At 34.6% G+C, this 72,089-nt stretch overlaps 3 protein-coding genes, 2 long non-coding RNA genes and 1 pseudogene across 5 annotated transcripts; all 6 read right to left on the reverse strand.

The window, feature by feature from the left end:
• Positions 1-12,740: 12,740 nt before the first annotated feature.
• On the reverse strand, positions 12,741-18,610 carry LOC141649899 (uncharacterized). Its single transcript, XM_074458567.1, has 7 exons — positions 18,411-18,610; positions 14,236-14,421; positions 13,906-14,156; positions 13,564-13,767; positions 13,261-13,359; positions 13,047-13,127; positions 12,741-12,965 (listed from the first exon to the last, which is right to left on the reverse strand). Exons 2-7 carry the CDS (start codon positions 14,414-14,416, stop codon positions 12,741-12,743), a joined length of 1,041 nt encoding a protein of 346 aa, XP_074314668.1. The 5' UTR covers positions 14,417-14,421; positions 18,411-18,610.
• Positions 14,630-18,107, reverse strand: LOC141649900 (uncharacterized). The gene is made up of 3 exons (XM_074458568.1): positions 15,559-18,107; positions 15,364-15,469; positions 14,630-15,280 (listed from the first exon to the last, which is right to left on the reverse strand). The coding sequence occupies exons 1-3, from the start codon at positions 18,105-18,107 to the stop codon at positions 14,630-14,632; spliced, it is 3,306 nt and encodes a 1,101-aa protein (XP_074314669.1).
• Positions 18,611-19,857: 1,247 nt separating the features above from the next.
• LOC141649901 (aspartic proteinase CDR1-like) lies at positions 19,858-21,006 on the reverse strand. The gene has a single exon (XM_074458569.1). It carries the CDS (start codon positions 21,004-21,006, stop codon positions 19,858-19,860), a length of 1,149 nt encoding a protein of 382 aa, XP_074314670.1.
• A 7,057-nt stretch (positions 21,007-28,063) lies between these two features.
• Positions 28,064-29,036, reverse strand: LOC141649903 (aspartic proteinase CDR1-like; annotated as a pseudogene).
• A 27,493-nt stretch (positions 29,037-56,529) lies between these two features.
• LOC141646429 (uncharacterized) lies at positions 56,530-57,013 on the reverse strand. Its single transcript, XR_012545550.1, has 3 exons — positions 56,962-57,013; positions 56,753-56,796; positions 56,530-56,615 (listed from the first exon to the last, which is right to left on the reverse strand). It is a non-coding gene; the product is annotated as an uncharacterized LOC141646429 (long non-coding RNA).
• Positions 57,014-61,305: 4,292 nt separating this feature from the next.
• On the reverse strand, positions 61,306-64,130 carry LOC141646430 (uncharacterized). Its single transcript, XR_012545551.1, has 4 exons — positions 63,844-64,130; positions 62,995-63,182; positions 62,839-62,889; positions 61,306-61,783 (listed from the first exon to the last, which is right to left on the reverse strand). It is a non-coding gene; the product is annotated as an uncharacterized LOC141646430 (long non-coding RNA).
• Positions 64,131-72,089: the final 7,959 nt, after the last annotated feature.

Genomic DNA, 72,089 nt, shown 5'->3' on the forward strand with positions numbered 1-72,089 from the left:
CTTCTCCAATTGCCGTTCAGAGAGAACAACGGCCGGCGACGGCTGATCTATAAAAAACCCAGACAAAGCGTCCATGTCAACATTCATGGACATATCAGAAAGCCTGTCATCAGGAACGCCTAAAGAACCTGCTAAATCCGAGTCAGGGGTTAGATCCGTACCAGTCTTGGCCTTCTTGGATTGAGGGTCGGCTAACCCCTTTCCTTTCCCTGCCTCGGTAACAGCAGCAGCAGGCGTTGCCTCTTTTCTCTTATTTGAAGGAGGAGGACACTCCAGAACGGTGACGTCCTCTTCAACATCGACGACCACCTGCACCTTTTGGACTACGGGGATTGAAGATTGAGTTGGAGTTGACGCCGTGGCCGCCGTAGACGTTGTCTTTGGTCTCCGGCGCGGCACGTTACCGCAAATCTCCGCCTGAGCCGCCGCCACATCCATTGCCTTTATTGCCTGCTCCATAAGTTCGTGAGGGGCCGGTCTGCGATCACGTGGCGCGGCCTTAGGATGCAGCTCAACAAATCTCCCGTCCTCGTCAAGTCCCAACCTCTTGAGGACAGAGACAGGCAGATCCCGGCCAAATCGATCTGCAAAAGAAACAAAGCAAGAGTTAAGCAAAAGAAGTAAACCGAGGCTATACAGAAGGATTAAAAGCAAAAGTGGGCCTCATACCGACCCCACTCACCCTGGCCGAGGGTCGGTATGAGGCCGACGTGGCAAAGCAGCTCGTCTTGAAGGACGATCTGCGTCGGGGGCATCCATCCCTTCGGCGTGCCATCCTTCTCAGCCTCGAACAGCCTCATTACCTGCATTTCGTCCTCCTTAAGATAGACCTTCTTGGCGTCCATCTTAATCTTACTACGGGAGACATATTTATCATGCTCCCCCCGACTCTCACACCGCAAATTGACGCGGCTCTGGAAGGACCGGGGCAGCGGATAGTCCTCCGGAACCTCGACGTATACCCACCGCCCCTTCCAGCCCTTGCAAGATGTCAGCTTGGAAACGGTAACATAACCCGCCTCGGTCTGTATGCTGTACCACCCCGTGCCACCTAGGGTAGTTTGCCGAAGATGGTGAAGCCGGCGGAACAGGTTAACCGTTGGGGCCTCCCCCTTAAAGAGACAAAGCCACACGAAGCCAATTATCGTCCTAATGGCCAACGGATGCAGTTGTGCCACGGCGACGTTCATGGCTTTAATTATGGCAGCAACATGTACATTAAGAGGAAACCGGAGCCCATACTCCAGGTGTCTGATGTACACGCCGATACAACCTTTGGGAGGGCAACAGACTGCCTGATCACCCTCAGGAACAACAATTTTATACCCCCTGCCGAAGGAGTAATGATATTCCAAAAGATCAGGACCGGAACAACTAGCGAACTTGTTCGTCCAAACATGATCGGGTTTAATCGAACAGGCTTCACCGTGCCACAAGAACTGTGGCCTCTCTTCATCAGAATGGGTCGCCTCATCATCGTCATCATCAAAACCCTCCAAAAATTTTGGATCAATTTCAGGAGACGGCGACTTGGGACCCCCAAACCCTATCGGGGTGACAACAAGTGGCTCCTGTTCATCAGGACGCGACGGTTCGCCCCCCGGCGCAGAGGTACTGGGTTGAGCATCAGCAGAAGACATGGTGACAACAATTATTTAACAAATAAAAGTTGGAAAAATTTGTTTGTTTACCTTGGAAGAAAGTGTTACGCCGAGTAACGCTTCGAAAGTTAGAGAAAGAAAGCACTTCGAAAAAAATAACTAGAAAAAGGAAATTTTTTTTGAGAAAATGAAGATTGTGCGGAAAATTGAGGGGCACACTGCTCTATTTATAGAGCAAAGCCCATGAAGCGGACCAATCAGGGCAAAGCCCATGAAACGTCCACCAATCAATGCCGAGCCACGTGTCAAGCATGCAGCCACGGAATGTCAATCGACACACAATGACAAATCTTCTTCGACACGCTCCTTGGTATCTACTTGCCGCCGGCCAGCTGATCAACCAAGCTTGGCAGCACCGGCCGGGGACAATCAAAAGCACACGACACTCTCAACCTTGGTCTCGGCCAGCGCCATTTTATTTTCCACATCGGATGTCCATTACACAACCATGTGGAGGGGGGATATGGTACGGCCTGAACAGAACCAAGCCGAGGAAGAAGAAGTCGGGGAAGAAGTTCAACTTGCGCAGAATACGCTCAACACTCATCGAAGGTCCATACCACGGCATAGACTACGCTGGGGGCAAATTGATGGGGCATATTTCGCACCCCGACCGAGTCAACATATTGAGCAAGGTCAAAGCCAAAAGAGACAAGTCAACGTATTAGATGCCCTAACCGACGCGCACTGTCGGCTGTCACTTGGGTCTCGGTCTTGGCAACTAGCCGGCCGAGAGGCATATCCGCGTACTCACATCCAGTCCCCTCGGCATGGAGTCAACCAGGCCTGCCGGCCTGCCGTGGGTCCCTCGGCCGAGGGTAAGACAGTATTTCCACCTGCTCTGCCACTTGGCCACTACGTGACAAAAGGTGAAAGTCTATAAATACTCCACTTCTCTCATTGAGAAAAGGATACGAAAAACTATCTCACAATCCAATAATCTGGTATAAACTCCCTTATCTCTTTACAATATACTTGGCCAAGTAACACACAACTTATCTCTCTAAGTTTACTGACTTGAGCGTCGGAGTGAGTACGTTCGGCCCCAAGCCGAGCCCTCAGTTTGTTCATCTTAAACAGGAAAGAGTGAAAGGAAGAGTCAAGCAACGACGTCATTCAACAAGTTCACGTGGTCACAATAACTGCTTCGGAATTACACCCGGAACAACTGGGTTTCTTGACTTCTTCAAATGATTTAACGTCAGATGATAATTATCAATCTGATTTCGAGTCTGTATTTGAATTAATTGTTCGTTCGTGGTATATGTCGTATATCCAAATAAAGTTTTCTTAGATAATATGCGTGCAGTGTATTATCATGTTATTGTATATCCTAACTAATGATAAATATCCGTTCTTATTTCCCTAACTAAGGCCGTGTTCGGCGAGCTGTTTCAGGTATCTTATTTGACCAAAATACTACCTAAGGTATTGAGATTTCAGGTACCTCAACTAATTTCATTTTCCTTAAATGCAATCCCTTCCCACTCTACGAAATTGATAAGATCACCCGGTCCTTCTTGTGGTCGGACTCCTCATCAAAAAAACTCCATCTCTCTAATTGGGACCTTGTCACTAAACCCCTGACCCTTGGTGGCCTGGGTATTAAAGCCGCCCGCCCCCTCAATGATGCCTTCTCTAAAAAGCTGAGCTGGAACATTCTCCTTAACAAAAACTCTCCTGCTTCTCACGCTATTCAGAGCAAATACCTGACCCCCCCACCCTTCTTCTTTCCGTAATGGTTCTCACATCTGGAAAAATGTGGGCATTAGCCTTCCTTTTCTCCAACAACACACCATCGGGTCCATTGGTGATGGTGCCTCCATCTGCCTCTGGACCGACCGCTGGTCCACTCTTGGCCCTCTTAGAGATCTTATTTGTGGGCCCCTCAATACGGCCTCTCATAATGCTAAACTCAGCTCTATCATCTCCAATGGCACTTGGGCCCTCGTCACTCTCGACTTTGTCCTTCCCGACGATGTTCTGACTGTTATCCTTGCCATCCCCCTCCCTTCCTCCTGCAAACCCGACATCCTCTCTACCTCCCTTGCCCCCAAAAGCAAATTCTCGATCGGTTTCGCTTACTCTTCCCTCCTTGATCACACAAATCGGCCTCTGTCCTCTACCCCTTCCCTTGACTGGCTTTGGGACCTCCCTACCATCCCCAAAATAAAAAATTTCCTTTGGCTCGCTTGGTAGGAGAAGCTGCCCCACAGTGTTACCCTCTTCAAGAGATCTGTCCTCCCTCCCCCTCTTGCCTCCTGTGCTCTAGCCCCTCCCTCAATGAAACCTCTATTCACATCCCGTAGTCTTGCCACAGATGTTTGGGTACACTTTGGTATGGACGCATCCTTTTTCACCCTTGACCTCCAACCTTGGATTCATGAGAATTGCACCTCTTCCAACCCCTCTTGGCCTTCTCTTTTCACTTTCATCCTTTGGCGACTTTGGACACAGCGTTGTGATATCACTTTCACCAATGCTATGCTGCACCCAGATCGTGTGCTCAGTTATTCTGCGACTCTATCTCCTCTCAAGCCTCTTCCTGGGTTTCTGCCAATTCTCCTAATCCGCTGCCTTCCCCCCCCTTACCGTTCCATCCTCTGCCTCTTACTACCGTGGTAGTTGGGCCCTTCCCCCGCTTGGTTGGTTCAAAGCCAACGTTGATGAGGCCTTTTCCCCCTCCTCCTCCTTAGCTAGTATTGGGTGCGTTGTTAGGAATGACATCGGCTCTTGGGTTCGGGGTTGGTCAAGACGGTTGCTTGCACCTAATCTCTTTATTAGTGAGGTCCTTGCCATTAGGGACGGTCTTTTGGCTTGTGCGGAGTCCATGGATTACTTTATTATTGCCCCTGATTGTCTTAATGCGGTCACCTCTATTTTGAGTAAGGCTCCTCCTTGCGGCCAATTTGCTAACCTTATTCTTGAGTGTAGGCATCTATTGAAGAACTCTCCCCGGGTGAAGCTCAAGTTTGAAAAAAGATCTGCCAATGGAGTGGCCGATGCACTCGCAAAAGCCGCCTTAGAGGATAATAGTCCTAGTAATGGTTGCTTTAATTGGGACTTTGCTCCTTCTTTTGTCCAACAACTTTGTACTAATGAATTCTTGCTGGCCATCGAGCCACTCCCCCGACCCGCCCCCTTGATGTAACCGAATCTTCTTTTATTTTTAATATCATGCACTTTCTTTCCAAAAAAAAAAAAACTAATTTCATTTTCTTGTTTTACCCATTCAATCAAAATATTAAATTATTGTCATATCCTTTTACGTCATCTCATCAAAAATCAGCTACATTTTCGGCTAGTTTGTCAAACATTTTTTATATAATCAGTTATCTTATTAGCTCATAGTTTTCAGCTACCTTATGAGTTACCTTCCGATGATTTCAGTTACCCTTTTAGTTTTCAGCTATCTTTTCGGCTAATTTTATCAAACAGAGCTTAAGAATCTCAAAACATGATATGAGTATTGTGGACATGGGCCACGGGGGCGCTTGGGAAACAAGCGTTTGCATTTTGTGGAGTCGCCACCAATTTATTGTGGAAAATTGGAAACCGTTCGAATACCTCGTGTCATGTCAAGACACAAAGTAATGACATAAACACTAAGCACTCGTTACCCTTAGCATTCTATGTCTAGAATGACTCTCGTGGATGCCAATGAACACGGATGTTCACAGAGATATGGAGTAAGGGGTGAGGGTACGTATTAGGAAGCTCTTTTGATCGAACACCTAATCCCGCCCGCCTCGATAGCGGCCTCTACTAATGATTAGGGAAGATCGTCTATACTCGATATATTGTCGATTATATGCATGCAATGCAACATCCAACGTTTTAAATCCTAGCATGTGAGAATTAGACTAAGTCGGTTATCATGTAATTTAATCATACAATTGGGTCGAATTAGGAATTTAGATCGATTACATGTGAAAACATACAAGCAATAATAAAGAAATACAATAAAAAATACAATAAAGAAAATTACAATAATTACAATGGGATTTATTGACTTATGTCGAAAATACATTTAAAACGGAGGGTTTGGAAAAAGAAAGAATAAATAAATGAACGAACAGAAATTAGGGATAATACGAATAATAGTTAGTTAATACGTAATTAATAAACTAGGTCAAGGCAAAACGGAAGTTCAGAGACAGAAATCAACCAGGAACAGGCGCAACAGAGCTGCGTCCTTTGGAAGAGGCGCAGCAGTTGCTGCGTCTGTTCCTTGGCTCAGTTCTGGCTGTGAAGCCGGAATTGCAAGCCGTTAACATTCATTGGTAATTTTAATGATTGATTAATAATATTTGACTCGGATGAAAGTGATTAACAGGTTATTTACATGTGATTAATGGTCATGAAAGCAATAAACATGGATGAAACCGATTAATACGAATTAATTACAAGATTAATTAACAAATTAAACAAACTAATTAGGTTAAATATGATAGATTAATGATGAATGAATGAATAAACAGGTGGAAATATATCGAAGATCGAATTCCAGAAATCCAATATGAATGAATCGAATTCCTACAACCCGGTTTGACTTTAATGACGAAAACCCGCAAATATGGATTATTTGGGATTTGAGTCGGGATTTTAAAAGATGAATTAACGATGATAAATAATATGTGTCAGATTATTATGCTTGAGTTATTATGTCAAAGAAACAACGAACAATTGAAAACAAAAGAAAAACAAACAAATTAACAAAAGACGAAGGAAGAAGAAAGGAAGCAGGAACCGCGGCGGCCTCACGAAGAGGCGCAGCATGTGCTGCGTCCCTTCGAAGAGGCGCAGCAGTTGCTGCGTCCTTTCTCGACGGTTGTCCTCTGATAATCCGTAAAAAGGGTTTTAAACAAAGAGTTTTAGAAATCAGTTTTAATTGTATTTTCGACATAAACCTTACATTATGATACAGAAATAAAGAACAATAATTAAAAGGAGGATTATACACCCTCAGACTTACATGTTTGACGAAACGAGATGAACTAAGTATACGTTTAGTGATGCTCGACTCGAATGTAGACGAAAGTTCCCTCGTAAGAGGAAAGAAACAAAGTTGATTAATGTTGATTATTGTGTAGTTGGTCAAATTGGTAGGTCATGCAAAACGAGGCTGGAACTCAGAAGGATCCGAGCTTACGTGGTCGAAAGTTCAAGCACGTAGACCCCAAAAAGTAAGAACGTGGTCTAGAATGCAAAGGGAGAAGAGAAGGGCGGACACTCGCGTGAGAAATATGTGAGACCGAAGGTCCCTATTTATACTAATCACGTGGAGGAAGTAGGGTTTTCGGAGAAACTTTGGAAATGAAACTCGAAAAGATATGAAAAGATACGAAAAATACGCAGAAAAGGACTTGGGAAGAGGCGCAGCAGGCACTGTGTCCCTTGGAAGAGGCGCAACACCTGCTGCGTCTATTCCCAAGTGGTTTCCTCCTGCGGAAGAAAGATTTCCGTGTTTACTGTTTAGTTTATGGAATAACGGAATAATTTGGTTTTCCTTAATATCTTGTATGAATATTACGGGAAATTGTTTACCAAAGATTAAAATATTTATAAAAGATTTATAAAATATGAAATAGAAATATCCGGAACATTCCAGAACATTCTGACTCGGCATTTTAATGGTTGTCAGAAAATGAAGACGGTTTTAGGTCCGGACTACAAATGTACTCTAATGACTGCCAAAACGACCGTATCGGCACGTAGATGACAATTAAGAGATAGACATAAATGTTTGAGCGATCACTTGACGATAAACTTACGAACTGTCACAAATCGTTCCGCGTACCAAACATGCGGCCCAATCATCACCGGGTAGTATGCGGGAGGTGCAGAAATGAGGTATCTACAAGTATATGACCCAATTCGATTCGTCTTTATATCGCTATTTTCATGTAGCTTAAAACTAATCATAATATTTTTTTTTTGAGGGGAATCATAATATTAATTTTGTCTAAGCCTTAGTGGTTAGTACAGTCTGTGGGCATAAAAGACACCATGCCACCATAAGTATCATACCCAACCAAGAAGTCAATTTGAGCAATGTTACCAAGTATTGCACCTATTCTAAGATCTTCTGATGGCATAATAGCAAGACATGCGGTATCATCCGCAATGGCTACAAATATATTAATTGGCGTCAACACCAAATCTCCGCCGTCGAAATGGGCCGTGACATAAGGAATATTTAGATCAGCACCACCCATACTGGTTTTGTAGCACAATTTAAAACCTTCTCCACTTGGATCGTCCACCTTTTGCCCTTGTATAGCCTCCTCCAAGGCCGAGCTTAGACTCGAGTACATATCCAAAGGTAAAAAGGTCATGGTAGTTCCCGAGTCAATTAATATGTTGCCGACCGTTCTACCATTCTGATTAAAGGGTATCGTCGTATTTCCAACCGTAACCCCATTTAAAGTTAAATAATAATACGTAAATGGGCTACTTGTAATTAACGGGGTAGAAATAACACCTTCACCCGAAACTTGCTCGCTTGTCCCGAAACTAATTTTGCTCGTGAAATTACCTTCCTTAAAAAAAGGGATTAAGCAATATGAGAATTTACCCTTAATCGATGAGCCAAGTTGTGAAACCAACGACAACGGTCCACCACCGAGACCTACTACACCTGTCGTGCGATATGTAAAAATTCCGTTTTCATGACCACAACCAAAGGTAATATTAGCCAAGGACCGACTATTATTATTATTATCAGACTTAAACGTTATGGTTTCCATGGCAATTTCCCCGGACGTGTAGGTTTTATCACTATAGCCATAATAGTAATTACAAACGTTTTCCCTACAAGACGATCGTCTCGTTCCTAAGGCCTGACAAGCATCTGAATCACAAGATTGGGTTTTGTAGGTTAAAGATTCTGATGGGTTAAAGATAGGGAAATATTGGTTGTAACAGTCAAAGCAAGGTTGACATTGAGTCCATATGAGTTCACTTCCGGTATCTATGATACCAACTTGGGACACGGGTGGCGTGCCATACGACAATTCTATAATGTACGATCCATCATGAGTAGAGTAAAGTTGGGATTGTATGTCACTTAGAGAAGATGAGGAGGATGATGTCCTAAATCGAGCAACTCGAGACATCGAACGCTTGATTGAGTTCTTTAGACGATCATATTTATTAAGGGACGGGTTGGACAACGGAGATAAGGGTGATTCACGGTGAATTAGTCTAGTGGTGAAGCCTTGTTGTAGGGATTGTGTAGTTTGAACTATAATTAGTAATGCAAAAATGGTTGAAATAAGCAAAGAAATTATCAAATTAATTATTCCCATGGTTGTAGATGAAATTGTGAGAAAAATATGAGATAATTTGCTTGAAATTGCATGAATTTTATAAGAAGTGTGGGATTAAGCATCATGCAAATAATCTACTTATGGAATATTATTATATCCCATTTTTAGAGATTTCATTCACAAATAGTAATCTACTTATGAAGTTCGGTTTTTTCATTCGTAAAAGTCAGGAATCGAACCCTTAATAACTTGTTTAAGATATGTGAGCCCAGACCACTCACATCAACCAATTTTTAACGATTTTGTTCAACAATTACAAGATTAATCTGTTTAGTAAAACTAATTGAAAAGCAAGTTGAAACCTGAAAAGTAAACTGATAAGGTAACTCAAAAATTGGAGCTGATAAGGTAACTAATTATAAAAAAATGTTTGACAAACTAGCTAAAAAGGTGACTGATTTTTGATAAAATGACGTAAAAGGATATGATAGTTATTTAACGGAAAATTTACGTGGTATCCCTAAAGTTTGTCATTTTGCACGTGGTATTAAACTTTTTAAGTTTGTTTCACATGATATCCTTGAGATTTAATTTTCAAATACAATATGCCCTTTTACCGTTTTTAAATCTTCAATTGAGAATAAATCGTAGACTATAAATCAGAATCGACCAATTTTTATTTTAAAATTGATTTACTCTTCGAGAGCTATAATTCAATGTATAACAAAAAAAAGGTCATTCGAAATTTGAACATCGGAATTATGGTCGATTTGAGGCTTTCGGGTGAAAAAACCCTAAAAAATACTAGTTGACAATTTTTTCCCTCAAATCGTAGATTATGACAAGATAATCATTTTAGAACAAAAAAATTAAGCGATTCCGAATTCGGACGTAGGTGTTATGCTCAATTGAATTTTTTAATAGCGACTGAAAGGGCATGTTGTACATGAAAATCAAACATGAAAGATAAAATGTACACAAACTTAAAATATTGGGTACCATGTGCAAAATGGCGAAGTTCAAGGGCACACAAACTTAAAATATTGGGTACCCATTTTATAGGAGGCAATCCCCTATCTATAAAAGCTACTCCCTCCATTCAACTCCACATTATAAGTTTGTTTTTTCACGTTTGACAACGCGTGTTTTACGCGGTAAATATCTTTAGCTACATATTTGCAAAAATTATAAAAGTTTGATATTCTTAATGTGCTCCTAAAGACGAATCAAATAAGATCTCACATGAATATATTTTCACTTATATATCGAGAGAAAATCGACATTGAATGTTCACTTGTGAATAGTGTACAAACTAGAATTTTGTAATGTGAAATTGAATGGAGGGAGTAAAACATTTAGGGGATTGTGATTGGCTGTTCAATTTTGGAAAAGAATTTAATTTTTGTTAATGTAGGACCCCCCATGATCATCAAGCTAATTAATTACCTTTTCTCCTCCTTCCTCCATTCTTCTATTAATTCATTGATTCTTTTTTTCTCAATTCACTAAACAACTCAAAAATCATTAATTACTTTCAAAAATCATTAAGTTTAATTAAATTTATTTTTTAAATAACGAAAAAATAATCGTCGTATAGAGAGTATTATTGATTGCATAATTTCCTCAGATAATAAGTTTTAAAAAAGTTAGAGAAAAAATATCTTATTAGCAAAATAATATCAGATCTGAATTTTTTTTTTTATAATTGTGAAAATAATATTTTGTGTATCAGAAATTTAAAGCAAACCCGTGCATTTTTTTGCACGGTATAAAATCTGCTTGTATATCCTAACTAATGATAAATATCCGTTCTTATTTCCCTAACTAAGGTCGTGTTCGGCGAACTGTTTCAGGTATCTTATATTATTTGACTAAAGCAACTTATTTGACCAAAATTTCAGATAACCTTATTTTTATGCAAGTGTTTGGTAAGTAGCTTATTTAAACAAATAAGCTACCTGCAGAAATGCGACTTAGGGTAGTAACTGGGATTTTAGATACCGTTTGAACTGATTTCATTTTCCTGTTTTACCCCTTCAATCAATAATATTAAAATACTAGTTTGAAACCCGTGCAAATTTGTACGGGTATATTTGTAAACATTTTATAAATATCATTCAAAGTTATTTGAAAATAATTTGTGTATATACGTAAAATATCTAAATATGAGTTAAATATTCATAAGCATCTATGAAGAATTTAACTTCAAATTATTGATTATAACGTGGAAACATAAATAAATATATATGATATTAAGTATTAACCATATCATTATTACTAAAAACTGAACTATCACATGTTAGATGACAAGAATTCAACATAGCTCAACAAAAAAAAAAATCGAAATATCTCATCCCCGATTTAGGAAAATATGTATATTCATAGTCACCCTGAATGCCTTATTTACCATCTGTTAAGGAAAGTTCCAAATTTAATGAATTGAAGACATGAGATAACAAATCAATTTAATCTTTACATAATTCACAATTCATACGTTTTTTAAAGAACAACCAAACATCCATATATATTTAAAATTCCCTAATTAACCATACTACTAATAGAAATAAACAACGTGCAATTCGATTCTAAGAAAAATTTTCACACGCCTATGTGCGAACCATGAGTTACTATCTTTTTAAAGAATGGTTTACTATTTATTAAATTAAATCATAAAAAGTACATAAAGTGTTACTTGCTGTTCCAATTTAGATTGCACCATATAACGATCTCATAATATAATTTGTGATTGAGAATTGGCCCTTGACACTCTAAATGTAAACCCCTTACACTACTACAGAAACGGATTCTTGCGACGCTTTTTAACCCCCTATTGCAACGCTAAATAGCGCCGGAAGGGGTTATACCGACGCTTTTATATGCGCCGCATTTGCCTGTGCCGCTACCCTCTTTTGCGGCGCTATTTTATTGCGTCGGTAAAGCTAAAGTATAGCGCCGCAAAAATTGACGCGCTATTTTTTGTGCTATAGCAGCGCTTTTCAAGCGCCTCAACTAATATGTCGCCTATCATCTATTATGCACAATTATGCTTTTGTTCAGGCGCGTTTTTGCGTTGCTTACTACAATCAACAATATTATTTATTACACCTGCATTTCCTATATACTATATTACCTTCTGAACAAACATATTTCTTGTCCCGGAATTACACACACAACTTTTCTAGAAACAAACATATCTTCTTATTAAATAACTTTAATGTCAAATACATGTGTCCGAACCCTATAAGAATAAATGTATCTCAAATAAAAAATACATCAAAAAAATATCCAACTATCCAAACACAAAGTTCTCTATTATTCGCAGCCAACAGTAGCAAATGACTATTTGTGACATCTTAGAAATACATATCTTCGGTGCCCGCTAAACAATCCTTGCGATAATGCTTGAGCTTGACGATACATAAAGCACCTCGAACATAACATAGGATTACTGAAAATTCAAGTGATAACAATGTAAGTCGTTAATCAAATTTACATCCCCATTCATCATAAGCATGAGATATTACCATTATTGACAAAAGAAGCAAGAAAGCACTTTAAAAGTTCAAAATGAGAGAAAAGACGTGACACCAAGAGAAGATGAGATGATCAAGAGATTAAAAAGAATTATTACCTTACTATTAATTGTCGTGATCAGACTCTCCTTCTGAGCTAGACTCATCAGAGCTAGATTCACTCGACTCAAGATCACTTAAGGTAAAACCCTCGGTATTTCTCAACTTCCTTTTTAGCTTGGTAATAGTGTTTCCTTGTCTTTCGATACGATTATCCATTGTTTCTATTTTGTCCTTTAGTTGTGAATAAGATACATGGATGTCTCCTCGGTTGTAGACATATTTAAGCCGTTGGAATAATGCAAAGTAGAAGAAGCCTCTACTAGATCTGATGGCTTAACACCTAACCCAAGACCTCGAACCCGACCATATTTATCTTTTCCCAATACTTGTGCAACAGGGTCATCATCTAAGTTCCCATCTAAGTGCTCTTGTTGTGCAGCAATTTCCTTAATTTGATCCTGTAGTTGTAATTGTACTAAAGTAACGCAAAGAAATATCACCATTAATAACTAAAATAAATAAAAGCTTCAGACACATACCGTAACATTGGCTTCGTTCTTATGTTGATGACATTCTAGATAAACTTCAGTCCTTGTTGGGGATCTCTGTAGTGACTTTTTCTAGAGAAATCATAAATAAGAAGTCAAATAAAATGAAAGTAGAAGAAACAAAATATAAATTTATCATAAAAATAAAGTAGAAGAAACAAAATAGAAATTTTTGTTAACTAATTAAACGATAATAGGCGTATACCAAATCTTCATAGATGCGTGCATGACTCTTAGTGCCAGATGTATGAATAGGCTTTGTCTTTGCCTTCTTATGTGAAAGCCTACTCTTTGCACTTCTTTTCTGCCATATCATAAAAAATACTATTAGTGTCGGTGCAAGACCAGTTCATTGACCTTAACCAATTTTCATTCCATTATGAACCTTATCAACATTCCACTTCTAAGTTTATGGCCTTTGGTAGTTTTGGGCACTATTCAGATAAAATAGGAAATGGTCCTCTTAAAAATAAGGCATTTATAATTTTGTAAATAAATAAAAACATACTTGTCCTTCATCTGATCTCCAAAAGTTAACAATACTTATCCATTGGTCGTTTACCACATCCTGTGGGACGTTATTCTGCAACTCTGTTATGTTTGCATCATCTGAATAATGCTTTCCTTTTAAAAGACACTTATAGTCTCTCCATTTATGGTTTATTGACTTCAATATCCATTTTTCGAGTATCTTCGCATAAAGAAACCTTTTCTGCATATGCCATATAGACAAGAAAAATGTTTATTGTGATAAGAAGAAAAAAAGCTTATATTGTGATAAGAAAAAAAAAAGTTATGTAAACCAAATATATACAATAATGGTGCTAAAACAAAGTTTTGAATCCCTTACCTGAACTTCTTTCAGAATCAAGGTCTGATTGTTTCCCTTGTTACCCTTCTTTAAGTGATCCCATCGAGTATAACTTAATGAGCAAAGACCTCCATTTCTAGCTATTGTCCCACAAAAATATCCTAGCACCCCTCCTTCATCCCCTATAGGTTGATTGGATTTGTTTATTTCGACAACTATTCGATGTCCTTCTGGCATGTTCCATATTTCTGCAAGAACAGTTTTCCCACGAGTTCTTTTGCCGTCGGGATCTAAAAAATTATAAGATCACTTTAATATGAAATTTCAATGTGCATACAAACTGTATTACTAAGTGAATTTTCATCTTACCTTGTACAACACACTCATATGTTCGTCCCTCATTTTCATGTTGAGTAGTAGTAATCGATTCTGGATTTTTATCTCCATTTTGATGACTTCCAGATCTGGAATGCTCAGTGGAGTTGTTTTCTCTTTGATCTCCTTGGCCGCTACTTTGTCTACTAATCCGGAGATTCTTAGCCTTAGCCATTTTCCCTGTCAACTTTGAGCTTTATCAATAGTCATTTAATTTGATTAAAAAAAACTTCCAGCACATCACAAAGCTAGCAAGCACACAAAGAACTTTCACAAATAAAAACCACAACTTAGTTTAAAGCTTATTATTCAAAACATAAAAGAATAGCCAATATTTCATAAAAATTCTTAAAAAAGGAAGATCAAATCTAACAGCTAGATATTATTTTCAGTCATCAACCAAAGTTCCTTCGACACCAAGCCTAACCCAACTAGGATTTTCATGGGTGTTCGAATACAAGTTTAGAAATGAGACATGATATGGCTCAATTTCTTCATCCTCACTCAAACCATCGTCACCAATGTCATTAACATGTTTCGGTTTCATCTTCAAAGCAACAGACCATTCCTCGTTAACTTGGTCTTGAATATAAAACACTTGCTCAGCTTGTGTGGCAAATATATATGGCTCATCTGTCAGGGTTTCGCCACTGTGTAGACGAGAGAAATTAACAAGTGTAAAACCATATTCGTCTTGCTTTGTTCCTCTTCCAGGAGTTGTGTCTATCCACTCACATTTAAACATTATAGTTGAGTATCCTCCTAAATATTTCAATTCAATGATTTCTATTATTCTCCCATAGTAAGTAACATCTCCTAATACCGGTCTTCTGTCACTAGCACTAGCATAGCTTGACGTTTTTGCTACTACAACCACTCCACTATTTTGAGTACATTTATCATAACGTTTGGCTCTAAAACTAAAACCATTGACATTATATCCTTGGTATTTAGTAATAACATCAAGTGGTCCATGAGCTAGCATACGACGTTCCTCATTCAAACATTCTGGACCCTTTGACGCCTCCAATTTGATAACCTGTTTTATTATAAAAAAAAACTAGTAACTCCTCTTATACTTCATACTATATATTATTTGACATAAGCCTGTAATATGCTTACATGTTCTCTGAACCAATCATGGAATGTTTCATGTTGAATTCGCTCAATTTCTTTCAAAGAAAGACGTCTTGGTCGACTACGACGCTTAAGTTTCTCGCCGCATGCTCTCTTTAATAAAAACAAGTGTTAGTACATGTTTACAACTATTGTATAAAATTAATAAAAATGAAAACTATGTTAGTATTAGATTCTTACTTTAGAAATTCAGTGACTTCTGAAGAATTGAAAAGGATATATCGATGTGCTTGTATTTTGTTCATTGCTGATATCTTGCTTGTAGTGGGTTTTCCTAAAGGTTTTCCCGCTTGAACAAAAATACTATTATCATGAGTACTACTCGTTGATTCCAAAATTTCAGCACATCCTTCAAAATTTGAAGCTATGGGAAACTTTGAATCAAATCCTTCAATGTAATGAGAGCAAAATATCATACATTCAAAGGCTAAGTGAGCCTCGGCAATTGATCCTTCTGGGCGAGCTTTATTAAAAACATAGGATTTGAGTTTGCCCAAATACCTCTCAATAAAATACATCCACCTATATCTAACTGGACCAGCAAGCTTTGCTTCCGTAGCTAGATGAACGACCAAGTGGACCATTATGGTAAAAAAGCTAGGAGGAAATATCATCTCCAGATGACACATTATTTGTGGTATAGAAGCTTCTAGTCGCGCAATTTCATCTAAATGTAAAACTTTACCACATAAGTCTCTAAAATAACCACATAACTGGAATAAGACAGCTACCACCTCGGTGTGAGCGCCCTCGCAATGCAATGGCAAAATTTGTTGCATTAAGATATGATTGTCATGGCTTTTGAGACCATGCAATTTAGCTTGCGTAAGGTTTACACACCTTGATATGTTTCCAGCATAGCCATTGGGAACTTTAAGTTCATGGAGTAGTTTACAAAATGCATGCTTTTCGACACGGGACATTGTATATGGAGCTGGTGGTAGATAATACCTTGATCCCCTTTCTTGTGGGTGAAGTTCCTTTCTTATTCCCATAACTTCCAAATCACGACGAGCTTTTAAGTTATCTTTAGATTTTCCTTCCAAATTCAACAATGTACCAATCACATTATCACACACATTTTTTTCAATGTGCATGACATCTAAGTTATGGCGAATTAAATGAGAATCCCAATAAGGTAATTTAAAGAATTCGCTCTTCTTCTTCCAAGTTTTAGAACCACTGAAATCTTGAATATCCTCAATTTGGCGCAGAACCTCAGCTCCAGAAGGCGTTGTAGGAGCAACTTCATGTTCTTCACTTCCATTAAAAGCTTCTTTATTATAGCGAAAATCATGGTTTTCCTCTAAAAGTCGACGACTACCCATATAACAAAACTTATGACTATTATATAGCCACTTTGAATCAGTTTGGGAGTTGCAACAAGGACACGCTTTCTCACCATGTACACCCCAACCAGAGAGCATGCCATAACCTGGAAAATCGTTGATTGTCCAAAGTAATCCAGCATGTAAAGTAAAAGTTTCGTCTTTGGAAGCATCATACGTCTCAATGCCCTCATCCCATAACTCAATTAACTCTTCAATAAGGGGTTGCAAATACACATCAATTTTATTTCCTGGACTACTCGGCCCCGGAATTAAGGTGGATAAAATCAGAGATGACGCTTTTAAACACATCCAAGGGGGTAAGTTGTATGGTACCAACACTACTGGCCAACAACTATAAGTTGAACTTAACATTCCAAAAGGGTTAAATCCATCACTAGCTAAACCAAGTCTAACATTACGAGACTCCGCACCAAAATTAGGGTACCTAGAGTCAAAGTCTTGCCAAGCATTGGAATCAGCCGGATGTCTTAGAACTTTATCCTCTTTTGTTCTTCCTTCAGAATGCCACCTCATATAAGATGCCGTCTTTTTAGACATAAAAAGTCTCTTAAGTCTCGGCTTTAACGGAAAATACCGTAAAACATTGGCAGGAATTCCTTTCTTTTTTTTTCTCCCCGTTGATGTCAATTGTTCTCTAACCCTTTTCCATCTTGAAGTCCCACAAGTTGAACATGTATCATCACCTATTTTCTCTTTCCAATAAAGTTGGCAGTGTTTCGGGCAAGCATCAATTTTTATGTAATCAAGGCCTAACTTACTAATAACTTTCTTTGCTTCAGCAAATGATTTTGGTAAGTGTTCACCATTGGGAATTGCAAGTCGTAAAATTTCTAATAAGTTACTAATAGACTTATTACTCCATTTGTTAGTACTCTTTAAATGAAACAAAAGCACTAAAAATGACAACTTAGTCAATTCACACCCTGGCCACAACTCCTGATCAGCATCTTTTAACAAATTAAAAAAGTTTTCGGCATCTTTACTTTGTCCATTGGTTGCCATATTTATGACAGGAGGAGAATCATTGAAACCAGACTCCTCATTTCTTTGTCCATATGCATCATGAACTAACTGTTGCATATGAGTCAAAGGTGGATTTGTCACCATAGGTTCATCGACCGATGTGTCCTCCAATTGCTCTCCATGGAAAATCCAAGTGGAGTAGTTACACATCATTCCAGAACTAAGCAAATGTAAATTCACTTCGTCTGGACTCAACAATTTATTGTTTACACACTTCCCACAAGGACAATATATTTTACCACTAGAAGAGGATAGGTCACTAGTAGCATATCTTATGAAGTCACGAACTCCTAATCGGTATTGTTCACTTTCTCTACGACTAGCCAAATTTTCCTTGATAAAATTCAAATCCATCACTTGTCAAACTAAAAATTAGTTTCACATAAATAAGTCGAATAAACATTGAAGAAAGGTTCACTTATACATAGAATATAAACAAAAAGAGCTTACACAAATAAATAACAAATATTTTATTTAGAAAACCTATATTAATTCTCCACCATTACACTATGTACATTTTTTCCCTATCAACAAATGAACTGTAATGGTCATCGAGCTAAAAAATTGGAACAAAAAGAACAACCAATTTGTTCACTCAAAGTTCAAGGATCAATCAAAAGTAAAAACATAATGATAGAGAATGTTGAATCTACATACCTTATTATGTGATTGGAGGTCTATTTTGATTACTCTTCAGATTTTTGATGGAGCCGTCAGTTCGCAAGAATGGTAGTGGAGAGAATTTTTTTTTTTTTTTTGTTTTAATTCAAGGGTTTTACTAATGATAATGGGTTTGGCGGTGAAATTTTGGTGTGCGCTTTACTTTTGGGTATGGGTAAGACGCTTTTGGGAGGCGCTTTATAATAGCGCTTCAATGTTTGGTTTTATAAGAGATATATCAGCAGTTTTTATACAAGCGCCGGCAGCCAAGCGCCTTTATAGATCATTTTTGTAGTAGTGTTATTCACGTTCGCTAATGCTAAATACACATCCTAATAATCAAAACTGTCTAGTGTAAACCCCTTATTCAGGTTTAAATAATGTCAACTTACTCATAATCAAATTTTATCCATATAAATTCCCATTAACTAACAAAAAAATTTGAGAGATCTGAGATGGTCGTAAATAAGTTATTGATATAACACTAATCTGTACCCATTTATGCGTTTTCATGACCTTTATCATGACACAAAATAACTCTTTAACTTTATTTTTAACCGTGTTTTCACCTGTTTTGTTTCCCGTTGTATTGTTTTGTATTATAAATTATAAATTAATCTCATAATAAATTAATTGTATGTATATACTATATATTATATGAACATTATTTTAAAAAAACACAAAATTAAACTATGATATTAGGGAGAGCTTACAATATAAAGAAGTTAGTAAAAACAACAATAAAATCATGGTGGTATAAATCTCATGATATCAACATATATAAAAGAAATTTCATGTGTTGGATTATTTAGTTAGTAGCCTATTTTAAAATGATCCTAAAAACTGTGTTTAGAGTGGAAGTGAGGTGTTGGAGGGCAAACAACATGTTTGATTGTTGTTTTATTATATTATATAGATTACAGTATTCTTTTACGTCATTTCATAAAAAATCAGCTACCTTTTCAACTAGTTGCCAAACATTTTTTATATAATCAGTTATCTTATCAGCTCATAATTTTCAGCTATCTTATGAGTTATCTTTTCAGCTAATTTTATCAAACATAGTGTAAGGATCTCAAAACATGGTATGAGTATATGACTCAATTTGGCTCGTCCAATTAATAGATTATACCACCAGTTGTACGGTTTAGAATCCGAGCTTTGTAATAAAGAATCTGAGTTCTATTTTAAAGAATACGGGCTTTATTAGATAGTATCTGATTTCATCCATTTACATAATAAAAATATAACTTTGAATAAACTCAGAAAATATACATATAAACTTTGTTTTAGCTTAATTATATTATACTCATATACAACTGGATGTATAATCCTATTTATGTGACTAGTCCTTATACCGGTATTTTCATGCAGCTTAAAACTAATCATAATATTTTTTTTTTTTTTTTTTGAAAAGAATCATAATATTTTTTTTGACTAAGCCTTAGTGGTTAGTACAATCAGTGGGCATAAATGACACCATGCCACCATAAGTATCATACCCAACCAAGAAGTCAATTTGAGCAATGTTACCAAAAATTGCACCTATACTAAGATTTGATGGCATAATAGCAAGACACGCGATATCATCGGCAACGGCTACAAATGTATTAATTGGCGTCAACACCAAATCTCCGCCGTCGAAATGGGCCGTGACGTAAGGAATATTTAGATCAGCACCATCCCTACTGGTTTTGTAGCACAATTTAAAATTATTTCCACTTTTATCGTCTACCTTTTGCCCTTGTATAGCCTCCTCCAAGACCGAGCTTAGACTCGAGTACATATCCAAAGGTAAATACGTCACGGTAGTTCCCGAGTCAATTATTATGTTACCGACCGTTCTACCATTCCGATTAAAGGGTATTGTCGTTTTTCCGATAGTAACCCCATTTAAAGTTAAATAATAAAATGTAAACGGGCTACTTGGTATTAACGGGGTTGAGATAACACCATCGGCATCACCCGAAACTTGCTCATTTGTTCCGAAACTAATTTTGCTCGTAAAATTACCTTCCTTAAAAAAAGGGATTAAGCAATATGAGAATTTACCCTTAATCGATGAGCCAAGTTGAGAAACCAAAGACAACGGTCCACCACCGAGACCTACTAAACCTGTGGACTGATATGGAAAAGTTCCGACATTTTCATGACCACAAGCAAAGGTAATATTAGCCAAGGACCGACTATTATTATTATCCGACTTAAACGTTATGGTTTCAATGGCAATGTCCCCGGACGTGTAGGATTTATCACCATAGCCATAATAGTAATTACAAACGTTTTCCTTACAAGAGGTATGTTTTGTTCCTAAGGACCGACAAGCGTCAGAATCACAAGATTGGGTCTTGTAGGTTAAAGATTCCGACGGGTTAAAAATAGGGAAATATTGCTTGTAACAGTCAAAGCAAGGTTGACATTGAGTCCATATGAGATCACTTCCGGTATCTATGATACCAATTTGGGAGACGGGTGGCGTGCCATACGACAATTCTATAATGTACGCTCCATCATGAGTAGAGTAGACTTGGGATTGTATGTCACTTAGAGAAAATGAGAAGGATGATGTCCTAAATCGCTCGACTCGAGACATCGAATGTTGGATTGCGTTCTTTAGACGATCATATTTATTAAGGGACGGGTTGGACAACGGAGATAAGGGTGATTCACGGTGAATTAGTCTAGTAGTGAAGCCTTGTTGTAGGGATTGTGTAGTTTGAACATTAATTAGTAATGCAAAAATGGTTGAAATAAACCAAGAAATCAAATTAATTATTCCCATGGTTGTAGATGAAATTGTGAGAAAAATATGAAATAATTTGCTTGAAATTGCATGAATTTTATAAGAAGTGTGGACTTAATCATCATGCAAAGAATCTACTTATAGAGTATTATTATATCCCATTTTTAGAGATTTCATTAATAAATAATAATCGGGTGTTTTCCTCCCATAATGTTAACATAAGAAAATATTCCCACCATATAGCTATATTAAAAATTATTCCCACAATATAGTTGATATAGGTTTGGATAACACATACCTAAGATTAGGGAAACACTAAGCAAAAAAAAAGCCATCAACGTAAAACAAAATTCTCATCCTAGTCTAAACCCCAAGAAAAGAAAACCCTAAGAAAAGAAAATCGTATTCATTGATGACCGATAAGCAATAGCATATTTAGCCCTACAGGAGTATAATTAATTCAATTGGTCTCTCTTGTAACGGGTTACCATTTGTGGCGGATATTTTGTGAGATAAAATGGTAACAAAATGGGTTTGTGGAGAAAGGGGACCACATGAATAGTGTTGCAGAGAGAGAAAAAGTGGGTACTTTGTGAGGTAAAATGGTATCCGTCACTCAAGAGTGACGGATATGTGCCGTCACAAACAAGAATTGGTGTAATTCCAATGCAAGGTAATCTCCACTATCTCCACTATTAGCATGTATTTAATCTCCGTTCACAAATTGGTCTTGTAAAGCTCTTTAATTTGTAATGATATTTCGTATATGTTAATTTGCACTTTGACATTAGTGAAAGGCGTCTTATAATGGAAATCACTACTATATGAGTTCCTATATTAGCATTAATTGGTGAATTATGTTTGCTTTAGATATGCTAAACCAAGTATTAGATGAAACTTAAGCCTTTGGGGTAGGGTTAAAGTTAGTAAAATTCAAAGTTGTTGACAATTCTGATATTTAAGTTTAAATGTACAATGAATTTTGATGGTGAATATGCTATTGTTTAGATTGTGCTTCATTGTTTGGTACTAAGATTATGTCAGTACACATTTGTTTGTATTTGAAACTTTATTTTTATAATATGGTATTCACAAGGTTTTCTCAATGGGCTCGTTTACAAGAATGTTGACTGATGATCAATATATAGAAGATCATAGTTCGGATTTTTTTTTACATCCAGGCATAGTGACACAAGCAGTACTTCTGGGACTCGTTTGCCTTGACGTTCGACGATTTATTTGGAAGAACTATGACATGTCAAGAGAAGCTGATATTGTTATTTTTATTTTTAAAGCATGATTTTGTTATGGTTTAACATTTGGAAGAACTATGAAATTTGTTTACAGACACATTTGGTTTATTAATTTAAGTGACATAAAAAGTGCGGTGTGTTATTGATTGTTACATCGTATACCAAACTCACACCTAATTTTATAGCAGTATAGTTGAGATTTGACAGTAAGTTGTAACAAAAGTACATGCATATAAGCTAATTTCACTCACATCTCCATGTATCATGCCTTAAGGATAAAGACCTTCAATGATTCAGGCTGCAATACTCATAATTTGTCAATATATAAGTTGACATTCACTAAATGAGCATAAAATGATGGCTTATGCATTTTCTGAAAATCATTACCCCACTAATTTTACTGCTTTGCAATACGTAATTCTAAAGCCTATATATTTTTCTTGGTTAGGTTTCAACGAATTTGAGGTATGTAGAATCCAAACCTAATCAAACTATATGAAGGGAATTATTTCTAATGTAGCTATATGAAGGGAATAAACTTTTTATTGGGCATTATGCAAGGAAAACACCCTAAATGTTTGTTTTATATAAGGTAAATATGCGTCAAATCATTGATAATTTATGAGTTCATACCAATTTTATTTAATTTTAATCAAAAAATAAAATTTTGATGAAAACATTGAATGAAAGAATAATGCTTTAATGACATAAAATCAATCTCATTTATTTCCTTGAGTGTATTTTGGTCGGAATATTGCTTATTTTCTTGATTACATACATTTAATAATACTCCGTATTTCATTTCCGTAATTAGATTATTTGCATGAAGATTGCCTCTTGATTGCACGAGCTGGTCGACATTCCTATAAAATCCATGCAAATTCAAGCAAATTATTTCAATTCTAGTCACAATTTCATCAACAACAACCATGACAAATAACTTGATTATTTCTTTGCTTATTTCAACCATTTTTGCATTACTAATTATTGTTCAAACTACACAATCCCTACAAGTACAACAAGGCTTCACTACTAGACTAATTCACCGTGAATCCCCCTTATCTCCGTTATCCAACCCGTCCCTTAATAAATATAAGATGTGATTGTGGTTGATTTTTTGGTATTGTCATCATTGTGATTGAGATTGTACTCTGATCGGTTGTTATTGTGGGACCATTTTCGGGAGATGGTTCCAACCCCATGTTCGCCTCTTTTGGCTCCCGTCACAAGGGGATGTTCACATTAATGATCTAAGTCCGCTCGTTGCGATGAGCGAGGCTTAGGTGGTAAGGCCGCGGTCCCCACTAGTGTGGGTTACCTGTTGCAACGATGGGCAACCTGGCAGGCTACACACTTTGGTGTGTAATTGGTTATTGGTTACATTGGAGTTAGAGGATTATTGGTTACAGTTTGTTTGAGTTGTATTATTGTAATTCTTATTTGGTTATACAGTTGACTGACCCCGTTTATTGTTTTCAAAACTGTGGTGATCCATTCGGGGATGGTGAGCAGTTGGCTTAGCAGGTTTTGGACGTCGATGTAACTCGCGGGATATGGATGAGCAGAGTCATCACATTCTCTTAGCTAACTTCCGCTGTCACGTTAAAACATTAGTTATTCTTTTGTTCTTCATTTCGGAGTTGTATTTCGGATTTCGGTTTTGCATTAATTAAACCATATTGCACTTTCAATAAACGTTCTTTTATGATTTATTTGATATGCTTGGGCAAACGAGATTGTATCACTCCCGTTTGCTAAGGTAGGCCTTGGTAAGGCACTTTGGTATATGGGGGTAGTACACATATGGTCAAAAATATGTCTCAAATAGGAAAGTTATGAAATGGGGCAAACACAAAAACTTTGCCATATAGAGGAAATGGGGCAAACATAGACATTTGGTGGGAGTAATAAACACCCCCAGATAGAATGATAAACAAATAAATGAGACATTAAAAAATGAAGATGGTAAACAAACGACCGAGACGTAGGAAGTAATAGACATCAACTAACGAAAATAATAGTAAGGTCATGTCTGGGAATGAGTAGAGAAGTATAGGGGTACAAGGTGATGTACTCCATTAAGGCTGTCAATGATATGAGCCTGCTCGTTAAGCCCTCGGAATCGGCTCGGTCAAATTTCGGCTTGACTTGAGCTCAAGCCGAGCTTTGATAAATATGAGCCGAGCCCGAGCTCAGCAAGGCTCGGCTCGAAAGCTCGTTTGGGCTCGTTTTTAAAATTATTTTATATTTTATATTATTTTTATTTCAAGTTATATGTTATTTAGAGATTTATATAAGTATATTATAATATTTTTTTTAGTATTTATAATTTTATTTGTTTTTTTTTATAAATATTTATATTTAGTTAGATTTAAAAGGTGAGAAAGTGAAAATATATAATAACAAAGCGAGTTTGATTCAAACTCAAGCTGAGCTCGGGCTTTTTCCGAGTCGAGCTCGAGTTCCAATTTTTCAGGCTCGACAAGTTTCAAGCCGAGCCCGAACTCGGGCTAAAAAATTCGAGCCGAGCTCGAGTTTGAGCTCAGATCGGCTCGTTTACACTCCTATACTCCATAATGGAAAGCAACTAACAGACTTTTTTAGTATGTCATAATCAAAATCTCCTATCTACTAAAAGAATAAGTGATCTCTATAATTTTCCCGCCAAAAAGCATATTCTCAAAAAGAAAACTAATGATAATTATGTTCATTCACTAAATAAGAAAACTTACAATTACAATCAAATTCATCTATTATATTTTCATTAAAATTAATCTTTTATCAAATTATACTCCCTCCGTACCACACCAAAGGTAAGGTAGAGAAAAATAGAGTATTTAAGAAAATGGGGAAAAAGTAAGGGTAAAGAGGGAAAAAATAGGGGACGTGCTAAATCCCGCACAATATTTTACTAAATCCCGCCCATTTTTTCCTATCAATCTATATATTAATCTTCCAAGTCCATTGGCACATGGCAGTCTATATTTCAAGCTTTAATGACATGGCAAATTTGTAGGTCCTAAATATCAAAAGGGGAAATAAACGTGATTATATATGGCAATAAAATATTTTCTCCATTAATCCTATTTATGCCAACCGACTACCAATAGTTAACGAACACCATCGTCACAATTACAGACCAACGGTCGACGACCAACACAGACCATATAGAGCCACCCCATCGATACCAACCACCACTACTACTACAACTACGCTGAGGCGATCATCTCTAATCCATTAACGACGACTACCACCACCGCCAATTATTAACCAACAGCTTCATGTGACCATCGTCAACCATAATGACCCGCAGATGACCCACAAGCCACAACCCTCCTACAACCACTTATTGAGATGTATAGTACAACCTACAATCACCCACCATCGTCTGATGATCGCCTACTATCCGGCACAACCTATCAAACGGGCGAGTCAGAATAAGAGTTGAGTCGGATACCGGCCGGGTCAAATATATACCGGGCCTTGGGTTAGGTCAGGGTCAGAATACGGGTCAAACAAAAGTTTATAACGTCGTTTATTTTACCATTTTCAGCAAAAAAAACATACCTTTTAAAAGTAAATCATATTTAATTTTAATAATATAATTATCTTAATTACATATCGTAATTATATAAAAAGATTACAAAATAAAGTTACTTTATTATTAAATGATGTAAAAGTTATATAAAATTGATTTTAAAATTAGTTTACGGTCAAGATTTATGGGTCCTAGACCCTGAAAAATCGGGTCGATCTGCATGGGTTGGGTCAAGTTATGGGTCAAATCGGATTTACGGGTCGGGTCAAGCTTTGACAGGTCTAAATGGAGTAATGCAATAACCATTCCCACACATATCTAACCCTAATTCGTTGTTATTACTTTTCCAATGATTGTTTGTATATCATACGAGTAAACTAATTTTTGAAATTTATACAAACATGTTATTTATAAACAAATTAAATTGTAATCCCGTGAATTTCACGGGTTTAAAACTAGTTATTCCGTATACACCCTCTTATTTCTCACCCCCACCAAAAAGAAACAAAAGAAAAGAAAAACCCATAAAATTAACACATCTCATCCTCCCCATCATCATCTAGTCACCCACCCCCTCTCATTAACGATGTACTCGGACGATGATGGTCGACGGCATGCATATTTGCAGCCACCAAATTTGGCAAATGCTTCAATATGCAAAGTAATTAAGAGAACACACCATCTTCGATTAGCACCAATTAAAACGAAAACGAAGGAGTTTATATGGCGATGAATATGTGCAACATCTTATATTTGCAGAATTGCAGCAACCTGGAATTTGCAGCATTGCAGGTCATTTTGTGTAAATATCACTTTGGAGTGGTATGTCCGTTTTTAGTAAGTGTTACCTTTGGTGTGGTACGGGGGAGTATTATTTTCACTAAACTTTAAATTATAATATTTTAATTAAAATAAAATAAAATTGATATAAAATTATAAAGATGATGAGTTGACCCATATTCTGTATAAAACCAAAACTAGAAATCGTTACTTTCGCGACAAAAAAAATGATTTTTTTTTAATTGAAACTCCTTAGCTATATGCTATAAAAATATTTTCATTAAAATATATTTCAAATCTTTACTCAATTCTGTTAACTAATTTTCATTTCTAACTTTTATTTATCAAAACAAAATAAAATGATAAGAAATGTAGACAATTATAAGCTACCAATATTATATAAGTCATTTTATAAAAATATTAAACTTTAATTACCGTGTATATAATGCACGGGATCTAAACTAGTTCACATTAATTTGTTGATCGGTCTCATATCTAACGCCTAACTGAAAATTGATTCTTTAAGCTTTTACGAGGTGGACTTTGATGTTTGCCTTTTACTTAGGTTATTACTAATTATTTATAGATATTATATTTCAATCAATAATGAAAAAATCAATACAAATTAAGGGATTATGAAAATGTCATTTGGAATAAAATTTAATATTTTAAGGGGGTGTTTGGTTCAATCATTAAAGGTATGATGTATGGGTTCGGAATGAGCCAAACCCATATAAAGTGTTTGTTTGGCAAATTTGAAGGTTTCATACTCATACCTCAAACACATGAGGTATGGGTTTCTCGTACCCAAGGAGGAGGGTGGGTATGAGATTGATACCCATAAGGTATCAAATTATAATTAACAAAAATGTAAAAATAAATATTTTAACATATTGAAAATGAAATATTTTATATAATTATTCGATTAAATCTTTATTTTCATGATTTTATATGGTAAAATTATTATTTAAAGTTTTAGATTTTCCATATCTTAACCTTTACTTGGTTTCAAACCCATACCGGCTTACAATTGAAACAAACGCAAGCTATAAGGAATGGAGTTCCAACCCGATACCACCCAGATATGATTCCTGATTCCAAACCCATATCCATGTGCGAAACAAACGCCCCCTTAAGTAGTCTTTTACCTAGATTGTATAGATAAAGGATAAATTTAATATGAAAATAGATGCGAAATTAGAAAGTCATTTTATGTGACGATCAACAATATAAAGGTCACAAAATACATATAAAACAGTGCAGAAAAGTCATCTCTTAATAACTTAGCGAGAAACTCCTCTCACAATTTTCAGTGATGGGTGACCATAATTTTTCACTAAGCCTTAGTACAGTCTGTAGGCTTAAAAGACACATGACCACCTTCAAGATCATACCCAACCAAGAAATCCATTTGAGCAACATTACCAAAAATAGGAATTATAGGTGGTGTTGATGGCAAAAAAGCAAGGCCGAGCTTAGACCCGAGTACATATCCCGAGGTAAAAAGGTTACGGTAGTTCCCGAGTCAATGACTATGTTCCCGGGCCTCCCGGCCGTTGTACCATTCCGATTAAAGGGTATTTTCGTTTTTCCTACGGTAACCCCGTTTAAAGTTAAATGATAAAAAGTACTAGGGTAACTTTTTATTAACGGGGTAGAAATAACACCGTCACCCGAAACTTCTCCAAATTTCCCGAAACTAATTTTACCCGAGAAATTACCTTCCTTAGAAAGCGGGATTAAGCAATATGAGAATTTACCCTTAATCGATGAGCCAAGTTGAGAAACCAAAGACAACGGTCCACCACCGAGACCTACTACACCTGACCCGCTATAATTAAAAAGTCCGGCATTGTAATGACCACAACCAAAGCTAATATTAGCTAAGGACGTTCCTTTGGACCGACTATTATCCGAATTAAATGTTATGGTTTCGGTGGCAAGGTCCCTGATGTTTGGGACCTATCACCGTATCTATAATAGTAATTACAAACTTCTTCCGTACTACAATAATATTGACTTATTCCTAAGGCGTAACAAGCACGTGACTTACAAGAATGGGTCTTGTAGGTGGAAGATTTTGACGGATCAAAAATAGTGACATTTTGTTTGTAACATTCTTTACAAGGTTGACATTGAGTCCATATAAGATCACTTCCGGTATCTATTATACCGATTTGGGACACGGGTGGCGTGCCAAAGGATAATTCTATAACGTACGCTCCTCTAGTACCATTTACTTGGGTTTGTATGTCACTTTCAGAAGATGATGAGGATGATGATGTTCTAAATCGATTGATGTGTGACATCGAATGGTGGATTGCGTTCTTTAGACGGTCATATTTATTAAGGGACGGGTTGGACAACGGAGATAAGGGTGATTCACGGTGAATTAGTCTAGTAGTGAAGCCTTGTTGTAGGGATAGTGTAGTTTGAGCAATAATTAGTAATGCAAAAATGGTTGAAATAAACAAAGAAATAATCAAGTTATTTGTCTGGTTGTTGATGAAATTGTGAGTAGAATTGAAATAATTTGCTTGAATTTGCATGGATTTTATAGGAATGTCGACCAGCTCGTGCAATCAAGAGGCAATCTTCATGCAAATAATCTAATTACGGAGTATTATTAAAATGTATGTAATCAAGAAAATAAGCAATATTCCGACCAAAATGCACTCAAGGAAATAAATGAGATTGATTTTATGTCATTAAAGCATTATTCTTTCATTCAATGTTTTTATCAAATTATAATTTTTTGATTAAAATAAAATAAAATTGGTATGAACTCATAAATTATCAATGATTTGACGCATATTTACCTTATATAAAACAAACATTTATTGAGAAAATTTATAAATAGAAATTATAGCTTTGAGTTGAAACATTATTTTCATTAATTTTCTCATTTGATGACATTACTCAATTTTTTTTAGGCAAATTTAACAAAAATAACCCAACCTTTGATAAGTCTTCCAAAAATAACCCAACCTTTTAACTTAAACAATAATAATCCAACCTTTGTATTTTTGTCACATAAATATCCCGAAATCTCAACTAAACAAATTTCTACCAAATATTGATAAATGATATTTGTAAAATAGTTTCATAAATCTTTAAAGTCTATTTTGTTATATCACATATAAAAAAAACTCATAACCAAAAAACTGGAAAAATTATAATTTCTTTAGTTTGTCAATGGAAAATTAATTATAAAGCAAATATATAATTTTTTTGAAAAGAAATAACAAATAAGATAGATTTTAAATTTGTGGAAATAGTTATGAGAGAAATACTTTTGATTTTTTAAACCGTGGATTTGAGAAAACAAACAATTTTTTAAACATATCATTTATGCATTTTGGAATTTTGAACAACAATATAATATTTTTTCAATTTTTTTTTCCACGCTTCAAATTGTTCTTAAATAATTTTTTCATAATTTTATATAATTACTTATGCAAATATATGGTCAATAAGTTAATGGATTGATTAATATATGATTAAATTATTATTTTTCGAAATATAAGTAAAATGTTAGGACATTTCTGTAACACAAAGCAAACGTTGGATTATTCTTGTTAAAATCAAAAGGTTTGGTTATTTTCGGAATACTTGACAAACATTGGGTTATTTTTGTTAAATTTGTCTTTTTTTTATTAGTTTTGTATATTGATTTTTTTTCCTTAAATTTAAATGCATTGATGTGAAATATGAAAATTAAAGACGTGTTGATTTAACCTATAATTAAATAATAAAGAAGAAACTTTATATATACCGGGCATACAGTGCCCAAGATTTAAGCTAGTATTTCATTATTCATTTAATGCGTTATTAAATACATGCCCATTTCTAGATATTCATTCAAATAATCTAATTTTTCTGGGTTTTTTTGTTAAAAAATACCTTATATTTAGGGGTATTTTTAAAAATAGTACCTTACATTATTTTTGTTTGTTTTCGACTATCTTTGGTTTCTTTATTTTTGGTTAATAACACCTATGTTAAGAGTTTAGACGAAATTGGTCAATTTTTTTTGGCTTTAACCTATCTTACATCAGTAAGGATCCTCTGTCCCACTTTTGTGTCCCAATTTGTGTGTCACTCCAATTACCTTCTGACACATCACTTGTTGAAAAATAAATTTGATGGGGCATATTCTGCACCGCTGACCAAGTCAACATATTGAACAAGGTCAAAGATATCCACAGCAAGTCAACGACTTAGACAGCCTAGCCGATGCAGCCCAACGGCCTGTTAGCCTGGGTCTCGGCGTGACAACCTGCCAGCCGGGACACTTACCCGCGTACTCATACCCAAGACCCCTCGGCGGTAAGTCAACATGGCCCGCCGGCCTGCCATAGGTCCCTCGGCCGAGGGGTAGATCAGTCTTTCCACCTGCTAGCCACTTGGCCACTTGGCCACTACGTGACAAAAGGTGAAAGCCTATAAATACTCCTCAACGTTCATTGAGGAAAAGATCCACAACTAAACCTAAATACACTATTCATCTGGTAATATCTTCCTTATCTCTCTACAATACATACCTAGCCAAGTAACACAACTTAATCCTTTAAGTTTACTGACTTGAGCGTCGGAGTGAGTACGCTTGGCACAAAGCCGAGCCCTCAGTTCGTTCATTGTTGCAGGAGAGGCCGAGAGGAACGATAAAGGCAAGAAGGGTTCAACTCAAGACATTATTCTACAAGCCACGGGTGGTAACGATACTTGCTCTGGAATTACACCCGGAACAATTGGCGCCGTCTGTGGGGAAGACACTAGAAGCTAGTCACATTCATTCCCAAACAAAAACAACAAAAACCCACCCAAAAAGCTAAGAAGATGATCTCCAAACAACAAGACGCAGTCGTGACCAACGAAACCGCCTTGCTAACATTTTTCAACCAAAGTCAATGCACGATGATTTTATCGGCTTAACTAGTTGACATTTGTACATTTTTCAATCAAAGTCAATGCACGGTGATTTTATCAGCTAAAGTAGTTGATATTAGCAATATTTAGCATGATAGCTGAATAATTAAAATTAGAGACTCGCGAAGTTAGAACTTTAACTTGAATTAAGAGTTATTTAACCAACATGCACCGTTTATCCTCTCTAATTAAAAATCTACAATTATAATGAATAAATCAGAATTATAAAATTATAATACACGGTTTTTGGAATTTTAGGTTACCGGGACAAAAACTTTCTTAAATGACACGGACGGTTCCTCGTGTCACATAAAACAGCCACACAAATTTTGAGAAGCAACAGAAAACATTTGAAGGTGCCGGCCGGTATGCGATAAACTAGTCTCGAGGGAAAATCGGGTACTCCTTAAAAATAGAAGATAACTTGTTATTTAGGACTTAAAATCGAATACGGTAACTCATGAAGCGACCCAGGCATGTGGTAGAAAAACTGGTAGGAAAAGAAACATGGCCAAGTACAACCTCCCAAGCGGCTCAAATTTAAGTGTATAATACACGGTTTTCAGTATTTCAGGGTCTCGAAACAAAAATGTTTGTAAATCATACGGACGATTCCTCGGGTCAGATAAAGCAGCCACACAAATTTTGAGAAGCAACAAAGAAAATTTGAGAGGGCCCGTACGCGATAAACGAGTCTCGTACGAAAATCAGGTACTACTTAAAAATAGATAAATACTTCTTATTTAGGGCTGAAAATTGATTTCAATTACTCGTGAATGAAGCAACCCCCGACAAGTGGAAGAAAAACGGGGAGGAAAAGAAACATGATCCGGTACGAGCTCCCAAACGGCTCAAATTTAAGTGAATAACTCCGATTTTCGGGATTTCAGGTCCCGGGAGAAAAACGTTTGTAAATCATACAGACGGTTCCTCAAGTCAGATAAAACAACCACACAAATTTAGAGAAGAAACAGAACATTTGAGTGTGCCGGTATGCGATAAACTAGTCTCGGACGAAAATCGGATACTCCTTAAAAATAAATGATATCTTCTTATTTAGGGTTGAAATCGAATACGGTAACTGATGAAACGACCCCAGACACGTGGTGGAAAAACTATGAGTATAAGAAACATGACCCGATACGAGTTGCCAAATGGCTCAAATTTAAGTGTATAATACACGATTTTCGGGATTTCAGGTTTCTAAGACAAAAACTTCCGTAAATTACACGGACGGTTCCTCATGTCAGATAAAGCAGGCACACAATTTTTTTTTATCTCCCTTTTAATTCACAAAATCGTTCCTCTTCCCTCGAATAAATTATTGAAATTAATCAATAATTAATAACAAAAAGTTTCCTATATAACTATAAAAATAACAATCCTAATTTTCTTTTTTTATTCAAAAAGTTGGTAGGTAAAGTATACACATACATAGATAATTAAATGAATTCTTTCGCTTTTATCCTTATTATGTTTTAAATATATTAATAGTAAGAATATTATTTAGTTATTGTTTTGGTGTTTGTATTGAAATTGTAAGAAGATGACATACTCAATTAAAAATAACATTGCATGAAATCTTTACTATCTAATTAAAAAGGTAGCTTAGAACATTCAATTCTATTTCACATGACATTTTCACACCCCATTAATTCCTATTCATTTTTATTGATTATTTAATTATATTGACAATATGACATGCATGGAATAATAATTGAATTTATAAAACTATAATCTATATTTAAAAAGTAAATCAAACTATCTACCATTATCTGAATTTCATATTTTAAATTTCATAAGATAATTTCTAAACCTCTATTATACAAAGTGGATTTTGTAAAAAAAAAAAAAAAAATAGAATAATAATAAAGCAAATCTTTTACATTTCATTTCTCTTTTGCTCCATATTTATGTCTATATTAAATTTCATAATAATGAAAAAAATCTATAACTTAATAATTTAAATATAAAATATATAAATATAATTAAAAGGCAAGCAAAACTAACTATCATCATTTACATGTCATATTTTAATTACATAATGAGACAACATCTTAAATCAATCTCCTGTAAAGTGGATCTTGTAAAAAAGTAATTATAATAATAATAATAATCAAGCAAAACTTATACATTCCATTTCTCTTTATTCCTTATTAATGTTTATATTAAATTTCATAATAATGAAAAATGATGCTCAAATGTCGTGAATCTTGATTCATATTTATACCTATATTTTTGATGGAAGACAAAATTTATAAGCCAAAATTTTTCTTATCTCTATCGTCGGTAGAACTAAATGTATCACTAAACTTTCCTATCATTCTATTAACATCAAGCCAAGTGTATTAAGGTTTTAAAATTATTAACTAATTTATTTACTTTTTATGTAAGTTCCATTGGGTTATGAAATGTTCATCACATTTTCAATTTCATCGTTTGTGTTTGTTTTGTTCTCATTTATGGGCTATCAAGATTTGTGGTGTTGAGCTATTCAAAGGTAATATACTTACATCGCTACAACTTCATTCGCATTCCCTTTTTCTTTCACTATTTAAGAGGAAACTTAAGTTAACAACGATAATATTGCATAAAAAAAATTTCACTATTTTGTTGGTTAATTCAGACTAATTACTAAGTAACTTTTTTTTTATTATAGGGTCGATTCGTTGGAAAAGAAGACTATATGGAGAAGTAAAATACTAGGATAGCTTAAATAACTATATATTGGAGACTAACTACAAGATTGACGACATTAATGTGAATGACTAATAGTTTTTTTTTTCTTTTTTTTTTCAAATGTATATTTTATTTTGGTATTTGTTTGTTTTTTTCATCGTTTTACCTTCTAAAAAATAGCAATATTCACCTACTTTGGCTTATTTAATTTATCGACTTTGATCTTTATGGTAACATGTAAATGCCCGTAATCTTAGTACGCAATCAATGATGACTTATTCATAAGGTGAGCTTACTATATGTTTTGATATTTTATAAAATTTCAATTATTAAAAACACTAGAAACGTCACACTCAAAACAAAACATCCCGTGAATTTCACGGGCCACAAAACTAGTTTAGGAGTTAAATTGGTGGGAAATATTGAAATTTTGCATGTAATTAGAGCAGTCGGAAGTTGGGAGGAATAAACATATGTTAATTAGCAAATGTTAACAAAAGGGACAGATGGAAAAATGGGTATTAATGGAAAAGTTAACAGAAATTGCTATCAAGGGTCACCATGTAGAAATTCAAACAATTTAGGGGCATCTCGTAGATTTTTGTAAAATGAGGGGTACCACTTAAAATTGAAAAAACATGGGATACCATAAAGAAAAAAGGGAAAATGCATGGTGTCTTTGAGGGTTGCCATTTTGCACGAAATACCCAAAATTTTGAATTTTAACTCCTAGCCACGAAATAACTCGGGTTTACGAGATCGGAACTTGATGGTTTTTTTTTCAAATAAATCGTCTTTTCGAGAACTACGATTTGAAAAAAAAAATTTCGAGTTTGTAATTCGTGACCAAGAGATATGATCCTTCAAAATTTGTTCGGTAAAAAAAATTTGACATACAAAAACTCCTAGCCACGGGATCCGAATACCACAATTTTTTTCCAAATCGCAGTTCTCGAAAAGAGGATCGATTTGAAAAAAAATATTGTCACATTCTGATCTCGTAAACACGAGTTATGACATCTTAAAGTTTTTCGGATCAAAATTTTGGGTATTTCATGCGAAATGACAAATCTCGAGGACACCGTATACATTTTCCATAAAAATCCAAAAATAAAAAAATTAATTTAAAAGGAGAAGATGTATAATTAATTAATTGACACGTTTTAATGTTAACACGCACTTGGGGAGACTTGAACTGTTTAGTAAAGCGTTTTGTATTTAATTAAAAACCGGGTGTGCTGTAACAATGAAAAAGCTAGCGACATACTATAACTATGTCACTTGATGTTATACTAATTGATGGCAAAACTTTAATGCTAAAAGCACAAAATAATATTCATCGGTTATTATCTATATCAATCACGATTTTTTTTTTCATCAATGACAACATAATAGGACTTTTTTTATCAACTTAAGAATATATTTTCACAGATAATCCTAATGGAAGCCCCGTGCATCGCACGAGCTTTCTAACTAGTTAAAAATAAAAGGAAGTCCAATTAAGAGGAATAACCTGTAGCCAAGGAGTCCAATCAAGAGGAACCGTCCCTTTCTTGCCCGTACAATCTGAAAAATTGAAAATAATCAAGGGATTTTATAGTCTTACTCAAAATAATTTTCAGAACATTAAAAGAAGGTTGAGTAAACTACCTGCAAACGATCTAGCTCAAATATCATCGTATGTCGAGTCATTCCAACGGCTCCGGCGTACCTCGGGTTGCGCAGCACTAAAGGTACCTACATTAATTTTAAAAAAAAAAACATGAATATAATTACAAAACCTAAATTAAAAAAAAAAGTGCTAGAAAAAAACCCATAAAAATCATCAGTTTGATAGCAATTAGCGTAGTAAACACATCTCTTATATTCAAATTATCAGTTTTTTTTTTTTTTTAAAAAAAAAAACAGATACTAAAATTCCGAGGAAATAATTCTCGGACTAGTCTTTTTCCCGGAATTGTAGATATTTGACGGAAGATATTTTTTAATGGAGAAGAAAGATAGCAATTAGCGTAGTAAACACATCTCTTATATTCAAATTATCAATTATAATTAAAAAAAAAATTTTAAAAAAAAAGCACATACTAAAACTCCGAGGAAGTAATTCTCGGACTAGTCTTTTTCCCGGAATTGTAGATATTTGACGGAACATATTTTTTAATGGAAGGGAATGTTGGGAAATTAGCGCCTATCTCCCACGTGCAACGGAAGCAACCAATCGACAAGTAAACCGTAAAAGTAAATAAATGTAAGCAATAATAAGATGAGACGATATTTTAGGGTCAAACCCAGGGCAAAACCTTCCAAACCGGAAGTAAAACCCACTAGCCAAATCGACTAGAATCCACTATAATAATATAGTACCAGTACAACGTAACCGTCCCGAATTAATACCAATCCGAAACCCACAATAATATAAGATAACGATCTCTAGCCCTCCAGTAATATTAGTCAATGCCACCAATATAACCCCTAGAGTAACCTCCTAAATTATTGTATAAAAACACCCGTTGTACTGCCTCTCACCCTCAAACCCGACTCGCTATTTTCTACCAAGCTAAGTCACCTTGTTTGATATATGTTGTGAGATACTTTTCCAAAGGATTTCAATCCTTTATATAGCATTGTGAAGTGACGTTATATTTTAATGTCATAAATCACTTCACGTTACCAACACATGAATTAACACAATTCATATGTTTTTCACGCAATGTTAAACAAATGAATTAACATTCATTTAACATCACATAAATACAAAATGTTACATGTTCATTGTAACACTTCTAATTAAAACTCTTTGTGTAACTTGTGTTGGATAATTTACCCAACAGGGAAGTAGATAAAATGGGGTTTTAGTTGATGGTATGGTGATGGTGTTTTTCTGGTGATGGTATTTTTGTTGTTGTAGAGAGAGAATGGAGGAGCTGGGAGAGTGAGAGGTTAGTGTAAGTAATGATTTTGTGATACTCAATTTTTGATTTTATGTGTGTAATAACGTTTCTTTTTTTTTTTTAATAGAGTGGATAATTCATTTATGGTTTCATGAAGGGCGTATAACTACTGATGCATTATATATATATACACACACACACACACACTTTTTTTATGCATATAAAAGGAAAAAACCCGAATCTAAATTAAAACTACTCAAACCTGTCAAATTCGAATCCACCCCAAGATAAGTACGAAATAGAATTATAGAGTAATAAATGGATAAATGTCTCCGTCTCGGTCATTTATTTATTAATTTCATTTTAAAATGTCTCAGTCAAATGTTTATGTTTCTATTTTAAGAATAACTTTGATAGACAATTTGATCCTCTACACACTATACCCAATTGTGAGAGTGGTTTTTTGTTGAGGTGTTGGAGTTTTGTTGACATGGTGTCATAATATCATCTTTTATGACTAAAAAAATGACCATTTCTTTTGATAATTGATCACTATAATTATTATAGAGTAATTAATTACTAAAAGGTGGTCACATTTTATCAATTTACACGCGAAACATAGGTCACCTGCTAAAATTAGTGAAACATACGTAAATTATTGCTTTGATTGAGAATTTGGGTAAAACGAGTAGTAGGACTGTTGGATTAGGGTTTGATACACTAATTAAATTAAGACGTATATCCAATGGTTTTTAAATTAAAAAAAATATGAAAATGACGTTTGCAATGGATAATCATATCTTTTCTGCCCTTGCTCTCATATCTTTCTCTCTCTCACTCTCTCTTGGTGTTCTTTCTTTCCCTCTGTCAACTCTTTTACAATTTTGAATAGAGTTTTAATTATCATATCATATAAATAAAGGGTTAAGACTTAATACAGTATACTCAGTATAGTATAAATATTATTATTAAATGAGTTTGTGAGAGAAAATGGAGAGAAAATAAATTGAGAATCCTTATTAGTATATAACTAGTTTTATTACCCATGAAATTCACGGGTCTAGCTATTTTGGGACGTTAGATTGTTAATGTGTTATGCAAGCCCATATTTGCGATCGCACTGAAAACTGAGGACAAAAAAGTCTTGTAAGAAAAAAAAAAATCTATTAATCAATACGTATATTTGTATAATGCCACTAATATTGCTAAGTTTATTAGTATTTTGCCACGATTATTGTTATTATTCTTGTTGTCTTTGATTTTTTTTAAGGCTTTTTTTATTATACTCCCTCCATTCCAGTCGTTTGATTTATTTTATTGTTCTTTCATTAAAAACATTTGAGTTACGTAACACCAAAAATAATTTTTTAAAATAGAAATTTTTATATTTTTATTTGCGAACTATAATTCAAGGTAGATTAATCGATTAACATTGTATTGAAAGAGTATGGTGCGGATTATAAACATTGAAAGAATAAAGATTATTTTATCCGTAAAATTTATTCTAACAATAAAATTTCAAAATTTATTTAGTATTTATTTTAATGTTTAACGATTGTTTAATTACTTTGAAAATGAAAAGCCAACTAGTTTTATGACCCGTGAAATTCACGAGATGTTTTGTTTTTTAGTGTGATGTTTTTAATGTTTCTAGAAATCGTACCTTTGTAAAATATCTTTTCACATAGTAAGATAGCCGCATGAATAATTGATGATAGACCGTGTACTTAAATAACGGGTATTGACATGTTAACGTAACGATCAAAATCGATAAATTAAATAAGTCAAGTAGGTGAAGAGTGCTATTTTTTCGAAGGTAAAATGATGAAAAAACCCAACAAATACCAAAATAAATCATACATTTAAAAAAGGAAAAAGAAATTATTAGTCATTCACGTTGATGTCGTCAATCTTGTAATTGGTCTCCAATATATATTTGTTTAATCAATCATATTACTTCACTTCTACATATCGTCTTCGTTCTCCAATGAATCGTCCCTATGAAAAAAATATCTCAATAATTAGTACGAATTAACCAACAAAATAATTATGTTTTATTAGAATTTTGACTTTTATTTTTAAGCGTAAAATTGAACACCAATGTTTAACTTTGAATATAAATGTGTAACAAAATCTTGCACAATTACGATATATAGTACAAGACAATTACGTCTTTTTAAAAAAATATAAATAGTTTGAATTACTAAGACAAATATTTTAATTTTTTGTGTCAATTACGAAAACAAATATGAGACTACGAAATAAATTATCGTTATTTGAACGAAATTGATATCCAAAATTTGTTCCATAAACTTTCAAACTCATTGACATTTGACACAAAATATGTGCTCTTTTATTTGAGATTATTTACTAATAAGCAATACATTCATAACTTATGAATTTATACCTTACATTTTCATTACTTTTGATTTCATGATACTTTAAAGTTTATATAATAAAAATAACTGATATTGACCAAAGGGCAAAACATTAACATGGCAACAACTTGACAAACGAATAATAACATTGTCACATGTAAATCGTTTAAAAACCAAATGGAAAACATGAATTCAGATATAAAGCAAACAATTAATAAAATAAAAACCAAAAACATAAAAATTAAAATATACTTTGTAGGACTACAGTACACCACCACAACCACAACCACAACCACAACAACAACAACAACATGCAAATATATATTCTCATCATAATCAAATAAATAAATTAAACCATAAAATATATAGCCCAGAACTTATAAACTGATGGTAAATGGAAAATAGGTATTAAATAAATAAATGAAGTGAATATAAACTCTTATAGGTATTATTATAGCTTTTATAGCCATTACACAATCATAGATTCCAATATTTAAATTTTAATTTTAATTTATTTTGTGTTATTGTTGAATAAGATATTGAATGCGAAGAAACTCAAGAGATGAATTAAATAAGAAAAAATGTTAATAAAAATGGCGGGGGTTAAGCAATATGAAGAGTTTTAATCAATTTATTAACATATTATATTATAAAAATTAATTAAATAGGAAAAAGTATTAATTAATTTGGTGGGTGTTAAGTATTATTAGAATTTTGACGTTTATTTTTAAGCGTAAAATTGAACACCAATGTTTAACTTTGAATATAAATGTGTAACAAATTCTTGCACAATTACGATATATAGTACAAGACGATTACGTCTTTTTTTAAAAAATATAAATAATTTGAATTACTAAGACAAATATCTTAATTTTTTGTGTCAATTACGAAAACAAGTATGAGACTACAAAATAAATTATCGTTATTTGAACGAAATTGATATCCAAAATTTGTTCCATAAATTTTCCAACCCATTGACATTTGACACAAAATATGTGCTCTTTTATTTGAGATTATCTACTAATAAACAATACATTCATAACTTATGAATTTATACCTTACATTTTCATTACCTTTGATTTCATGATACTTTAAAGTTTATATAATAAAAGTAAATGATATTGACCAAAGGGCAAAACATTAACATGACAACAACTTGACAAATGAATAATAACATTGTCACATGTAAATCCTTTAAAAACCAAATGGAAAATATGAATTCAGATATAAAGCAAATAATTCATAAAAACCAAAAACATAAAAATTAAAATATACTTTGTAGGACTACATTGCACCACCACCACCACAACAACAACAACAACAACATGCAAATATATATTCTCATCATAATCAAATAAATAAATTAAACCATAAAATATATAGCCCAGAACTTAGAAACTGATGGGTAAATATAAATGAAGTGAATATAAACTCTTATAGGTGTTATTATAGCTTTTATAGCCATTACACAACCATAGATTCCAATATTTAAATTTTATTTTTAATTTATTTTGTGTTATTGTTGAATAAGATAATTGAATGCCGAGAAACTCAAGAGATGAATTAAATAAGAAAAAATGTTAATATATGGTGGGGGTTTAGCAATATGAAGAGTTTTAATCAATTTATTAACATATTTTATTATAAAAATTAATTAAATAGAAAAAAGTATTGATTAATTTGGTGGGTGTTAAGTATTATGAAGAGTTTTAATCAATTTTTTTAACATATTTTATTAAAAAAATGAATTAAATAGGAAAAAGCACTTAATAAAAATGATGGGTGTTAAATAATATAAAAAGTTTTAATTAATCTATTAACATATTTTATTACACAAATTTCAATTAAAATATCAATTTTAATTATAAATTATGAAACATCGATGTAAATTTGTAAGGGTTACATAAATTTTGGAAAATAGTATATTTAAATTAATGTTTTAATAAAAAGTTGATAGTTTATGTCATATTTATTCGCCAAGTCACATTAAAATTTGCCATGTCATGTATAGTAAGTGACGTGGCTTTTTATTAATGCTAGGTGGCATTGTATACATGACATTTTTAGCTCCCCTTTTAATAATATTGTATAGATTTTAATGAATGTGTTTAATCCTACAAACTCTTTTTTTTATTAAAATAAAATAAAATAAATGCATAAGGATGTGGTTTGCAAAAATTCTGTCAAAGAGAATGTGATGCCTTGTCATGCTTTTTTTAGTATATACTAATTTAATTTCTCGTGAAAATCACGTAAATTATTTTTTATTATTTTTTTAATGGCTTGATATTCACATAATTACGTTGAGTTTTTGTGTGGTTGATATTGTAACCTATTATTCTTTTATTCTTGTTTTGGCTTTGTTACGGAATTATATCAATTTTGCTCGATGACTGAATTATATTTTTCTTAGTCCAACTCTATCAAAATGATAATAAGAAGTGTTAATCATAGATATACACTTATTTTTATTTATTTCTGTACGTTTGGAAATAACAATGATATTTTATAAAGTAAATTATTATTTTCCCTCATTTTCTATTAACCGTTGTAACGTTTAATTAAGTAAAAGAATTTAAATGAGAACTACTTTTGTACCCGCGAAAATCGCGGACTTGTTCTATTTGTCCCATTTATTTGCTTTTGTTGATGTCCATCTTTAACTAAAATATAAAATATTTTTTTTATCGCGAATAAGTTATAAACCAAACATTTGTAAATATTTTCTTCTTTTACATTATTTTTCGTGATCATAGTAATATAGATAGAAGTTTTAATTTGAATTTTATTTTCATATATTTTAATACATGTTAATATTATTCATGAATATCTTGTAGTCAACAATTTAATGTAACTAATTTTATAACTATAAATGTTTGTTTAAATTTTTTACAAATTTGTTATTTTTATGTATTTATGATGTACGTCATAAATAATTAAGCTAAAAACGGTTGCGTCGTTAGGTCGATAAACAAAGCACTCCAAAATCGCGGTTACATATCTGATAGGTTTTTTTAAGAAAGTAAAATAGATACTATTAATTTAACTTTTCCTCAAAATTTATACTTTTTATCAAAAATATACATGTAAAATAGAGAATCTCGCCGATGATGAATGATGATGCTTTGTAAGCCAACTAAAAGAGTAAAAAATATGTTTTCGTTTTTCACATTTAGATCCAAACATGTAATCTCCACTTTTTAATAGCCTCATCGCAATCAATAATCTGCAAATTGAGATAGTTAAAATTAAAATTAAAATTAAATAAGCATCATCTTAATTACGAAACTAACTATACAACTTATTAAACGTTTAAAATTTTAAAATCTTAAAAGATAGAAATATGGAGTACTTTTAAGAAGACTATGTACGTTTGAATCACATGCACATATACACCTTATTTTTCACTTTTTCGCAAGTGTGCTAATTACAATATTTAAGATGGTTTTGAAATAAATCAAAAGTAACAATATGAGAAATTTTGAAGCTTTATAATCCAAGTTATTGGATTTTTCATTTACCACATATAAGACATTTTAGCTATTATCTTTATTACTAATGAGGAATTATATGGATAAATTTTACGATTTAAAATTTTAAATAATGAGAGTAAATTCTTAATTTATTTTTGTAATTTAGTACACGATCTTATGGTTTCCACTAAAAAATATTATTAGTAGCTTTATATTCCAAATTATTAGACTTTTTATTTACTACATATAAGACCTTTTAACTACTATCTCCATGGTTAGTGAAGAGTTAGATGGACAAATTGTACGATTTAAATGATGTGAGTAAATTGTTAATTAATTTTTATAATTTAAATCATGATCGGTATTATGATTTCCATCAAAAAATATTAGTAAATCTTATGAAGAATTTTAATAAATAAGTCTGATGTAGCCTTAATATTAACCAATGTAAAAATGACATGTGAATTAAAATTAAATGTTTTAAGTAGCATTTTAACTATATTGTATTTTTTTTTTTTTTACAAAAACAGTTATAAAAAAACAATTTACTAAGATCCTCTAAATTCGAATTAAAAACTAAAAATGTTTTGTTTTAATATCAAGTGAGACAATTACGTACCAAATAAGTTTTAATATCATTAGAACATAGTTCAAGGACGGATATCAAGTTTTTGTTCAACTAAATCCTTCTGTTGCCTACACATTTCCCATGTAGTTTTTTTTTAACACATTATATTAATATTATGAGAAGACAAAGAAAGCATCACCTACAAAAATAGAATAAGAAACAAACATACATTTAACGATAATTCAATTAATCTTGTAAGAGGGTTTACATAAAGATAATATAAAATAAATCTACCACAAAGCGATATTAGTGGATAAATTACAAAAAACTGTGCATTTTACAATAAGTTTATATAAATTACACAAACAAAACTCGTAGAACATACCTTATGTATAACGTAATTAACTGCATAATCCAACTTTGCAATAATTAGAAAATTGTACCATTCCATCTGCAAAAATAAATCAAGGTGAGAAATACAAATTGACATCAATAAAAGTTGTTTAAACAATACCAAATAAAACACAAATCTTATGTATGATATAACTTTATTTTTTCCATAAATGCAAATGATTAATAAAAATTATATGTAATGGAAAGTTTCAATAACATATAAATATGCCAAAAGGTTAGAAAAAGAGGGTAAAAAATAAAAGTGTCTATTTTAAAGACTTTATTTATATTAACTTAGCATCAAATAAAGAGTTAAATTTTAGGAGGAGAAATGAATCATCAAAAAGGAAAAGGAAGAGCTAAAGAGAAAATGAAGAGTTAAAGATGAGTAAGGGGTCATAAACGTGATAATAAGTATTCTATCTTAATTCTATGAATGAATATTATTAATTAGTCACATATTATCAAATGAAAGTTTCTTACTGATTCTACGCTGTCGCATGTCTTATACATATGCTCAAGGTAGCTTTTTTATATTATTGTATAGATATGACATGTAGATTATGATAGGTAATTTAGTATGCCTTTAAGTTAGATATATAGATTTTGTATTTAGATTATAGAGTTGTTGATTTTACAAACATAAATATGGAGCAAGGAGAAATGTAATGTAAAAGGTTTGCATGAGAGTGGTTTATAAATTATCTTATGAAATTAAAATAAGACATATAGTTGATGGTTGATAGTTTGGCTTACTTTTTAATTATATTTATAGATTATTATTATTATTAAATCACTTTGCATGAGAGTGATTTAAAAATTATCTTATGAAATTAAAATTATCTAAATTTAGTTTTTTACCATTAATTATGAGAGTAACTTTTAAATGTTGAACTAGTTTTGGGACCCGTGGGAATCACGGGTTTTTTATTTTTAGTTTCTTGGTTGGGTTCTGCTTCAATTTATTTTGTATTGAGTCGTGTTTGGAGTGCTATTAAGATTACTCGTATAGGGGGTGTTGCCAATTATCAAATCGAATATATTTCGTTATATTTTTAGGTTCAGGTTTATTTTGTTAACTCTACATAATATAATACCATTACACACAAGAGTACAAGTCCAATTACGGATTATTTACCATCGTTTGGCCCAAAAAATAGACTCCGCCTTAGGCTTCAGAGATTTGAGGAAGCTTATAGACTCCCTGACGAAAACCAGATTTGTAAGAACTTCGCTTTTCATGAGTTTGACATTATTTGATTGCTGCTTGTACCACACCGTTCCTTGATAATTTTAGTCAAAAATTGAGCCTCAAAGTGTTCATCCGGTGTGGTGTTGACTTTGTCCGATCAAGTTTCACTGAGCTTAGTAACAATTACAAAAGAAAAACGTAGCTGGTAGACTCCCAGGTTGTAGTCTGAATCACAGAGAACATAGATATAAATCCCCTTTGACAACTGATTATAATCCCCCTATTTGTAAGCTCGTGAATCGTACTAAGAAGATGAGGATAAAGAGACATGTGAAAGCTTGTAATAAAATTAGCAGTGAACCTTAATAGATGAAAAAAATCTGGCAAAAACTAAAAGTAGATATCCTCATATTCATAGAGCCGTCAGCAAATAAAGCAAGAATATACTTATATACTCCGTAATACAGTTGCAAGATACTTTAGGGAGGTCGACTAAAATACTCCCTCCATAGAATATGTTTCCAATGGGTTAGATAAGAGGTAGTAAATTCTACTACCACATTCTATAAGATCCAGTTGTTAGCCCATGGATGAGAATAATGTTATAAACTACTCCATGCATCTCTTTCAATAGGACAACATTATTCATGATAATCCAATCTCACAGTACCATGCCAGACCCCAACCTTGTCAACATTTGGGTCAGAGTATTATCATTCCACATTAAAATAAGATCAACATTTCAATAGTGTGTTGTAATATTATTGAACAGGAATGTTAACCTTACCCACTTTCAAGCTCCTTGTCTGATCTTCGCCATTTAATTGTTTAATACTATACACCTTGCTACTGTGACTGCGTTTTTCGGAACCTGGCAGCTGCGTCTAAATTTGATCATAAAATAAATATCAAGATGTTATGAAGCATAAATTTAGACCATATAATACAGAGTAACAGACATGCAAAATGAATAGAAATTAAAAGAATAACTCTTATATATTGACAACGCTTGTGTGAGGATTATATGGTATACATTTCATAATAGCATCTATCACACCTTCACGTCCTCAGCAAAACCTTAATCCGAAATCCACACCACCACTTGATTTAAAATGAAAAATCAACTCAAATAATTGGAAATAAATTTGCACTAATATTTTTGGGACACAATTCGCAAGAAAAATTAGGCGTAGAAATCATACCTTTAAATACTTTTCTACATTCTAGGGTACAATGCGGAGAGCAATTTAAGAACTTCGTATTTATATAGAAATCCATAGAAACTCGTACAATTGAACCTCTGGTCTTTAATCTCTTGGGATGAACTATGCATTAAAACATGCATGGCAGGTGAATAGTTGGAGAAACGGAAAAAATTGATGCAGGATTTATTAGGTGTGAGTACTAAAGTTGGACCGCCGCTAGGGAAAATTGAAAGGCAGATTATTGAATTACTGAATTAGGCACAGTGTAAACTCACCGGCCCTACTCAGTAGTTGAAACACATAAGAATGGTCAATGGAGGTATTTCACACTGACACGTGGAATAAAATTTAATAATAATAGCTTGGGCTGGAGGAATTAGGGCCGTTTGTCGTCCTAGTCTTGCGTGGACGACCTCTTTTACGATAACTATCCTCCATTGCAGTTGTTGTTGTTGTTGTTGTAGGTTAATATCCGTATACTACCCTTTAAATGCAGGACTATAACGTAAATTTAACATGCAATTTATAGTCATAAAACGATAAAAACAATATGAAAACGATAAGGAATTAGAATCAACCTCGGGTCCTTATAGTGCGGCGTAAAGAACAGAAATCAAATGAGATTCCCTCCTAATTGTTGCACCCAAGACCTTGTCCGAGATATGCCCTTGTGCTAGAACAGTGTTCTCCGATTGCCTTGCAATATAGGGAGAACTGATGTGAGTTTTGCTTGAGATGTGAGATCTCGGTTTCTACAGAGAAGAATGCTCTCCGAAACCCTAGTTTATTTTGCAAATGAATTACGGTTTCAAAAGGAGAAGAAACCTCTCCTTTTGATGGCCTCGGTCCGCGGGTCACTAGAGGGGGAAGTGGGCTTTCCACTTTCTCCTCATTTAACTCGTGATCCGACTGATCCGACTCGTAAATAGCTAAGTGTATATGACGCGGTTTATTATAAACTGTTATCGGTTATCGGAAATTAAGGCATCAGCTAATAATACGGGTTAGCTGAATTATTAATTCGTGTCCGACAAAACAGTATTGTATAATTACATTCAATATACATTTAATTAGATATAAATCACGTATATTTAATTTTACGAATTAACTGGTTAATTCGCCTTAGCCCATGATATTTAATCCGTATTAAATATAATATCTCAACATCACATATTTGACTAATTACTGGTCAAATAACTTGGACTAACTGGTTAGTCAATTTTGGCATCTACATGACAAGTATTTTCATCTTTGTCACATCTCTCGAACGTATCCTATAGGTGTGACTTTTAGGGACCAGTTGATCACCGCCATCAGTATGACAATAACGTCAAACTTATCTAGCAAGCCAACCGTTATTGATAAACGTGGATCAACTGATAATAATACCAAAGTATGCCCTTTGATCCTTTTAGAGGTTTATAAGTCCTTGCACTAACTGTTAAGGACACCAACCCCAACAAGCTCCCACTTGTCCGTACAAGTGTATGCAAGTGTATGTGCAATGACGTTATCCGCACTAACTGGAGGACACAAGCTCCAACAAACTCCCACTTGTCCGAACAAGTGTAGGTGCGATAACCGATTCTCATATTCATTTAAAATTTCTCCCACTCAATGTAAAACAATTTGCAGATCCGGATCCACAAAGGTCGTATTTTACAATCGATCCGTATCAAGAGTGGTTTCCCGACGAGAGAGTAACTTAAGCGATAAAACGAATCCGTATCCGAGCATGGCCATGCATTTCGATTCTGACTCCTCGAGTGGCCCCGAGAAATATCGAGTACTGATAAAGGCTGAATATTTCCTTCAACTCGACTCCTTCCGATCTAAGCACAGCATGAAATGACCCAGAAAAAATCTACTTGGCCCCCTGTTACGGATGACCGTGAGAAAGAAACCAAAGTCACCCAAAATCTGCCGTAGTCTCAAGAGACAGTCGATAGTCAAGAGATTCGACTCTAAGGATCACCATGGAAGTCCTATCCACGACCGGGCAACGAATGTTATAAAACATTTAGGACTCCACGTCGATGTCACAATAGTGTCCTACGAAATATCCGTATAAATCGCCTCTGTGATTGGTCAGTCAACCTGTTGACTTATGGCTCGTTGAACCCACCATCAACCAACGTCACAGAGTAATTGCCAGAGTTATCAGCTCATGTGGGCAATTAAGGACTAACAAGATATGATGTTTGTTCAGTTCACTTTGTGGTGTTCAAAATTGTCGTACAAATTCCACATGAAAAACAAAATATATATATATATATATAAATTGTCGTACAAATTCCACATGAGCTTTCCGTTGTACATGTCTAGACTTGTTGCTAGACTTTGGCTCCTTAGCTTGGAAGATGGCACCACTATTGTCGCAATAGATGGTGATCGGGTCATTCGAACTAGGCACTACAGAGAGCCCATGTAAGAACTGACGCATCCATATCGCTTCCTTTGTTGCTTCAGACGCGGCATAGTACTCGGACTCGGTCGTAGAATCTTGTAATGTGATTTGTTTCGAACTCTTCCGGTGATGCAGCGCCATTAAGAGTAAAAACGAATCCTGACTGAGATTTCGAGTCATCACGATCCGTTTGGAAGCTAGCATCTGCGTAACCGGTTGCGCATAGCTTTTGTTCGCCTCCATAAGTCAAAACCCAATCTTTAGTCCTCCGTAGGTACTTAAGAATGTTCTTGACAGCCAACCAATGTGGTTCACCTGGTTGCTGTTGGAATCGACTTGTCATACTCAATGCATATGCCACGTCCGGACGTGTGCATATCATGGCATACATGATTGATCCTATTGCCGAAGCATAAGGAATCCGTGTCATGCGCTCTTTCTCTTCCGGTGTCTCTGGTGCCTGAGACTTGCTCAAATGCACCCCTGGAGCTATAGGAAGGAACCCCTTCTTGGAGTTAGTCATGCTGAATCTCTCTAGAACTTTGTCTATGTAAGACTCCTGACTGAGAGATAACATCCGTCGTGATCTATCTCGATAGATACGGATGCCAAGAATTCTTTGTGCCTCTCCCAGATCTTTCATCTGGAAATGGTTCTTCAACCATACTTTCACCGAAGTTAAGAGAGGTATGTCATTCCCAATCAGGAGTATGTCGTCAACATACAATATTAGGAAGACAATCTTGCTCCCACTCGACTTGATATATAGACATGGTTCCTCGACCGATCGAGTAAATCCATTTTCTTTTATCACTTGGTCGAAGCGATGATTCCAACTCCTTGATGCTTGCTTAAGTCCATAAATGGAACGCTTAAGCTTGCACACTTTCTTAGGATGTACTGGATCGATGAAACCTTCGGGTTGTACCATGTACAACTCTTCCTCCAAAAAGCCGTTTAAGAAGGCGGTTTTCACATCCATTTGCCAAATTTCATAGTCATGAAAAGCGGCGATCGCTAAGATAATCCGAATGGAACGCAGCATAACTACGGGTGCAAAAATCTCATCGTAGTGCAAACCTGGCACTTGGGTGAAACCTTTAGCAACTAGTCGTGCTTTGTAGATATCTTCTTGACCTTCCACAGAATGCTTTATCTTGTAAAGCCATTTGCATTGAAGGGGACGAACCTTAGCAGTTAAGTCAACAAGATCCCACACGTTGTTCTCATACATGGAGTCCATCTCGGATTGCATGGCCTCAAGCCATAGCTTTGAGTCGAACGGTCATGGCACCTTTATAGGTTGCGGGTTCACTACTCGTTAAGAGTAGGACGTCATCTATGTCATGTTCCTCGACCATACCGATGTATCCGTGGGAGGAATAGAGACTCTTCCCGACCTCCTAGGTTCCTCAGGAATATTCACCGCAGCCGGGATTGAAGGAATTTGCTCCTCCAATGGTTGCTCGGTGTTTGGTTCTGGAATCTCCGACAGGTCGAAAGTTCTATCACTCTTTGCATTCTCGAGAAATTCCTTCTCTAAGAATGTCGCACTAGCCGCAACAAAAACACGTTGTTCGGTTGGCGAATAAAAGTAATGACCACGTGTTCCTTTAGGATAACCTATAAAGTATGTCTTGACCGATCGCGGGCCGAGCTTATCCTCGTGTCTCCACTTGACATAAGCCTCGCAGCCCCAAACCCGTATAAAGGACAAGTTAGGGACCGTTCCCTTCCATAGTTCATATGGAGTCTTGTCAACAGCTTTAGACGGACTTCGGTTAAGTATTAGAGCGGCTGACATAAGAGCATAACCCCACAATGAATCAGGTAAAACCGTGTGACTCATCATGGATCGAACCATATCAAGTAGTGTTCGATTTCTCCGTTCGGACACACCATTCAACTGAGGTGTTCGGGTGGAGTTAAGCGTAGGGCAATCCCACGAGTCCTTCGGTGTTGATCAAACTCGTGAGAAAGATACTCGCCACCACGATCCGAACGCAGTGTTATTATCTTTCTACCCAACGGGTTGTACCCTATTTTGGTATTCCTTGAATTTCTCAAAGGATTCACTTTTGTGCTTCATTAAGTAGACATAGCCATATCTACTCAAATCGTCCGTGAAAGTGATGAAATACCTATAGCCTTCTCGTGCGGTGATTGACATAGGACCACATACATCCGTGTGTATGAGCCCTAATAGGTCAGCAGCGCGCATTCCAACACCTTTGAAGGAAATCCGAGTCATTTTACCGATGAGACATGATTCACACGTGCCAAATGATTGAAAATCAAAGGCCGAGATAGCTCCATGTTTGATGAGTCATTTTACGCGTTTCTCATTAATGTGTCCCATGCGGCGAGTGCCATAGATATGTTTGATCTTTGTCACCAACCTTTAACCTTTTATTCATTACGTGTAATATTTCCGAGGTCTGATATAAAACATAAATTCCGTTCATGGAAACTGCCTTGCCATAAATCATATTGTGTAATGAGAAAAAGCAAGAATTATTCTCTATTACAAATGAAAAACCAAGTTTATCAAGCGCAGAAACAGAAATAATGTTTTTAGAAAGACTGGGTACATAATAGCAATCATATAATGATAACTCAAATCCGCTAGGAAGCTGGATCACATATGTCCCCTTGGAGATGGCAGCTACTCTTGCTCCATTCCCAACACGCAGGTCCACCTCACCCTTTACGAGGGGTTCGATGTTTCGGAGCCCCTGCACATGATTACACAGATGAGAACCACAACCAGTATCAAGTACCCAAGTTCCGTAACTTGCGTGGTTAATCTCAATCATATGAATAAAAGTAGAAGAGAGAGAAGACATACCAACAGGTTTAACACGACCTGCCTTTAAGTCCTCATGGTAAACAGGACATGTGCGTCTCCAATGCCCAGTCTTGTGGCAATGATGGCATTCCATGTTTTCACTCTTGCTCTTTGTCATGCCCGATGAGTTGCTCGCCTCACCAGGACCACTCTTCCCCGAACCCGACTTCTTGAACTTCGCCTTACCCTCTCGTTAGGTTTGCCGGAGCTTTGCCCTTACCTTTCCCTTTGTTTGACACAACGAGAACATCCTGTTTGAGCTCCCCGCACTTCATGTCCTTCTCGGTCTGTACGAGGAGGGAGTGCGGTTCATGGGGAGTTTTCTTCAAATCATTCATATAGTAATTCGCTCTGAATTGCGAATAACCATCGTGGAGTGAGTGAAGAATACGGTCGATAACAATATTCTCGCCGATGTTACGATTAAAGGTCTCGACTTCTCGACATTCTCAATCATCCGAGAATGTGTGGGCTAACCGGTTGGGTTGGCCCTTTCGGAGTCTCGCATCAAAGAAGCGAGTGGTATGCTCATAGGTCACGATTCTCGGTGCTTTCGAGAATTCCTTAGTGAGCGTGGTGAAAATCTTGTTCGCACCTTGGGCTATGAAGCGTTTCTGCAAATTGGGTTCCATTGCAAAAATAAGTACGTTCTTTACCGCACTTTTGACTTCTAAAGCGAAATCGTTATACTTGTTGATTTCGTTAATTCCAGCCGTGGGACCTGGGTTCAACGGCATGGGCTCAAGGATATCCGAGCTTTCCGTCGCGGCGGCAGATTCCGTAATCCGCCTCCCGATTCGCGAAGTTGGATCCGTCATTCTTGATCGAGTGGACCGATTCATCGACTCATGAAGATCCTAAGCCAGGACTCACGGTCCAATGTGGCACTTGGCATAGGGTTATCACTTGAACCAGCCATTTGATGTTTAGCAGTTTAAAACGTGATCTACACTGAAAAAGAAAGAAAAACAAAACGAAATAAGCAACTCATCGAGGTGATTTAAGTCTATTTTAAAATTCATTTTAAACATGTAGACTCTCGCACTTGCATAATTGATCTCCCTCAAGAAAGATACAAGTGATCCCAAGACTCAATTTCAGTAAATTGATAAGCCAACTGTTTAGCTAATTCTTCCGGAAGAACTCTTGGTCGATAGATTTCTGTAAATCCTATCTTATAGTCCACCATGATCACAGGATCGTACGAGTGACCATAGTGTTGAGATAAAATAGGTCAATCAGTTCCAACTTACCCGACGTAGAAGGGGTCATAGTATGCCTACCGACGAAGAAGGGACTCATTGGAGTTTGACCTATAAAGACCGTTCTCAATTTTAGTTTATACGAGGAAGATCCCATCAACAAAATTATAATTCATTTTAAGTGAACGAATAACTAGCGTCTGCGTGAATGAATCAATTTAGGTGATGGCTTAAAAATTGTGTGACATGAGAGTGTCAATGAAAACTAACTCGTGACCTCTATATGTGTCAGTTTCCATACAATAATTAGGTGGTTTGGTTTTTAGGCGGAAAATGATGCAAATTATCGTTGCGAAAAATAAATAAAGGAATGCAAAAACGTAAATAAAATTTTCCTAGTGTGGCCTATCCTAGTATAAGAACATAATACAACTTTGGAATCCACCGTTGGACCCGAAAAGCTTGTCTTGATGTTCCATCTTGATCCAAGTAGCGGGAGTGAGCATCCGGTCTCCATCTTTGGTCTTCTCAAAAATTACAATTTAAAATTACAAATATAAACCTATTTACATTCTAATTAAAACTGTAATTACAAGTGAAAAATCCAAAACGGAGATACAAGATCTCAAAATACAACCAAGACCGTGTTCCATCATTACGGTAACACGTCCTACTAAGGCCACACTAAGTTACAACCGCTTGTAAAATTAAATACGTAATTAAAAGGCATTCACGGCATTCATAAATTAACGATAAATAAAAAAGCATCAACTAAAAACAAAACAAATTTATTCATGACATAATTCCGTAATTATGTTAAATTTATCCAAACCACCTTTTAATGATTAAAATTCGTGTGATAAAACCGCTTCTATCATTTAATTTTAATCTATTATAATCCGTTACTTTAAATATAATTTAAAATAACTTAATGGTACGTGTGTGAACCGTTTCACAATCATAGCGAGTGTACTATATCCGGATAAAGTACATATTGAAGCCAAAAGAAAATTTAAATCAAAAGAAACAAATTTTCAAAGCTGTTAAAGACGAAATCCCTCGATCCAGGGACATAAGTGCTCGATCGAGGAACTCAAGGGCTCGATCGACTGAACTGCAAGTCGATCGAGGGGTATGCTAATCAGGGAGTACTTGATCGACTAATCTGGAGGTCGATCGAGTACCTATATCAGCAAATCTGCTCGATCGAGTACGAGGACAACTCGATCGAGCAGTAGGGTTTAGAAAGGGGTCGATCGAGTACAGCAAGGACTCGATCGAGCAAAAGGTTTTTGAGACAGGGTCGATCGAGTACAACAGGGACTCGATCGATCAAAAACAAGACAGAAACAGCACTCGATCGAGTAGAAATACGCTCGATCGAATGCTAAAGTTGCTGAAACTTCAAAACCCTCGTGAAAACATATTTTCGAGACAGAAACAAATTCAATTTTGATCAAAACGCATCAAAACAAATTTAACAATTTGATAAAACTTGACATATTGTTATAATCTCCGTATAAAACAACAATATGTATAAAACAAATCGAAAAACATGAAATTACCGTGTAATACATGACACGGTTTAAAAAAAAATTCCTGCCGTGTATACTAGGCACGGTTTTCGAAGCAGAAAATCATCGTTTCAAAAACGTTTTATGAAAAACACATGAAAAATTCACGTGGCCTCGCTCTGATACCACTTGTAGGTTAATATCCGTATACTACCCTTTAAATGCAGGACTATAACGTAAATTTAACATGCAATTTATAGTCATAAAACGATAAAAACAATATGAAAACGATAAGGAATTAGAATCAACCTCGGGTCCTTATAGTGCGGCGTAAAGAACAGAAATCAAATGAGATTCCCTCCTAATTGTTGCACCCAAGACCTTGTCCGAGATATGCCCTTGTGCTAGAACAGTGTTCTCCGATTGCCTTGCAATATAGGGAGAACTGATGTGAGTTTTGCTTGAGATGTGAGATCTCGGTTTCTACAGAGAAGAATGCTCTCCGAAACCCTAGTTTATTTTGCAAATGAATTACGGTTTCAAAAGGAGAAGAAACCTCTCCTTTTGATGGCCTCGGTCCGCGGGTCACTAGAGGGGGAAGTGGGCTTTCCACTTTCTCCTCATTTAACTCGTGATCCGACTGATCCGACTCGTAAATAGCTAAGTGTATATGACGCGGTTTATTATAAACTGTTATCGGTTATCGGAAATTAAGGCATCAGCTAATAATACGGGTTAGCTGAATTATTAATTCGTGTCCGACAAAACAGTATTGTATAATTACATTCAATATACATTTAATTAGATATAAATCACGTATATTTAATTTTACGAATTAACTGGTTAATTCGCCTTAGCCCATGATATTTAATCCGTATTAAATATAATATCTCAACATCACATATTTGACTAATTACTGGTCAAATAACTTGGACTAACTGGTTAGTCAATTTTGGCATCTACATGACAGTATTTTCATACTGTCACATCTCTCGAACGTATCCTATAGGTGTGACTTTTAGGGACCAGTTGATCACCGCCATCTGTATGACAATAACGTCAAACTTATCTAGCAAGCCAACCGTTATTGATAAACGTGGATCAACTGATAATAATACCAAAGTATGCCCTTTGATCCTTTTAGAGGTTTATAAGTCCTTGCACTAACTGTTAAGGACACCAACCCCAACAGTTGTTGTTACATTACATGGCAAGCAACCACTTCTACACAGTAGACATGTACAGGGGGAGAATATGACCATGATTGCAATCCAAGAGTGGTGAATATCTAGAATAAAATTTGAATGATAGGTACTGTGGAGTAAAACTATCTGATAGTACCAAATTCAGAACCACAAAAGTCAATAGGGATCAAATACAATCATACAAACTTTTCGACGAATATATAATCAAACACCTGAAAAAGGGCATTCACTATGTTGAACATTAAGTCGAACATAACTCACTTTATTTATGGAGCTGAACTGTATAACTCCATGAGGAACAACAGCTGCTACAACAATGGTCTGCAGAAGAACACAATTCTACTGTAAGCAAAACTTTAACCACCAGTTATACTTGTACGTTAGTGTAGCAGGGCTGAAAGAGTAGAGCATTCTTACAACTATATGACTACAACAACACTCGGATGACTCAAGGGCTCCTGCAAATGATGGGTAGGGGGTTTTGACATACACAGATTGTTAACACATGACCACATTGAAAATTGCGTTGAGAATTGCATAAAGTTGCCAGACTGTAGAGTGTAGACAAATAATGATAGATGAATACGGTTGCTTAAGCCCTTACTGAGATAGAGTAGGAGGCCGCTTTTGTTGGCAAAGCTTAGATGGCTATTTTGCTTTATTACACCATAATGCAAAACCAAAGAATAGCGAGTCTTTGGCAAAATTAAAAATGGGAACGCTGTGAATACTTTCAATAAAAGACGAAAAATAATATTAGGAATAGCATACCTTGATTCCGGATGCAAATTGCGCTTTCCAAGCAGCATCAAACTGGAATGCAGAAACAGTCGACACAGATGGAAAGAGAAAATTAACTAATTAAGATCAGTGAATAAGTTGACAAAAAATTTCTACTGATCAATGAAGAAAACTCACCTCAAGGGTTGAATAAGAATCTAAAGCATGTTCAATGAGCAATAATCCATTGATGCTTTCCTGTAAGAGCCACTTAGCCGATGATCCTGATCATGAAATAAATTAGAAAAAATTTCATACTGAAGCAAAATATCTGACAAATACTAATCAGTGTGAAAGAGGACAATTTGCTCTAGCTATATAATCTGAAAGAGGTGATTTCCAATATGACACTACATATTACCTCACAGCTGGTTAGGGAAACAACTTATAGGCAGGGTACTAAATCTGAGAAAAACCGCAACAAAGACATTCAATGAAGGGTTAGCAATATATCAACGTAATACCATCTCAAAAAACAATTCAAGGAACGATATAACAACGCAATAATTAAATTACTAACCACCAAAACAGCCCAACAAACGGGTCTACGAAAGTGTACGATGTAAATACCTTTAAGGGGAATAACGCATCTAGTTTCCGCGTAATACCGTTTGACAACCTGCAACAACCACATTCAATGCGGGGTCAAATTGAGACGTTGAAGGCGGGGTGAAAATGAAACAAAAGGAAAACATGTATTACGTCTAGAATTTTCCTACAAATACATTAGAAAAGTAGAGCGGTCATTCTAAGAATGAAAGCCAACCGAGAATTAACTAATGAATACTTGCAGGAATTGGGGAATGCAGTAAACCAGAGAATTTAATCATAAAAGTAGAGCAATAGCTAAAAGAAGGGAAGCCAACCGAGAAGGAATTGGGGAATGCAATAAACCCACAAATTTAATCATATAATAGGATTTCAACGGTTTAGGAAGACAAACGGGTGACAGCCATACGTAATCAATTTTATATTTAGTGAACAGATTAAAAAGGAAAATGAAAAGATGGAACAATTAAAGCAATAACTGACCACCGTCGAGATTCCGTAGCCACCACGACCGTCTAAGTGACAGTACATTTGAGGACGATGAAAACCGGGAATGACCCGTCGCAAGTCGGCCGGCGAAATGAGGATTTCCGGCAGCCGTATGAGGTAGTGGCGGTCGGTTGGCTCTTGACGGAACGATTGAACGGAATAATATAGGTAGAAGGTGGAGTGTCTCGGTGGTTGGAGAGAGGTGTCCATCGCCGGTCGCCGAGATGAGCGGTTGTCAGTTGTTTTCTGGTCATAGCATCGGGAAAAAGGGTCATTCGAGGTACGGGTTAATGGGATTGTTGATTGTATAGGAATAGCTGGGACTGTTGATTGTTGATGCAGTTGGCAATTTTTATCCGCACGTGGCATTCATTATTCAGACGTGGCATTTCATAATCCTATGTGGATTTGTCTACGTGGAGTGTAGGAGTCATTTTAGACTAGGCTTTTAATAGTATTTTATAGATTGATAATTTTTTTTTCATGTGTACTACTATGCTAGTATTTCCACGTGGACTATATTTTGCCACGTCACAATTAATTGTTGTCATATCACATTTGTCTACGTGGCGTTTAATGTCTAGCCTTTTAATAATATTTATAGATGTTAGCCTTTTTACGTGTTTATGAATAATTATCATCGTTTATTGTCTACACTCTCCGTTCTAATCAATAATTTACGCTTGCTTTATTTCTCCCTCACAAAATGAAGTGAGCCGAACTCGAGTTCAGGACTGAACTCAATTTTTACAATATGAGTCAAGATCAATTATAGGTGAGTTTAAGCCCAGCTCAACTCGTTTACACACGTACGTAAGACACTAAGATTGTTAACTTAGGGAAAGAGCCAAAGACCTGAAAATTGAATTCAAGCAAGAAGGGTACCTTCGTAATTACAATTAGTCTCCCTTGTGACGGACGCTATCCGTCACAAGGTGAAGACGGGGCGAATCGGTATCATTTAGCCTAATATGGATACTAGTGGGGTAGGTGATAGATAATATTATATGATATTTATGATTTGACAATTACAAAAACAAAAAATAAAAAAAGGGGAACTCCCAATGTTAGACGACAACTTTTCAGATTTTTTTTTTTTTTTTACTTTTCACTCAATGTAACCTCTCTCTTCACTCATTCATTAAACAATTAACCTAACCTCTCTCATAACCTTACCTCCCTCTTCTCTCTTAACCTCGCCGTTCTTTACCAAAAACACAAAATAGCCGTCTGTTCTTCATCTACCGCCGATCACCATTTTCATTCTCAAAACTGCCCAGAAAAATTACTGTGACCAATTGAAAGCTTCGTAAAGAGGATGAGAAGAAAACAAATGGCTAAAAGGACACCCCTGAATAAAAAAATGGAAGGTATTGTGATATTGTTGTAGTTGTTGATTTGATAGTGGTAATTTTTGTTTAGTAATTAATACTAGAAAATGATGACATTCGTATAATTGATTTTTGTGATTTCTGTCGTATTTAAATGTGATGGTGACGGTGGTGACAATGGTTACATTGCATGCTTCAATGGTGTTGTTTAATTGATGTATTGTGTTGAATTTATGTTGTTTTTTGTTCATAAAATTGATTATTTACACTATTCATGCATAAATAGATGCTGATTTGAAAGGTGCGGGCTTAAGAAATTTGTTGTTAGATTGATATTAGATTTGTTATGTTTTTTGTGTACTAGTATTGGTTTATGCTGGCATGCAGGTGCGTTTGAAAAAGTTGTGAAAATGGTAGCTGCAATGGGTGGAAAAAAGAAGAGCAAGAAACAGACAAGCACAGTAGATGGTAAGCAGAAATGTGACCATGTAATCGAGAAATGTTCATAGGTTAAGTTAAAAATGTAACCTTCTTATCAGCGGTTTTTTTTACCTCTGTTTGTGTGGTTTAACGTGAACTGAACATGGTAACATCTAAGCTTAACATGGTCACATATGTTGTCAAGTTTAAAATGTCACCACTTTGACAATTAAATATTGCTTATGTGCTTAAAAATAAACTTAATATGGTGTCATATATATTAGGGGTGAATATGTCATAATATTACTCAGTTGATGAAACCATTTTAGGTTGTGATTGTTTATAGGTAACATCATCTGAAAATGGCAACCATAATTAGGAAGTATGATGACATATGTTTGAGTATGAAGTTGTGACCATCTTAGTTGTTATATGTAGGTATGTTTAAGTGACATTTATACTTCTAAAATGGTGACATGTATATTAGTGGTGAATATGTGATCATGTTAATCAGTTGATGTACCCATTTTTAGATGTGGTTGATTATAGGTCACAGCATGTGAAAAAGGCAACCATAATTAGGAAGTGTGGTGACATTTGTTTGAGTGTTAAGATGTGACCATCTTAGTTGCTATATGTAGGTATGTTTAAGTGAGATGAACATTAAAATAGTGTTATCAGATTAGTTTAATCTGGTGACATCTATGCTTGTAAAATGGTGACATGTCTGTTAATAGTAAAAAAGTGACCATCTTTGTTAGTTGAGACACCTATTTTAGGATATGGTTGATTGAATATGGAAGCATTAAAAAAGGTAACAATATGTAGGAAGAATGATGACATATTTTATAGTATTGTCATATGTTTAGTTTAATATGGTGACATGTTTGTTAGTCTAAAAATGTGGCCATCTTTGGTAGCTGATGTACCACATTGTTGATGTAGGTGAATTTATGTGAAAACATTTAAAATGGTAACATTAAGTAGGAATAATGATGACATAGTTTTTAGTATCAAAATATAATCACTTTAGTTGTAATATGTACAGGTGTTTAATTGAGTTGAACATTAGAGTAATGTAATAAGCTTAGGTTAATATGGTGACATCTATTCTTCTTAAATGGTGACATGTTTGTTAATAGTAAGAAATGTCATCATGTTTGTAAGCTGAGATACCTATTTTTTTTAGGTGCGTGATTATTGTGAAAGCATCTAAATTGGCACCATTATTGGAGTTAATGGTGACATGAGTGTTTTCTTTAGCAAATTTATAAGCCATTTTTGATTTCGCAGATATTCATGTGCAACCAGAGCCTTTGAAAGTGGACAGAAAAAAGCCACTGCTGGAGAATGCTCGAAGGAGTTGGAGCATGGCAGCAAAAGCAGAAGGCAGATGCCGGAGAAGCGGAAGCATCAGAAGAGACATTCACGCAACAATTGGAAAACGACCCCGTCTTGATCAGGTGGACAATGCTTTGGAGATCGTTAATGTAACCTTCGGTGTTGATTAATGATGTAATATTTTGGATTAGTAGTTGGTGGTTGGCTTAACAATGTAATATTTTGGCTCACACTTTTAAGACCTTCATGATGGTGGGGATTGTGCGACAATCCTTGTTTTGTAACAACCTTACAACATAACAATGTTGTCATATATGTAGACCAATGTGGTAACAGTTTAGCATTAATGTGGTGACATTTTCATGTTGTACAGCAGTGTGACCATGTTATGAAGCAGAAGTTATCATCCCTATGTTGGCAAAACTTGTCTTTTCATAACGTTCAGCAAAACATAGGTACATTTCTCGCTTAAGGTGGTAACATATTCAAGAATCACCTTTATGTCACTATGTTTATAGTATTATATTTACATGTAAACAGAAATCCATCCTGACATATGGGTGATCATGCTTGCAAAACTTAAATTTTTATCACCTTACATTATCTAGTTAAAATGGTAACATATTCCCATACATTAATCACATTTTGCCAAAACTTGTCTTTATAACATTCAGCAAACATAGGTACATTTTTCGCTAAAGGTGATAACATATTCAACAATCACTTATATGTCACCATTTTTAGAGTATGATCACATTTTGCAGAAACTTGTCTTTATAACATTCAGGAAACATAGGTACATTTTAGCTTAAGGTGGACAGGTGGTAACATATTCAACAACCACTGATATGTCACTATCTTTAGAATATTATGTTTACATGTAAACAGAAATCCACCCTCACATATGGGTGATCATGGTTGCAAATCTTACACATTTTTATCACCTACAATGGTCATATAAGACGAGGGACAGCGACGTACATAGTACTCTCTACTTCAGTCCCTTTCTTAGCCTTTTTCTTTAATTTGGCCCCATGTTCCTTTTTTTTCGTTGACTGCGGCCCTTTATCGTACAACATAACAGGTTAAGAATAGAAGGCACGGTGGCATCTACCGTTGTTTCCTCTTCCTCCATATTAAGGTTAGAAAGCATCAATGTTACCTCCTCATTAGCCTTAATAAACAGCTTATCCACAACAACTCTTGCATCAGTAACATCCTGGCTTATGTTAGAAAGCAGCAATGTCCTAAATGTTACCACCCTGAGGAAGAAAATGTATCCATAATAACAATGTATAATATGTATTAAGACAATAAAGCACAGTGTGACCATTTTAGCTTATGTTAATACACTGTAAGATGGCAACATTTATGTAAGAATGTGGTGACTTGAGAGAATATGACACAATGTAACCATGATAGCTTATGTTGCCACAAATTAAGAAGGCGACATTGATGAAAGGACATGGTGACATAAGACATTATGACACAAATGTAACCATGTTAGCTTATGTTGCTACAAACTAAAGAAGGCCACATTGATGTAGGGACGTGGTGCCATAATACATTATGACACAAATGTAACCATGTTAGCTTATGTTGCTACAACCTAAGAAGGTAACATTGATGTAGGAACCTGGTGACATAAGACAATATGACAGAAATGCAACGATGTTAGCCTATGTTGCTACACGCTAAAATGGTTACATTGTGACACGTTCTACTTTAAACAAATATGTGACCATGTTTAAACAAGTAAGTAACCATGTTTGTATGTTAGTTGATGCAAATATGTTGTTATGGTGATAATTGTACAATCACACTAAGATAAGTATATGTATGATAAGGTAGTGACATTCACCAATTATCCAAATATCCTTGTTAAGGTGGTGACATTATCAAAATGCAATTACATGTCACCATATTTTGTTTATTATGTTTAGATGTTAAGGAAAATTCAAAACATAACAATTGTCAGCTAAGGTGGTCCGAGTAAAACTAATTGTATAAGCACACTAAGATAGGTACATATGTATGATAAGGTGGTCACATTCACCAATTATGTTAACAAGTTAATAATATTGGTACATTCCTCAAACATAGCTACATATCTTTGTTAAGGTGATCACATTTTCAAAAGTCACATTTTCAGCAGTCACATATCCTTGTTAAGGTGGTGACATTATCAAAATTTGATTTCATATCACCATGTTTGTTTAATATGTTTAGATGTTAAGAAAAATTGAAAACATAACACTTGTCAGCTAAGGTGGCCACAGTAGAAAAAAATCACTTGTATGTTAAGAAAGGATATCACCTTAGTTTAAAGTGATAACATATAAGCTCAAATATGGTCACATAGTGATTCCTGCAAATTGTTTAATAATTAGTCACAAATGTCAAACATTTTTTATGGCATTTGCTATTGCTTGGTCTTGGTCAGTGAAAATTGAGACAGGGCGGACATACTCACCCCTGGATTCATTGAAAACGTTGAACAACCACTCAAATGATTCTTCCCTCTCGTTCGACAGGAAAGCACAACCGAGCATAACGTTGGACCAATGATTGTTTATACCCACAAATGATCCACATACAAGTTGTAAATGAGTTCCCATTTTGAAGCTTTTATTCCAAGTAAACTGCCTGAAAGATCAGTACCTGACAATCAATAAATTTATAGCCTTGGTTAAAATGGTAACACTAAAACTCTAAACTGGTCACACTGTAAGCTAAAATGGTCACATATATTACTGAATAACTACTTTTCAGCTGGCATTTAAATTGACATTATACATTGAACATATGGTTAGTGCACGCCAGTTCTCCTTTCCATTGAACATATTGTACAGTTATCAATAAACCAATGCTTTGCATTGAATAATCAAATCTTGTACATAGTTGATAATTGCTCATCTGTGATGAGATTTCTTTGAAGTTGTTTGAAGTTTAAGTTAATGTGTAAAAACCCTAAATATATGCAAGCAATATTTTGATAACATTAGTTTATTATTTAAGTTTCCAACATTATTAGAATCTTCATCAAAATTTGATAGTTTCCTTCATTTAATTTAACAACAACAACAACAAAGATTTCCTTCATCTAAAACAACACATTACATCATGCATTATATTGATGAATATGTCTATTATCGTCCTAAATGGTTGCCTATGAAGTAAAACATTCAACTAAAAGTAATTAAACAACAACAACACAACAATTTCAGCCGTAAATTTTGATCTAAAAATGCAAATATATCGACCCAAACATATTGTTGCCCTAAAATCTGATGAACAAAAAAATAAATTAAAAAATACACACCTTTACTCATCAACATCCACAATTCCGTTTACAACATCAATAATTTCAGTGTTAACAATACCGTGTTCAACATCAATTTCAGCCTTTTTTTTGTGGATTTATGAGAATTTTACAAAGCTAATTAAAAATATGAATTTGTGATGAATATTTGGTGATTGTTAGATGGATGAATATGAAGAATGAAGAATATAGGTTGAAGATTTGAAGATGGGAAGATTTGGTAGCATGTGGTTGTGTTTGTGTTGATTTTTCACGTGCCTCTTACACAGATTTGATGGGTATGTACTAATTGTCCCCCACCACTAATAAAATAATACTAGCTTCTCAAATACACTATCCACTATCTATCCACTATCCGCCCCATATTAGTGTAAATGGTATCGATTCGCCCCGTCTTCACCTTGTGACGGATAACGTCCGTCACAAATGAGAATTTGTGTCGTAATTATATATCTTCAGCACATCACATAGAAGTCTTATCGTTCACAAAATCTCCCTTATGACGGAGGGTATCCGTCGCAAACTTGCGACGGATACCATATCGTCTCACAAAAAACCCATAAGGGTGAGAGACAAAGCACATGGGGTGGGTACCCACCTTGTCCCCTCTACCCATTTTCACTCACATATTACCCGTCGCAATATCCGACCCGTCGCAAGGGAGACCTACTGCTTATCGTTTGGTCTGCGCACTACTATAGACTGTCAATGCTACTGTACATGTATTGATGTACAACTGTACCATGGTCCCCACGTCCCATAACAAGTACACCAATTCTTATTTCAGACCGGCCGATCCGTCTGAAATAATAAGACGGGTCAAACCCACCCATATTACATTAAACAAAGCGTCCGGATTTTACAAATGGGGGGACAAGTAATTAATGAGCTGCATAAAACTTGATGTGTGTAAGATTTCATGATTTGAGGTTTTAATATAATAATAGCAAAAAAGTACAACCCATTAATCTACACTTTCTACTCTAAACCTACTGCAACTCCTCATTTCTTCCTCTACAACACTCAAATTCTCCATTTTCATAGATCAAAAATCAATTTTCATCTACAATTATAACACTCAATCCCTCATTTTATTTATCTTAACACTCATCATCTTTAACCTTAATACAAAGCTTTCGTCTTTCATCCGATTTGCTGTTTAATGCACAATCCACAATAAACACCAAATTAAATACCCAAGTTTTTCAAATTTTATTATTTATCCACAAACTTAGTCATAATCTTCATCATTTTTAGTAGATGTAACATATTTTCCTCATTATATAGTTCATTTAAAGCCTATAAGATAACATGGATTCTCTTATTTTACTATTACTTTCACTATAAATGTCTTTGATTTGTAAATTTTGATGTTTTAGAATTTAGGGTTCTTATAAACTTGGGTTTTTGATTGATATTTTTAGTTTTGTTTAACAAGATTTATTTTGAATTTGATCTTCATGGGGTATTCACATAAATAGACTTATAGATCTATTTTTTTTTCGTTAGAAGGTTTTTTTACAATAATTTCATTAGTTTTCTTAATTTTTGTATCTTTTGTTCAAGGTAATTATCAATAATGGAGGTGGTCATTGCTGCAATTTTTTTTGAGTGTTAAGAATAACATAAAATAATTAGTGGGATGAGAGAACTTTGATGATATGATTGTGATAATATATATTGTTTAATCATCATTTATATAAATGTCTGGAGTTTTCATTATATTGTGACCATTACAATTTGTGCAGGTATTGAAGTTTTGAAGTAAATAGTTGGGTTGAAGATTAACAAACAAAAGCTCTTGTTCGATCTGTATAAGACACACCCTCAAGCACATATCTTATTTCCTTCAAAGTGATTTTAAAAAACGACAATAGGCACATCTTACACCAAAATTAATCCTTCATTTATGTACTCTCATTTGCACAATTTGTAACCACATTAACAATTATTTGACCTTTTGTATAATTGGTGACATAATATGAATCTGTGGAAACATCTTTGTCATACATATAATTACTTGTTCAGATCACAATTTAATAAATTTGAAATAATCTCATATATGTTCTTATTGGCATATATTACACCAAAATGAATCTTCCCATTATGTAATCTCATTTGCACTGTTTGTAACCACATTAAAAATTATGTAATTTTTTATATAATTGGTAACATACTAGGCTTTCGTGGAAACATCTTTGTCATACATACAACTATTTGTTCAGATTACAAGTTTATAAATTTAAAATGATTTCATATATGTTTTTAGTGGGCACATATTACACCAAAATAAGTCTTCGATTTATGTCTCTCATTTGTACTACTTGCAACCACATTAATAATTATTGGTCTTCTCATATAATTGGTAACATTTTATCATTTTGTGTGAACATTTTCATAGATATAACTACTATTAATTGGTTGAATATGTAAACTTACTTATACAGTATGTTACCCTTTAAGTTAAATTTGTTATGAAGTCCAAAATATGTTACCATTATGTTTAATATGTTACCAATTTTGTTCAGTATGTCAAAATTTTAGTTCACATGTTTCCATCTCATTATTTAATGTCACCTATTTCCGCATCAACAACAACATTGTTCAAAATTTTACAAAGCCAAACATATTTGATACTATTTGCATAAGTTACCACTTTACTTTAATATGTTCTCACTCTAATTCAATATTTGTCCATTAAATCGAAATATATGATGGTAAAATAATTTTGAGTTTTGAATCCAACTTAATCTCATTTTTATTTACTATCATCTTTACTACAAATCTTGCAACTCTCTTATTTTTCTATCCATAGGTTTTTCAAACAGATGACGAGTTGTGATTTGCGTTTCTTTGATGTTTTGCCCAGTCTCAAATTTTTTAACCCCTTGAACGGATGGAGTTGCACAATAATTTCTGTAAAAAAAAATTAAAATCAAAGAAACTAATAAATAACTTATCAAAAACACATAGCTTATATATTCAAAATATGACAAGGAAATGGTGACAAATTATACAAATTGGGAAACAAACTATTCACAAATTTATTCGAAAAATGTAAAATATTAACTTAGTTATGGCAAATAGGGAAATAAAATATACACAGATTCTACTTATGCTAAAATGTTAACTTATTTATGCAGTATGTTACCATTCGATTAAATCCATCTTTTATTTATAAACAACAATGGTGACATATTGCACAAATAAGGTAACATAATATCTTGATTAATAGATACACTAATATCCATGTATTAATGAATTGTAGCAAAGGAACAAATCACACAAATATGGAAACAAAATCTTAATATACAAATATTTATGCAAATCATATATATGCAATATATGTTACTATTTGTTACTAATATTACTTTTAATACAAATCATGACAAATTATATTTAAAGGCTAACAAAGTAATTTGACTAAACCGTGTAATATGTTATCGTTGATGTTGCAAAATGTCACCATTATTACTTTGGAAACAATACAAAATAAATCAATGAATAGACATTCATATAAAAAAATTGTCTCTGCAATATGTTACCATTGACATTCCAAAATGTCGCCATTATTGTTAAGGAGACAACACCTAATAAATCAATAATTAGACATTCATATAAAAATAACTTGTCTTTTGCAATATGTTACCATTTTTTTTATTTTTTATTTTGCAAAATGTTAACATTATTACACAGGAAATAATACTTAATAAATCAAAAAATTTGTTAAAACCAACAAAAAAAACTAGATTTTTCGAGTTTCAATCAAATGCAGAACACAAAGTTTTATAATAATCAAAATATATTTTAAAAGTTTAAACAAACAATGACCCATTAAAATGTGTAAAATAAAGATAATAAAACTTACACAATATCTTTTTCTTCACATATTTTTTTCACCATCTTTGATGAATATGAAATTTTGCAATATTTTTTTGGGACAAGTATGATATGTTTTCAAAGAAATGAAGGAGAGAGAAATTATGGGAGAAATGAAAATGGTAAAGAATTGAAAGTGGGAGAAATGAAATTATGGAGGGAGAAACCAGGTAAAAAGATGGGAGGGAGAAACGAGGTGTGTCAGTAAGTTTTGAAAAATGAAAGATTTTTTTGTATTTTTACTATTCATGCATTAAATGCTCGCAGACCTACCGCCTATCCATTTCTCAGCCCATATTAGCAAATCAGTATCAAACACACCCGTCTTACAAATAAGACGGATATGTATGGTCTTAAGGAAGACTAATTGTAACAAGTAATTATGACTTATGATTTGCAACAAAAGGAAGAAAATATGAACAATTTGTAATTGGAGACTTGAGTATCATACTCAATAGCAATCATGATCCTTTTATTTCTTGAATTTATTTCCTTCTCAAATATAATATTATATTACTCGTGTCAAAGTTTGTGGCAGGTCAAATATTACACTTGTAGGTAAAAATAAACATTTTGTGATTCCATAAACTTTTCTTATCTACACAAGTGGGAGATATTTGACCCGTCGTAAGCTTGTGATGAATATACCCGTCACAAGAGATACTTATTGTAAATTCATAGGGAGAAAAACCTCCATAGTCCGTTGAGTTATCCAACTTAGAGCATGTTTGACCTAACTTGTTAAAAAAAAATATTTTTGAAGCTTAATTTTCAAGAGGTGCTTTTCAAAACTAGAAGCATCAAATCGGTGTTTCTGTTCTAACAAAAAAAAATGGTTTTTGAGCTTTGGGGGGGTTGGGGGGGGGGGGGTGTTTAGAGCAAAAAAAAAAAGGAAATGGTGATTGTATGAGAGAGGGTAGACAAACACACTGTTTGTGTACTTGTTGCAGTACAATCCCGCGGACAATAGGAATAAACAAAGCCTCCTAATTCATTTTGCATGCTTCCCTCCTCTTTTCACCATTCAAAACCTCTCAACAAGCAAAACCCATAAAAATCATCCAAAAAACCTGAATAATTCTGCAAATCCATTATAAATCATCAAAAAGAGAAAAGAATTTTCATTTCCACTGTTTAACTACATCATCTTTCCGCATAAATTTCATTCGCTTTGTTGAAGATAAATAATTTGTCATTGTTCATCACAAAAAGACGATCAAAATGACAGTCAGTGTTCGTGAAATCGATCATATGCAGATTGAAGTTGCCGTCGATGGTAAGTTCCGAATGTTGGTAACTTACTTGCTTTCTTATTTGTGTCTTGGTTATTGTTGTATCTTGTTGTTCATGAATATCATTTGTGTCGGTTCTTCGTGTTAATCAAAGCAATCTTTTATTTGGTATCATTGTTCTTTCATGGTGTTTATTAAATTTGTTCTTTCATTTGGTATCATTGTTCTTTCATCGTGTTCATCAAAGCAATCTTTCTTATTTGTGTCTTGCTGATTGTTGTAGCTTGTTGTTCATGGCAAAAATGATGGAAATTTAAAAGATTGATGAAGAACGAATTATACTTCAGTGGGTTTAAGTAAAACTCTAACCCATATATGTATAACTTCAACAATAGAATCTCAATAATCATAAAATTTTATATAGATCGTGTTATAACTCCAGCGGTATTTTGTATAACTCTTACACAATTTCCTACAGCTTCAGGTAACAGAGTATATAACTCCTGTAATTCTGACCCTAAATTTTGCATAAAAAATATTACTAAACAACCTAATTTGATATAGTTATTCATGTTATAGCTGAAGTTATACATTCATTAATTGAAGTTATAGGATGTAGAATTTCTGTGACACCCTTAAAATTAACGATAAATAAAGGCGTAAATTCTACGGAAAAACTGGTAGGATATGTTTGTAATTGGTTCAACTAGCCAAAAACCTGTAATTTCAAAAATTTTTCTAAACCAATCACAACATTTCCAACATTCCCAAGAGGCGGGTGCCAAAACCTGCAATGCTAACGAACTAATTACATGCCATAGCTAACGATAAGAAAATGTAATGATACAAACCCAAAATAGAAAAAGGGAGACATATGTCCCTTCAAATTATATACAAAACCAAAAGTTAAAAGGGTTACTATAAGAATAGCCAAAACTAGGTCCAAGGTTCTCTTATGCTCACTAGCTCGTCCGTGACCCCAACAAAGCATCAGCAACATGTCAATCGCATTTTATACAAACACGAAAGCCACAATTCAGTGGGGGGTAACTTCGAGTCCTCCCAGCCACGAATCGTCAAAATTAATGTAACATGTAGTAAAACATGTAAACAAGATGATAATTAAACTAATTTCCAAGTATTATAACATATGAATACTAAATTGACCAATTTAAACTATCATGTGAAACAAATAACAAATTGTAATCCAAACTCTATCAACCATAGCCGGCTTGCATCTCACCTTCTATGATTCATAGAATCATCAAACAAGAAAGGGCAATATATCAAAGACAGGCATAAGTTCTTAGCACCGTCAATAGTCACTCTGTAACTCGAGTCTATACCACGAGGTAGGGAAGGTAATCGAACCGGTATCTTGGCTCAGCGGTTAATATTAATAAAACATGGCCAAGACACAACACAACCCTAGCCTAAAATCACTTGAGACCTAGACATGCGGATACACAACACCGCACCCAAGACCCACAATTTTTCTAAAACAAAGTGAGTACCCTAAGGAGTCCACCAAAGGGTTGGCTAGTACTTAAGCTGACCACTTACTATCAAGATAAGTAACGAGGTCATGCCCCAACTTGGATATAAATCCACTAGTCAGGAACACAAAGGCTATCAAGCAGTGAACATATACTCGTCAGAGACTATAAAGACCTATCTATGATGAAGACCGAAATACTCACCTAGGACCTAGTCCCGCCTAGTCCCACTTGAATACTTTAGCCCACACCACACAAGACAAGTAAGACACCCACTTAACCATAAGAGGACAAAAAGTCCAACTTATCAACCTAAATGCTAACATTCTATCATGTGAAAGGCTATATAAATGTCTATTCAGCAGATAATCCAACAGTATCCTCAATAAGTATTCAATACTAATTACCAATTCTAACAATATTAACCATATTAAAGGCTTCAGGGAATCTAGGGCCGTTTCTACAATATAAGAAGCTACTTAAATCAACTAATTACACATGTGAAATAAAAATATAATAAATGGCCTAAAACAAGAAAAAGGCCGATTATCTAATTCATTCAACCGAATTTTTACCCGCAACCCCTGACCTACTGCGACAGTGCGGGTTAAATTGCGTGGCCGACCAATCACTCAATTAACTGACATCGCATCAGTCAAAGGGACTAAGGCTCAGTTTTCGGCACAATCATCAAAACATGGCAATTATTGCTATAAAATTTACCTTGAGCCAAATTATTACAATTTCATCTTATAAACTATCCTAACATGTGATAACTATCAATATAAGCTTAATTTTACCAATCTCATTATCTTTACTACTAACATTATTCATTTTAAGCCTTTTTATTACCATTTCATTTTATAACCTATACTAACATATGCTAACTACCAATATAAGAATAATTTCTACTACTAGTATGATTCAATTTTTAAGTGTACCCATATGTGACTTATACAACTTTAACATTAATTAACCCGAAATGACCAATATTGTACGAAAAACCGCGAATCAAGCAACGGACCAACCCGGGCCAACCCCAAGGCCTGCCGTGGCCTGTCGTGGGCCTGCCGGCTGCTGGTCGTCACCCCTACACCACCATTTTTTCCATTTTTGTTTAGTGTAAGACCGTCTGAAACATAATTAATCGTTCCCAATTCAACTTTGTTAACTTAAACTATCAAAAGGCATAAATTAAGCATGCATGCATCAAATTTTAACCATGTGAAAATTTCTACTCAAATCAAAAATCACAAACATACAAAAACAACAAAGCATGTGACGATCTTTCGTCGAGTAACTCGAAATATGTTACCTTAAGCTAGAAAAAGAGCAATTAGCACCTTAAAACCCAAACCCTAACAAGCACTAGCCGCTATCCTCGACAATATACAAGTCCCCAAACTCGTCCTCCAATTCTTCACCTAATTAAACAATAAAAACACCATAATAAGTACATAAATACCGAAAATACCGAAAATTCGTCTTAAAACAACTTCAAGAAAACTGAAATTAAATTATAACAAGTTGTAGATCTCGACGAGGGGATTCCGGAAATGTAAATTTCGTGAAAATCCGATAAGAAACGAAGGAGATGTGACGATTTTAGCTTGGAATGTATAAAAATGTGTTTTTGGGA

This window comes from Silene latifolia, chromosome 3 (genome assembly GCF_048544455.1).
Source record: "Silene latifolia isolate original U9 population chromosome 3, ASM4854445v1, whole genome shotgun sequence".
NCBI classification, from domain to species: Eukaryota; Viridiplantae; Streptophyta; class Magnoliopsida; order Caryophyllales; family Caryophyllaceae; genus Silene; species Silene latifolia.

Coding starts and splice junctions, on each gene's coding strand:
- LOC141649899 (XM_074458567.1), bottom strand. CDS start 14,416: ATGGCTAAGGCTAAGAATCTCCGGATTAGTAGACAAAGTAGCGGCCAA. Junction 13,768..13,905: donor TGATTCTGAAAGAAGTTCAG/GTAAGGGATTCA, acceptor TGGCATATGCAG/AAAAGGTTTCTTTATGCGAA. Junction 13,128..13,260: donor CACGCATCTATGAAGATTTG/GTATACGCCTAT, acceptor TGATTTCTCTAG/AAAAAGTCACTACAGAGATC.
- LOC141649900 (XM_074458568.1), bottom strand. CDS start 18,107: ATGGATTTGAATTTTATCAAGGAAAATTTGGCTAGTCGTAGAGAAAGT. Junction 15,470..15,558: donor GAAGTCACTGAATTTCTAAA/GTAAGAATCTAA, acceptor TTTATTAAAGAG/AGCATGCGGCGAGAAACTTA. Junction 15,281..15,363: donor ATGATTGGTTCAGAGAACAT/GTAAGCATATTA, acceptor ATAATAAAACAG/GTTATCAAATTGGAGGCGTC.
- LOC141649901 (XM_074458569.1), bottom strand. CDS start 21,006: ATGTCTCGAGTCGAGCGATTTAGGACATCATCCTTCTCATTTTCTCTA.